Here is a 72,089-nt window from a genome sequence, read left to right on the forward strand (position 1 = left end):
CAAGATCTCCTTGATTGATTATGTCCAACGGGTAGATTGGAAAAACTCATTTAGAAAGTGCCAACGGTTATAAAGGCACGGAGGAGTACATAAGGAAGACACTCAAGTTATTCGAGTGTGTGCGTGAAAGAAAATTTTCAAAATCTGAAGCTCCTAGTTCTTTGCTATTTTAATCGCTAAGCTTAAGTTATACTCAAAAGAGGGATCAAACACTTGTGAGACCTTGAGGAAGAATAGTAGAGTTTCTACACTATGGAATCAAGGACGTGAGTGTGGCATCCTAAAAAAATTCAAGACAAGCTCTAAGGTGTATTAAAGCCCATAATTAGGTAATAAAATTACCTATGGTCTATGTTTTAGCCATTAGTTTTCTCTTAAGACTAAATGATATATGCTTGTGTTCATAGGATAAATTAACGAGAATAATTTATTCTTGGCTATGCGGCTAAATTCCTATAGATAAAATGTTACAAGATTTTGGCCATGTGAAATTAAAAAACTTGAAACCTACAAAAGAAAGAATTAAAAGTGTTTAAGGTAAAATTTAGGGTTTAATTAGGTTTGGGCCTTTGGCCCAATAGCTTGGACTCTTGATGGGCCAAATGGCCAGCCCATTGAAGCCCAAGGAGAGGTGGCCATCGACCAAGGAGGGGAGGAGTGGCGGGCCCACTTCTTCCAAGCCCAAGCCAATCTTGCATGAGTCTTGCCAAGTGGCAAAAATGAAGGCTCCATGCATTGGCTTGTGGGGAGGCACATCATCATTGCTAATTATGGGAATTAGGGGAAACAAAAAGGAGAGAGAGAGTGGCCGGTGGAGGGATTCGGCCAAGCCAAAGAGAGAGGGTCACCGAGAGGGAGAGGAACCGAGGAGGAGAAGGAGCCGTCTGTCCGTCACTGTACATTCGCCATCCGTGTGCTGTCTGTGTGCCGTCGTCCGCTTGATCTTAGAGGCAAGTTAGGATCAATTTCTACTCTTGCATGTGTGTCTTGCCTGTGTGGTTGAATCTTGGGTGTTTAGAGGTAAGGAACCGAAGCTAGTGTGGTTTGTTCTTGAAAAAACTTGCTGATTTCGTGTAAACAGCCTGACTCAGAAACTTGTGGAGGCTTGCATGCATGTTTCGAGTTGGATTTTGACTTCGACTCCTTCATGAAAGTTGTAGAAAATATCTCAAAGTATACATACTAAAATTTGACACAAAATGGCTGATATTTAAGGGGTGAAACTCTTCTTCTACGAAGACACTAGATCTGGAACTGCTTTGTCGACCTTTTGGTGGTTTTGTGGGTTGCATGTTGCTTTTTACTGAGAATCTCACTTCAACTTCTTCATCAAACTTGTAGAGAACATCCTAAAGACTAACATACTCAAATTTGAGGTAAAATGAGCAATTTTAGCCTAGTGAATCGACTTTCTCTTGAAGACGGTAAATCTGGAAACACGGTACTGGACACCCGAGACTTCCTAGACCTATATGGTGATTATTATTTGAGAATCTCACCTAGATCCCTTAATGAAAGTTGTAGGGACCTCTTGAAGTAAAACATATCAAAATTTCAGAGGAAACGAAGAAGTATAAGTAGGTAAAAACTCGATATTTCGGAGATAGGTATACTGGACGTTTCGGTGCTAGAATCAGGAGCTTCGAACGCCTATAGAAAATTATCTAGAACGAATATGGGCTAGATGTCCGCATGAAAAATCTACTTTAGGGTCTTGACTATAACCTGGTAAAATTTCATAATTTTCGGAGGTCATTTGGGTATTTTAATCGAAATATTTCAAGAACTGCGCAATCTGATCTTATCCGAAATTGCATGCTGTATTTGTGTGAATTATATCTTCTTGTGTGAAACTCTTTTGGGCATGTGTTCTTCATGAAATTGTTATCTTATTGTCTTGTCTATCACATGTCCTGATTTCATGATTTTTGAGAATCATATGTATTTTTAATTTAAATTTTTTCTAAAATGGTACAAGCTGGAATTTAATAAACTTCAAAAAGGCATGGTATATGGACTATCCTAAATTGTATGGACTCCATGAATTGTATTGTTATGAATGATTGTGTCTTGCTGCATGCATGATGATGATTGGAAATGCATATATGAATAAAAAGGATGAAAATGATATTGATTACCATTACATCACATGCCATGTTAACATTGAATTATAATTGAAGATGTGAATTAAGATAAGTGAGAAGGCCGTCGAAGGTGTGAGCCGACGATGCCACGGGAGTGTTGGGATGCCTGGCTAGAAGGGTACGGCCGGTTGCCTAGTGGCCTTGAATGGCTGGATGCCGAAGGGTCCTCAGGAGTTTCGAGATGCCCGGAGAGTGGGGGAGTCGGAAGCTCGGCGGGTATTGTGCCGAGGGATGCCTCGTGATGCCAGTTGGGGTACGAGATGCTTGGCAGGTATTGTGCCGGATGCCCGGCAGGTATTGTAACGGATGGTTCTCGCGATGCCAGGTGGGGTGCGAGTGATAAATGTGGGATGCAAACATTGGTCTCGAAAAAGAGAAATGTGGCGGCCCAAAATGAAAGAATGAAATTGGGAAATTGGAATTGCATTATGCATGATGGTATATGTATGGTATGATGATGATGAGTGCATGTGACATGATGATGATGAGTGCACGTGACATGATGATGATGAGTGCATGGATGCATGATGATGGTGAGTGCATGGATGTATGTGCACCTATGGCATGATGGTACATGTGATATGATGATGATGAGTGCATGGATGCATGATGATGGTGAGTGCATGGATGTATGTGCACCTATGACATGTGTTATGCTATGATTGTGATGAGTGTGGGGCATGATGTATTGAGTGGTTTATTGGTCATTTACTTGCTAAGTGGTTGTACTTATCCCTTCGAGGACCAACATTTCAAATTAGAAAGATGCCGCTCCATGTTGTCACGCGGGGCGTCTTTTACGGCCTTCATTCAGATGTGAAGGTCAAGTGCGTGGAGATCGACTGTCCCACCATCCCTGGTCTTACGTTTATTTGGGTTCGTGTGATAGTGATGTACGATGTAGGCCTGGCTGAGGGCCTTGTCATTCAGGAGTTCATATCGGTTCACGTTCGTCGAGATGGGGCAATGCGAGGGATGTTGCCGCCACCACTGCCTGATGCACCGGGATGGGTGTGATGGCACGTTCGTGAAGAGTAGGACCTGCAACTTTTTGGAAAATAGCCGACACTAGATGATGGGGGATCTTACACGATAGACATAGTGGGTCGAGTGTTTCTTTTTGGGGTTGTGGCCGAGTGTAGCTAAAGATCTTGGCCTTTCTTTTGATGTACCAACCCAAGAAAATCCATCATGAAAATATGTAAATAAAAGTGTCTGGGCTCTATCTTTTCTTATAATGTTTAGTGGTGTGCAATTGTATCATGGTTGTTGAAGGAGGAACTAGTAAGACTTGATTATGCTTCCGCAAATAAGATGCGCTGGGACCGTTTAAAAAAAATACCTAGGAACTAAGGTACTTCTTTGGTAAGATGTGGCAACCTTGGGCGCTTCGGGGTGTCACAGTGAGACTGTAAAATCTCTTTTGATTCTTAGTGAAATTCAGCCAATAGGCTGTTAGTGCGGGAGAGTGGACATAGGCTTGGTTTAAGCCGAACTACTATAAACCTTGTGTTTCAATTTTCTTTTCTTGAAGTTTTTACTTTAATTCGTAGCTTTATATAACTGTTTATAGTCTTTTACATTTTCAGTTTATTATCCTCAAAAGACAAGTTAATTTATTAAGTCTTGCAAAACTTCTTTTAACACATATTCACCCATGTAGGAAGTTCTTTTAACACATATTCACCCCTTGTAGGTGTCCTTACTAGCCCTATCAGATTTGTACTAGGATTTTGTGTTACTTATGAGATTTTATGGGATTACTACCAATTATTCTAAAAGTTTAAACTGTTAGATGAAGATGCAAATTATTATTTGAAATTTTAGTACTCTCCCTTATATTTAGTTTGGTCTTTTTGCCAAGTATTAAGCATGAAAATATTTAACTGGGAAGACAAATGAGGTTCGAAAAGATTTCCATTGAGGACATCCAGCTCTAATACTATGTAGGATTTTGAGGAACCACCGACAACGGTTCTAAAAGCTTAAGTCAATTTTTTTCTAAAAGTTTAAGTTGTTCGATGAAGGCATGGATTATTATTTAAATATTCTAATACTCTCCTTCACACTTAATTTGAACTTTTTGCCTAGTACTAGATGTGGAAATATTTAATTGGGGAGACAAATAGGGTCTAGAAAGATTCAAATTCAAGACCTTCAACTCTGACAGAATGTAAGATTTTGTAGAACCACTATCAACTATTCTAAAAATTTAAGTTGTTAGATAAATGCATGTATTATTATTTAAATATTCTAATATTGCTATCCCTGCGAAATAGATCACACCAATCTAATTATATATTTCATTGTCTGATTTATTTATTTGTTCTATTTATTATTGTATTTGATGCTTGTTTTCGCAACATTCTATAGATACGACAAATCATGAGCAACTAGTGAAAATAATATAACTTCAAACCCATATTTACTGAACTTACCATTGGAAACGAGGTAGCACAGACTGAGACGTCTCTTCTTTGACACTAATAATGATTAAGAGTAACCATAGTCATCTTCTAAACGTCCATCATCTTTTACAATTCAAATCAATGAAGACACCTGCAGAAAGTTACATGCGTGCATTAAACTATCCTAGACAATTTGTTGTTTTGCTTCTGTCCCAAATGGAAACGTATAAAGATAAGACGGACAGATTCAATGTCTTTTACTTCCTATTGTATATATAATAAGCGATTCATCTGCTTTCGTAAGCCATGATGTCATTTAAATTAGCATATGCTGTTGCCAGTCTCGAAATATTTATTGCCAATCGAATATCACTCTATAGCACTGGCAAAGTGTCCTTTCATTTGTCGTGTTTCATTTTAGCCATTTTCGTACGGCTATTAACATATGCTATTCTCAAGCCCACTAGAAATCACTTCTTACGACTTTAAGCAATGCGATCGGTTTGGAGGTTGACCGGCAGGTAATGCGCCTCCCTGCTAAACTGCAATAATAGCTTGCGGCAGTTTCATTCTTCTAGCGTATGAAACTGTTGTCAAAGACGTCGGAAGCATGTTGACATAAATGATTATTGTATCGGAGAATATGAGTGAAAAATGTAACGTAATGTTTCTATGGACACGGTGGCGAGCGAGATACTCTCTCAATGTTGGGAGAGGACTTGTATTTCTGCTTTATTTGTAGCATATGCTGAACGTTTAATTGGGAGTTTTAAATCCAGTACTGTTATTCATACACTTCTGGTGAAGATTAGGGTACAGGTCAAAATCCAACAAACAGTTTAAAGGGCATGTGTTAATGTGTACCCATCACCAATGCAAGCGAGTTTGACCAACTACCATTCAATGGATTATGGATATTTATAGGTGTCATTATCTGTTTTCATGTTGCTTGTTAATGTCTATAAATATGAGCTTTGTAGAGTGATCATAATCGCCTAAAGTGCATAGACAAAAGAGAGAAACGGTGGGAGACATACACAGAAAAACAAAATGTGCAGGCCACATGACATTCATGTTTTAGTCTTAACACATCCAGTACAAGGCCATATAAACCCGATGCTCCAATTTTCCAGACGCTTAGCTTCAAAGGGTCTCAAAGTCACATTCCTAATCCCCATCTCCACCAAGAAGTCCCCCAATTTGGTTAATTCAAGCTCCATCAATGTTGTGTACATTCCCGATGGATTTGAAGACGTTGACAGGGAGAAACTAAGCATGGGTGATGCTCTCAAACACTTTCAAGTCTCCGTCACGCACAGCTTAAATGATTTCATTGAGAAACATCAGGCTTGCGAAGAGAAGCCCGCCAAAGTACTTGTCTACGATTCCTTCATGTTTTGGGCTTTGGACATAGCAATACAACACGGCATGCATGGAGCTCCGTTCTTCACGCAGTCATGCGTCGTTTGTTGTACATATTACATGATTCACCAGGGAAGGGTCAAGCTCCCATTGGAAGCTGCACACGGACAAGGGCATGTTGTCTCTGATCCTCCAGTGATGTCTGTTTTAGGGCCGGATGATTTTCCTTCGTTTGTCGTTGATGTCAACTCATATCCTGGCGCGCTCCCGTTCGTTCTCGGCCAATTCTCCAATATTCAGAGAGCCAAGTGGCTCTTGTTCAATTCTTTTGCTGAGCTCGAGGAGGAGGTAAGTACTGCAGAATTGACAAATCATATATTGCGAAACTCATTTAAAGAATGGAGCAGCGCTTGGGTTAACTAGTCTGACTCATAAAGTGGGTTCACTAAATTAAATGTCGGATTATGAGTGATTAATTAAATTAGTGGATCAGATCAACACATGCGACAAGTATCATCGTATTACTTTGTAGAAAGATTTTAGTTTTTCAAGAATTACTTTTAAAAGAGGGGGAGAAGAGAAATCTAGTATACATGAGGTATATGTTGGATGAAAATGAAACAACTAACGTAAGAGCAATATCTCGAGTGATAAATTGCATATACCTTTATTTATTGAATGTAGATCGTGAAATGGATGGGGAATCAATGGTCGATCATGACCATAGGACCAACGATCCCGTCTGTTTACTTGGACAAGAGACTGGAAGATGACAAAGATTATGGACTCAGCCTCTTCAAGCCCGAAGCAGAAGCTTGCCTCAAATGGTTGGACTCGAAGCCACCCAAATCCGTTCTTTACGTATCATTCGGAAGCATGGCCTCTCTCGGAGAAGATCAAATGGAAGAATTAGCGAACGGGCTCAAGAGAATGAAGAGCAACTTTTTATGGGTGGTGAGACAATCGGAAGAGAAGAAGCTCCCCAGAAATTTCCTGCAGGATGTGGGGATCGCTGACCAGGGTTTGGTGGTGAAGTGGTGCAATCAACTCCAAGTGCTGAGCCACGGCTCCGTCGGTTGCTTCATGACCCACTGCGGTTGGAACTCAACCCTTGAAGCACTGAGCTTGGGCGTGCCCATGGTGGTGATGCCTCAGTGGACAGACCAGCCGACGAACGCCACGTTCATTGTTGAAGTGTGGAAGGTTGGCCTTAGGGTTCGGGCTAACGAGCGCAGGATCGTGACTGGAGAAGAAATCGAAAGTTGCGTGAACGATGTCATGGAAGGAGAGAGGGGAGAAGTGATCAGGAAAAACTCCTTGAGGTGGAAAAAGATGGCTAGAGAAGCGGTAGATGAAGGAGGGAGTTCTGATAAGAACATCCTAGAATTTGTGACGAACATGGTTAATTTGGAAACATGATGCAGATACCCTTAATTTTATGCAAATGCAATAATGTATGCATCAATCGTGGAGGCATGCTGCTAGTGAATAACAAATTCCTTAATCGATTTACATGGTCATATCCCATAGAAAAATTATTAGGTGAGCTGGAATTCTTGACTTGCGATTGACATGATCTACTTAGGGTATATCAATTCAATGGCTTCTCGTATCCCTCAATTGTTTTTGTCTATATTATAATTCATTGTCCAAAAAGTCTTAAACCTATATTCGGTCATAAACCTTTTAATTTTTACCAATTAAGTCATACACATTTACACATTTTACTATTTGAGTCCATTTTGCCAAAATTGATTGGGAATTGTTGATATGGATGACTAGTGTTGATGTAGACATTTTTTATAATATTTTAATAATTTTTGAAATTTTTATGGTTTTTTTTCCTTTTTTTTTTTTTTTTTTATTTATAAAATGGTTTTGGAGTTGGGACTAGCAATAAAGATGATCGGTTTCCAATTTGGTCTAGTTCTAAGGTAGAACTGGGACTAGGAACCGGTTACTAGTTTCTGAGATTGGGGATTGGATTGACCGGTCTTGGAACTAGGACCGAACTGACCAATAGGTTTGGTCAGTTCTGATCCGGTCCAATAGAATCGGTCTCTATTAGACTTTTGCAGTGAATCACAAATATTCAGGAAAAAAAATGCTTAATGAAACCCCTCCCCGCCCCTCTTTCGCTCCTCTGAAAACAAATTAAACCATCAAGCACCATGTAAAGCAACAAAAAAGAGTCGCCCACAAGAAACAAAGACAAATGAGCATGTCGAAACAAGAGGGGATGGGAAATTGGGAAAGTTAGGCTTTATTAAGAAATTAAGATGTATAGATATAGTTGATTTGGTTTGGTCGATCTGGTTCCAATCCCAAAACCAGGAACTAGACCAATTGGCCACCGGTCTAGGAACTGAACCATTTCCCATGGGGATTGCTTAGAATCGATCAATCCAATCTGGTTTGGGTGGTTCCTATTGCACACCCTTAGCTAGCAAGGGTTGCCTAGCTAACCCTTGTTGGCTTTGGGTGAGGGCGTCACCTCCCTCATTAGCTTTGGGTGAGGGCGGCATGGTACGCGAGCCTTCGCCTAAAAGAACTAATAGAGATCCCATAAAATTTTATATGAGGGTTGAATTTTTGTGTTCTCTATTTGGCTTCTCAATTATCAATGTCCAAGCTTCAACCGAGCAGTGTTAAGAGTCCTTGATATCCAATCACAACTCCATCTGATTGCTTAAACGAACGCGACGGAGAGCAGGTCCAGGAGCCAAGTGAGGCTTCGACCGGCGACCATCATAATAAAAAAAGAGGGATAGCAAAGAAAGAAAATAATAGATGAAGATGGAAAACAGAGACCTCAATCGCGACAGCGTCCTCTCCCCTTTTGACCTCCGCAAGGCCTTCGAGTCGATGCCCCTTCCTTATCGACCCACTTTGGTGTGGACGTCGCCACCACACCGCAGGAGCTAACCAGCCTTTATGACTCCGTCTTCGACCGCTTTGACTGCGATGGCAGCAGCATTATCGACCTCGAGGAGATTCGGTCGGAGATGAGGAAGATCATGCTCGCCCTCACTGACGGCCTCGGGTCGTGCTCGATCCAGATGGTCCTCGAGGACGACGACCCCAGCTTCCTCAAGGGCACCACCGACCTCGAGGCTATGTTTGGAAGTGTCAAAGCAAAGGCTAGGGCGGAAATAGTGCGCTCCTTTAAGAAGATATTACGCGATTCTCTAATATTTCTCTTGATTGATCTGATTGATTGTATTTAATATTTTCTTACTTTAAATAGTCGTCATGTAAAACTTATAAATAGACTTATGTATATTCACTTGATAATGAATAGAATATGACATTTATTTATCATCTCAATTCTCAACTTGATATGGGATGTAGTCTATCCTAAAGTGCACCGCTGCACTTGCACTGGGTGGTAGGTGCACAGCCAAATGTGCATCCAGACCTAATCTTGCTTCTTGTAATTATTTTTTTCTAGTGAGTCCAATAAGTCATGAAAGTTGGTAAGTTACTCTAATTTAGATCAGAATTTTTACTTAACAATTAGCAAATTTAATTGGTAAGTTAGTTGGTAACACATAATCAATTGTTAATCATTTCTAAAATGGTCATAACTTTCCCAACTTGCTATATAGTTGGAAACTTATCGGTAATTTTAACCCTTTTATCAAATTACCAATTTTTTTTTTTTTTTACACAATTTGCAAATTAGCAACTTATTACCAACTTACCAATTCTATGTGAGATATTTGAATTGCACAAATGATAGATCAAGCCACATCGCATATTGAAATATTTCTTTTTGGACTTTGCTAGCATAATTGTCTTTGAACTATTGTGAGAATAACAATTTGTTGTAAACTATAAATTCTTTAAAAATGGACTCTATAACAATTTATAATTATTTATTATTTAGCTTTTTGTAATCTAGAACAAAATATTGTTTTCAAAGTAAATAAAAAAAATGTCACCCAATTATCTCTCTCTTTTTCTCACCAACATTAAGAATAAATGAATTTTTTTCCCTGTTCTTGCCGTGTCCATGCTTAACCTGAGATGCGAAATCCAACTTGACAACTTCGAGAGTGACTTGTTTGTTTGTTTGTTTGTTTTTCTTAATTATCATTATCATTATTATAATTATCTTTAGTGTGTCTAAGATTGACAAAGAAAACATGGACAAGTTACGTAGTTATCGGTAATCACGATCCCTTTGGACCATCCTAGTCTGGCATGGCACTTTTGTTCCGTAGCGAACTAAAGTGTGACACTTGCCGACGAAAACAAAAGATCTAAATCGCGACAACAGTGCATCGTCATGTCAAAAATTTCGAGGCACGGTCTATTGATTTGCAGAAAACTTCTCCTTTTGCTTCGGAAAGCAGTGATGTCATTTTTTGTATACGTCGTTGTCAGCTCATGTTTTTGTTTGTGCCCTGCCTCCTAGAATTTATGGTCTCTTCTTCTTAGGTCCTAGCTGGAGGAACATCCTGCAAAGTTCAATAAACTCAGTTATATCTAAATCTTTTGCTTTGTCCAAATGACATTAATCCAGAACACTTTGTGCGCAGTTAACAAAATTTGGACGGAAAATCTCCAATTACCAAGCGAGAAACCCTCAATATAATTTTAATTGTTGTCTCACATATATGCTTCCGTCTTCATTGAAGTGATTAATGATGTAATTATTTAGTGACTACTAGAACTATACAAGGCGTGTAGCTTTTCTTTTTCTTTTCTTCTTAAGTTACAAGGAATGTATTTACAGATTTTAAGGAAGTAACAATTTAAAAATTGGCAAATGGCTCCGATGGTGCCTCTTTAGACAATATATACTCATGTTCCTTAGCCTAATTTATGGAAACCCTACCTGATAATGGACGAAAGAGCTATATGCCTAACTTATGTGATGGTGGGTAAGACCATTGAATTGCAAGAATGATTATGTTATTACGTTTCTTCGTCATTTAAAAAATGAAAATTATCCTTTTGCCATGTATCTCACTTGCTCTATGTGAATGACTCGTTCGACACTTAGCTTGTCTGGGGCATTTTGTCCCCACCGATGGCCTGACCAGATGTGCCAAGATTCACACGTGAGTTTGCATGAACGAATTGAGAACTCTATATCCGGATAATTACGTGGTTAGCTATAATACCAACTATACTTGATTGGCTCAAGATTAACTTGTCTTGTGCTTTTGTGCTTTTGAATGAAATTAGAGCTAAATAGACACACGTTGTAAGTGCTCGGAGAAGTTGGGCTCCTTCATGTTCTTTCCTAATTCCCATCATAAAGGTAACGAATTTCCGCAATGCTATCCATATATGATGCTTATACACCCAAATATGTATCTCAACAAATGATTTTCCTATATTAGATAAGTCTAATTAATGAACATGAATCAAGTTCTTTGTGACATACTTGCATAGATGTTTTATGATGATTTCAACCCGGGTTGGGGGGGGTTGGGTTTCACAAGATTGGTGACGAAGGAGGACTAGTTGGGTTATCATATAATTCCCTTTTAGGGTTTCGACATAAATATATTTTTGTTCTTGCAGCATTTTAAAGGGAGTGACATTTAATCGCGTATTCGAACACTATTAAATCTAGTCAAGTAAAATTTTGCGCCTCGTCATTCGCACTCAGGAAAGTAGGTAGGCCAGTGGCCAAACAATGTAAATCACCACAACCATTCAAATGACGAGTGTTTCATATAAATGAACGTGCGAGTTGGGTTTGAGTAACGAGTACACCTCTAATCCGTATAACTACCGTTCAAACGATTCAGCTGGTTCATATTTGTGCGCACCTTCTGGTTCTATATATTCAATGAAATGCTTCACGATATGAGCATCAACCTCTCTCACTCGCATTCCATCAGTTTCTGAAAGAGTTGAAGCCCCACGAGAAATGATGGACCAACAGAGAAGTGAGAGAACCATCAAACCAATTCATGTTCTTGTTCTTGCTTACCCCGCACAAGGTCACATGAACCCGGTGGTCGAGTTCTCGAAACGCTTAGCCTCAAAGGGTCTCAACGTTGCCCTCATTATCCCCATCTCCGAACCTTCCAAGTCCCTCCATTCGACAAACCACGCAATGAGTTCCATCAAGATCGAGCAAATATCTGATGGGTTCGAGGGCGTGGACACCAGAGAGCTGAACCGGGATGTCTACTTTGAACTTTTCACAGTTTCGGTCTCAAAGAGCCTGACCAATTTCATCGAGCAACATCAATCTTCTCAAGATAATCCAGCGAAAGTCCTCGTGTATGACTCGGTCATGACATGGGCTCTTGACATAGCGATACAGCACGGCATGCACGGAGCTTCGTTCTTCACTCAGTCTTGCGCGGTTAGTGCCATTTACCGCCACGTTCACAGAGGAACGCTAAAGTTCCCCTTAGAAGATTCAAGAGGACAGGGACATGTTTCTGTCCCTCCGGTCATCTCGAATTTGAAGTTGAACGATCTTCCTTCGTTCGTGGCCGATGCTGATGCATATCCTGCGCTTGCGAAACTCGTGCTGGACCAATTCTCCAACGTGATGAGAGCTAACTGGCGCTTGTTTAATACCTTCGCCGAGCTCGAGGTTGAGGTTAGTTGCACCCCCATTAAAATCCCCTCACGTTGGAGTGCAGTAGGCAGATGGTCATTCTATAAACGATTTGATGAAACAAGCCAATTTCAGTTTAAAACCTTTATGACAGCCGGATTCTGTGTAAATCCTGTTATTTTTTTTATATGTGATTAAGCTTTGGTTAAGCCTACAAAATAACCTCTGCAAGAGAAACAAAAATCGTTTTACAAAGTAGTGTGATAGACGCTTGTTATAGGGTTGAATTAGGATTGAGACAGGAGTGATGAATTTCTCTAAGAATGGTAGATAGAATGGTCGAAATTTAATTGATTCTACCACTTGCGCAATGGAATTTACTGCATCCTACTCATGTTCAATAAATGTGTAGGTGGTGCAGTGGTTGGACAAGAAAACGGAGACACGCAGATTTAACTAAAAGGAAAACACAAAATACAAAAGCTTAATAGTTTTATCTACATAAAAAATTGGGAACAACATTTAAATTTATATAGGTACAAATATCCATAGATAAATCACTATCGTTTTTAAATAATCTGATGAAGACATTTAAGACATCAACCTGATACAACTTTAGTGAGGTTGTACTTTTACTATTATAGAAATCATTAGTTGAAATATACCTAAATTTAACTGTTGCAGTATTCATAATGACCCAAAAGGTAAAAAAAGATAATAAAAATTTAGCAATTTTTATTTATTTATTTAGGAGATCAATGGAAATGAAAAGACATACTAAAATCTGGACAATAATGTACTTATAAAAAATTTATGGATACTAGACTTTGTTGTGGAAAGTTGAGAGACAAGATTGAACAAATTGAAATTTTAGGGATTAGATTGCACATTTGACAATAGTTTAAGGACTTATGGTGATTGTCTCCCATGTTGGGTCAAAGAAAAAGACAATATTGAACATAAGGCTAACTTTTAGGGATTATAAGTGTCATTTTTCCTTTGGTTGGTACTACGATTGTGACGAGAGGGATAAATTCTTCTAAGAAGGGCAGATAAAACGAAGGAAATTAAATTGATTCTTGCATGTGCAGGCGATAAATGTATTGCATTTACGTATGTGTTCCCTGAAATGTGCAGGTGGTAAAGTGGGTGGGGAGTCAATGCCCAGTGCTCACTGTAGGACCAACGATCCCATCTATGTACTTGGACAAGAGAATCCAACACGACAAAGATTACGGACTCAGCCTCTTCAAGCTTAACGATGCCGAGACAAGCATCGAGTGGCTTGACTCGAAGGATGCCGACTCGGTCGTTTACATATCATTCGGAAGTTTGGCTTCCCTTGGAGAAGAGCAAATGGAGGAAATAGCTATCGGACTCAAGAGAATGAAGAGCAACTTCCTGTGGGTGGTGAGAGCGTCTGAAGAGAAGAAGCTCCCATGCAATTTCATGCGAGATATGGAGTTACTAGATGGGAAGGGTTTGGTGGTGAAGTGGTGCGATCAACTCCAAGTGCTGAGCCATAGCTCGGTGGGTTGCTTCATGACTCATTGCGGGTGGAACTCGACTATGGAAGGAGTGAGCTTGGGTGTCCCGATGGTGGTGATGCCTCAGTGGACTGACCAGCCGACGAATGCGGCATTCATCACGGAGGTATGGAAAGTCGGTCTCAGGGTTAGGGTGAATGAGAAAGGGATTGTGACTGGCGAAGAAATCGAAAGTTGCGTGAACAAGATCATGGCAGGAGAGAGAGGGAAAGAGATCAAAGCAAATTCGTTGAAGTGGAGAAAGAGGGCGAGAATTGCTATGAAAGAAGGCGGGAGTTCTGATAACAACATCAGCGATTTCGTGAAGAACATAATTGAGATGTACAAGTGATATTGCTTCATTCATGATTAATAAGGAGTCATTTGCAAATGGAACTTCACTGCAGTTCATTTATGAGTAAAGATGATTACTTTAGCGATGATTTATATGATCAGGGAAATTATATAAACCGATCATAAAGATGTGCTTTGCTCAAATTGTAATAAGGTAATATTCACAAAGATGTGTTAAGCGCTATGAAAACGCCAATTAAGATGTCAATGAGATATGAAGATAGATTAAACTTTGAGAAAGATAGGTGGCTCATATAATATCAGGTGCGCAAACAAGAAGAGTTGCTCTTATAAACGTCACGTACTGCTCAGATACAGAAGCGTTGACCTAGTGGAAATGAACACTACAGAGTACGAAGTTTGAATGATCTGAAAGAACGAATATTGACCCAAACCAAATCGGACAAGTCCAGCTGAACTTTGGTTTTTGTTCTTCATCTTGAATGCATCCGGCTCATGTGTATCCAAGACGCACAAACTTCTGGGACGGACCGAATTGGACTTCATGTGAAATCCATTATCTCTAATGGTCGAGGTGCATATTGATAGGTCTTCTTTGGACCGAAAGACCACATGCGACTTTACATTACATGGAAACCGGTTTCACACCAATGAGACAATCCAGAAAAGTTCAGTTCTTGCATCTTCCGACCGACTTGCCTTTTCTTACAATGTCTTGCAGCAGAACTGTCCCATCTGCTCAAATTGGGTCCACGAAATTTTATCAATTTAAAGGATTTAGTGAACCTTGGACCATCCACAATAGACACAAACTAGAGAAAGCATATTATTCAAAGACAAAGCACCCCTTTTAGCAGAGACAACAAACGGCATTTTCATCAATAGAGTAACACACTTAAATTATTCCTCCCAATGTGGGACGTTCATAACTCCTTTAGTCACATGCCATGGTACATGCGCACACTATTTTCCACTTGTTCCTTCAGAAAGAAGCAGATTAGAAGTAGAGTAAATATCCTTTTTATCTTGTCTATAAGTGCTAATGAAACCACATCTTTTTCAGCTCCATCACTTGTGATATCTCAAAATATAACCCTTATTTCGAAATATATAAATTGGTTATTTCATCAATGCACTAACAGTTAATTTATATTGAACTAATCACTCGTGAGTTAATTAATCTATTGAATAAGACCGTAAAATGTTAAAACACAAAAGATTAGAGAATTCGATCAAAGATCGATCCCTCGACTATAAGAATCAATAAGGGTCAACACTACATTGTTATAAGTCAATTGATGAATGGATATAAATCGATTCGATAGAAGTACATAGTTGGTTCACAAGTGATTCCGTATGATTATGACAATAAGCCGATTTTCTATTGATCTTGTACTCATGGTACGTAGTTGAATTTTCGTGATTACTTGACAACCAAAGGTCGTCCATGATTCAAAGAGATACAAACGTGGATCGAAAATCATTGACTATGGGTCAATCGTGCAAAAACCCCTAGAAGTTGCTTGATAGTTTAGGTTGTACTAAAGTTGTATTTGATCAATTTTAATCATAAAATTTAATTCGATTTCGGGTATCGAACTTTCCAAATTTTCAAAATAATCATTTAGATGTCACATCATTCACCCGTTAATTTATCAGCAAGCTAAAAATTTGGAAAAAGGGTTAGTCGATTGAGAATTGGATGTTGGAAATAAAAGCCAGGTCAAGTGAGGGCCGATGGGCTTCATGCCCATGTGGATTGGCCAAGGAGGCCCAAGTGGGCCAAGCCAAACTCGCCAAGCCCAATTCAAACAAGTGGCCCAAGGGCAAATTTGGAAAGTTTGGACAATAAGTGTGTGAAATGTCCAAAATGCCCTTACATTTATGGACTAGAGTACAAATAAAATAAATGAAATGTTAGGCTCTGGCGGAGTTACTTGGTGACTTAAGTGTGCTGCCGGGGGTGATGGGTCCTCCCACTTACGTAGCACCTGGTAAGAGTGAGCGGTTCCAGGTTCCGGTTCGGTTCCGTCTGGAACCTGGAACCTACCCTCGGGTACGGGTTCCTCAAAATGAGGAACCCGGAACCTACTCGTCGAACCGGAACACCGAAACCTACCTCTGTCAGGTTCCAGGGTCGGTTCCAGGTTCCAACAGGTTCCGCGTTCCTTTTTTTGTTTTTATTTTTATTTATAGATTTGAACTATAACGTATGCGCACATTACCAAAAAAAAAAAATTATAACATACGCGCACGTTACCAAATATATATATATATATATATATATATATAACGTACACGCACATTATCAAAAAAAATTATAACGTACGCGCACGTTATAAAAAAAAAATATAACGTACGCGCACGTTATAAAAAAATATATATAACGTGCGCGCACGTTATCAAAAAAAACTATAACGTGCGCGCACGTTATCAAAAAAAACTATAACGTGCGTGCACGTTATAAAAAAAAAAAAAACTATAACGTAGGCACACGTTACCAAAAAAAAATATAACGTATGCGCGTGTTACCAAAAAAAAACTATAACGTACGCGTATACTATACGGTAACTTCTCACATCTTAGCAAACATACCAATGCCAACAGTTTTTTTTTCTATTATTCATTTTTAGAGTTGAATTATAACATACACACTCTAAAAATGAATAAAAAAAAAAAAAAAATTATAACATACGTGCATATTATCGGACTCTTCAGCACTGTCGCAATAATCCTCTAACATCAAAATCATGCCATAAATATACTTCCCGAGCTATGAAAACAATAAAACAAAACATAGACTCTTTGACAACAATGTTTTTCCATGCATTAAACTTATCAATGGTGAGATCACAACAACCATTTAAAGGCTCATAAACTCTTTGACAATATAGTTAAAGCAGCACAAAGTCAATAAAAAACCTTGCTTGAATTCTCTACCGCTAAATCCATTGCCGTTGCGACACCACCAACTCTATTTATCAACAATAATCTCCGCATTAAGGCCAACCATATCTGAAAAAAGAAAAAGAAGAGGTTAAATAAAATATTCACTTATCAAATATACAAAAAGAATTATAATATATAAAGATATAAACATTACTTACCTAATTCAAATTGTTCTGCGTTCTCGATACACTCTTCATCACCAAACGGTACACGAGCGGCCCTCAACCAATCTTGAGTGCAAATCAAAGCTTCCACTACTTTGGGAGTTAAAGAACTTCGAAAGCCATCAAGCACACGACCCGATGTACTAAAAGTTGACTCTGAAGCAACGGTTGTTACAGGAATGGACAAAATATCTCGAGCCATCAAAGAAAGGATATTATATTTTGAACCATTAGCCTTCCACCAAACCAAAATGTCAAGACCGAGATCCTTTTCATTTTTTTCTTGAAGATACTCATCAAGCTCGGACTTGTTATCATCGCGCCCTTGTTCATTCGAGTATAAAAACATTTTCTTCCAATCTTGGGCTTCATGCATCTTTAGTTCTTCACTACCACCCGTATCGGGTTGGGAAGTGGAACTACTACTACTTGCACCCAAATTATGGCCACCAAAATCTTGATCACTTGAAATAAGAGAAGATTGCTCATAAAATTCATACAAATGCTCTAATGTATTCTTCACCTTGCAATGCATCTCTTCAATCTTCAATTCATCGTCATAAATTTGTCCATACAAGAATCTCACATAATTTAACTTGGCTCTAGGATCTAACACAACCGCAATCAACACCATAATATTCACTTTATCCAAGCTTCCATAATATTTGTCAAATTTTTCTTTCATTTTCAAACCCATAGTTTGAAGCTTAGGATCCGAAGCATTGACCGCATCTTTCAAATATCTATACAAAATAGCCATCCCTTCAAAATAATCATTTGAAGTAACATATGAAGTCCCAGACATCTTCTTGGTGGCATCATAGAATGCTTTCAGAAAATTCGAAAGAATAATAGCATTTTCCCAATCATCATCCCTAGGAGTTTCATGATCTAGCTCACTTACAAAAGATGAATCGTGATCTTCCATCCTTTCGAAAGCTTTTCTGAACTTTATGGCGGTGTCCAACATGAGGTAAGTGGAGTTCCATCTAGTGGCAACGTCAAGAACTACCGAACTCTTATAAGTGATCTTTTCTCTCTCAATGCAAGATTTAAATCCTTAGGCTCTTGTGGGAGAACTCCTTACATACCTAACCACATTTCGGATACGTGCAATGGAGTCACGTACCGTAGTCAAGCCATCTCTCACAATCAAATTTAATATATGAGCTGTACATCTCATATGCAAAACACTACTATCTAATATCAACGACCTTTGTTTGGAAAGTTTATCCCTCAAATAGCCAATTACAACATCATTCGAGCTGGCATTATCCACGGTAATTGTGGACACCTTTTTTTTCTATTCCCCACTCCTCAATGCATGTCTCCACCATTTTCCCAATCTCCCTACCCCTGTGACTATGCATCACCACAAAATTGATGATTCTTTTATGCAACTTCCAATTTTCATCAATAAAATGTGCAGTGAGACACAAATAATTCAGATTTTGATTGGAACTCCATGTATCAGTCGTGAGTGCGATCCTAGAATTAATCTTTCCAAAATAATTCTTCAAAGAAGTTCTTTCACATAAAAACAACTTCATACAATCTTTTGCCACTGTGAAACGTGATATATGTTTGAAGAGAGGTTGTATCTCACTAACATATTCACGAAATCCAACACGCTCAACTAAGGAAAAAGGTTGCTCATCAATGATGATAAACCGAGCAAGCATGTGCCTAGCTCGTTCTTGATTAAATGACCATGTCAATAAGACGCTACCAGTACTAGAATCTCCTCCTGCCTTACCAGCCGTGTTGACATTACGTGGTACAAAGAATTTCTGCCTCTTATCTAGATTACGAGGAAACCTCTTACATGTGTTTAAGTGCTTCCTCATTGCAGAAGTACCATTAGTAACACGGTACTTAAGCATAGACCCACAATGAATGCATTTCACTTGATATATTTTTCCATCTTTATTACTGATTTTCGAATAATGATTCCAGCATTCAGATGTATATTTCTTATCATGAGAATCGGATACCTTATTTGTGGCACTCAAGGTAGGGGGTGCATCTTCTTCAATTTCATTGCCAGAAAACTCAAATTCCATACCCGGAGTCATCTCCTCACGTCCCTCCACCTCCATTGACGTGTTATCTTGATACATTAATTCCACACTACACAACAATAATATAATATAATTAGAAAATTCAAAACATAATGTGAATTGAGTTATAGAATATGCAAGCAATTGCTAAAAATCAAATCAATACACAACTTTAGGACTATATCATATTATCAATACAAATGCAAGATTTATTCAAATATGCCCTTATTTTATGATAAGGCACCAAACCAAGCAAAACTCTAAGTAATCATAAACATCTCTTTCCCATCTTTAGTATAAAAGGAACTCTTTAGTCTTTATCAACCATCTTAACTTAAAAGGAACTTTTTAACCCTTTGGGCATAGGACTATATCACAATGCTCTTTCAAAGCTTCTTTGAATATCACTGTCTATTTTCTCAAGGAATTGCTAATATCAAATAAGACTTGCCAAGCGTTCTTAAGGCACTAAGAAATCTAATGCTCGAGGCACTAAGCATCCAAGGCACTTGCCAGAGCAAGGAGAGGCTCTTAGTTAAAAGCCTTAGGATTCAAGTGTTAGCAAACTAGTTCATTTCATTTGTAAGAGAAATAGAATTCAATTGCATCCTAATTTGGGACTATGCTCTGGAATACCATTAGGGCTTTTAAGTCGAAAAGTTCCTCTACATATTGCAACCTTTTTGAGGCCTATAATCAAGAAAAAAACAGATCGTAGGCCACACTGCCAAGACAAGCCAACACTAAGATAGAACAAAGAAGCTGCATGGTCTTTTAATTCTACCCAATGACATCAACCTGCTCAGTTTGCCACCAGGGCATTTTTCCAGACAATTCTAATTGGCGGCATTCATCTCAGTCAATCGACTGGGCACTTTCCTATGGCCAACGCCAACGCTACATCTACAGTGTGCATCCTCAGCAATATTTACAGTCTCAACCGAGCGAAAGAGTCTTACAATGTGCACCCTTCGTTTGATCTTCGACACCAAATCTGTGAAGAACAACTTAACAACTTGCGAAATAGGCTTGACCGGAGCTCTGAAAATCCACGGCGAACTCTGGCGATGTGGTTTTCCGTTGCTTTGAAATGGGCGTCGCGACTGCAGCAGCAGGGGCGTCGGGTCAGAGGCGGAGACAGCAGCCAGCAACGGCGTCGTGGCCCGTGGGTCAAAATCGCAGCCGAAACAGTGGCTTACAGTTCGTTGCGGTAGCAAGGCGTCGGGGCTTACGCGCGAGCGCGTGGGTCACGGCGGGGACGTCGGTTAGGGTCTTCGGGGCAACGGCCGGTCACGGCGGGGCGTTGGTCAAGGTCGGTCGGCTTACGCGATTCGCGAATGCGGGCGTCGAGCGACGTCGGGAGGCCAGCGTCCAGCGGCGTTCGGCGACGGTGGCAGCGCGAGCGGTGGCCGAGGGCGTGGTCGGGGTCTTGAGGGCAACGACGACTCAGGTGTCGCGAATGCAGGCGTCGAGCGACGTTGGGGACTGGCGTCCACCCGGTGGCGTCCGACGGCGGTGGCCTTGAGGGCGAGTGGCGTCCAGCTGAAATCGGAGGGGCGAGGGAAGATACGAGGAGAGGACGGGGAGGCCGGAGGCTGGACTTGGAGGCTTGGAGCGCCGCGGGGCGAGGGGGGGTTCCTTTTGGAACCCTAACGGTTCCAAACCGGTTCCGCGGCGGTTCGGTTCGGTTGCGGTTCCGCGCCGGTTCGGTTCCCGGAAAAATGGAACAGGGAACCGGAACGGTCCTTTAAGAACCGGGAACCGGACCGAGGTTCGGTTCGGTTCTCCGGTTCGGTTCTACCCGCTACCCGTGCTCGCCCCTTCTTTTTGGGGTCTACGCTTCGGCTACCGGCTGAGGAGGTTCCTCCGAAGCACAAAAAAAAAAAAAAAAAAAAAAAAGAAAAAGAAATGTGTAGAGGATTTTAAGGGATTTTAAGTGTGCTGCCGGGGTGATGGGTCCTCCCACTTACGTAGCACCTAGGGTCTACGCTTCGGCTACCGGGGCCGAGGAGGTTCCCCCAGACACAAAAAAAAAAAAAAAAAAAAAAAGAAATGATGAGAGGATTTTAAGGGATTGTGTTGGATTGCAAATAATGAAAATCTTGGAAAAATCTCAAGATATCTCTCTCCTCCCCCCCCCCACCCTTCACGTTCTTCTCCCTCTCGCATTTCAGCCGAAGCATCCCCTTTCCTTTGGCAAAAGAACGCTTCAAGTGCCATAACTTTGCTCAAAGGACACTTAAGTGCTATAACTTACGAAATGTACACTTAAGTGCCACATTCGAAGAAAAACGGATCACTTGAGTACCACTCCGGCCAAAGTTCGGCCAAAATGCCGACGTGGTATTTTTCGGCAAAGCGCGCCCAAAACGACACCGTTTTGCACGCTAACGTGGCAAAATAATGCAAAAACGACATCATTTTTGCTAACGTGGTAAAAAATAATAATTAAAATACTAAAAAATTTTAAAAATTAAAATTAAAAAGGGAATCGGGAGGCGGTTGAGGGATCAGCCCTCGGCCGCCGCCGCCGCCGTCACCCGCCGTCGCCGGGGAGGGTCGGTCGGGGTCGCCGAGCCTTGGCCGGGGCCGCGGCCCCCGCCAACCAGCGGCGAGGGTCGCGACCCTCCCCGATCCGTGGCCAGCGGTGAGGGCTCGCGGCCCTCGCCCAAATCCAACGGGCGGTGGCCCTTGGCCCGGCCGGGCGAGGGCGCCAGCCCTCGCCAAATGCTGGGTGAGGGCTGCGACCCTCGCCCGATGCAGGGGCAAGGGCTCACGAGTCGCCGCCGGTTAGCTAGGGTCGCCGGCCTCGGTTAGGGCCCGGCGACCCCGATCGACCCTCTCCCCACCGTCGCCGGCCCTTCCCGGCGGCAACGACGGTTGAAGGCCGATCCCTCGGCCGCCTCCCCTCTTTCCCTTTTTTTTTTTTTTTATAATTTTGTTAATTTTGTTAAATTATTTTTTAAATATTTTAACTAATTTTAATTTTAATTTTAATTAGTTTTTTATTATTTTTTACCACATTAGTCCAAAATGGCCTAGTTTTTGCATTACTACCATTAGGGTGCAAAATGCATTTCAATGAATCTAAAGAAAAATGACGTCGGCATTTTGTGACATTTTTCATTAATAAATGCACTCAAGTTATCCCTACTCCGATTTTCTTAAGTGCCAAAGCATCCCCTTTCCTTTCGCTCCATTTTGCTTTCATTTTCTTCATCTTCATCATCTTCTTTTTCTTCTTCTTCCCTTGTTCACCATCACCACCATTGCGAACCACTGCTCACTGCTGAGTCCGTGCCGCTCATTCCTCGTGCTGCCATTCACCGACCTCACCGTTGCCACAAGCCACCACCAAACACCCCTCCCTCCTTAGCCAAGCCATGGGTGTCAAGTGTAGTATGAGTTAACTCCTAATTATTGATTAGGAAGTTAATTGAGTTTATAGGTAGGATTATATTATGGTTAATTGCGGTTAGTGTTAAAGTATGGATTAGATTAAGGCTAAGGGAGATTTGTCTTAATTAAGAACAATTAGTTTAAGTAACCATGGTAAGGTTAAGTAACCATAGTTAGTGTAAAATAATCGTGATTGGGTTAATTAACCATAGTTGGTTTAAGTAACTGTAATTAGTTTAAAGTAATCGTGGTTAATTTAATTAATCATGTTTAGTCTTAATTAATCGTGATTAGTGTAATTAACCATTATTAGCTTAATTAATCATTTTAATGCTAATTAATCATGATTAGTGAAAATTAATGATAGATTAGCTGTTAAGTATAATTTTATGCTTGATTTATTGGGTGAAATTATGCATAATTATGACGGTCTGAGTTTGTAATATCATGTTGTTGATTGCCTAAATTACAAGTTCAAATGTTATTTTGAAAGAAGGTTTATTTGAAAAGAAAATTACAAACTTTGAGTGTCATATTTGGACACCGTCTTTTATGTGCTAAATGGGGCAATGAGGTTTTAAAATGAAAGTGTGTAAAATTTGGAGGGTTGATTTTAAATACGTGACCACGTGCGATTACCTGAGACCAACGATCCTGTCTTTTACTTGGACAAGATACTGGAAGATGACAAAGATTACGGACTCAGGCTCTTCAAGCCCGAAGCAGAAGCTTGCCTCAAATTGTTGGACTCGAAGCCACCCAAATCCGTTCTTTACGTATCATTTGGAAGCTTGGCCTCTCTCGGAGAAGATCAAATGGAAGAATTAGCGAACGGGCTCAAGAGAATGAAGAGCAACTTTTTATGGGTGGTGAGAGAATCGGAAGAGAAGAAGCTCCCCAGAAATTTCCTGCAGGATGTGGGGATCGATGACAAGGGTTCGGTGGTGAAGTGGTGCAATCAACTCCAAGTGCTAAGCCACGGCTCCGTCGCTTGCTTCATGACCCACAGCGGTTGGAACTCAATCCTTGGAGCTCTGAGCTTGGGCGTGCCCATGGTAATGATGCCTCAGTGGACAGACTAGCCGACGAACGCCACGTTCATTGTTGAGGTGTGGAAGGTCGGCCTTAGGGTTCAGGCTAACGAGCGCAGGATCGTGACTGGAGAAGAAATCGAAAGTTGCGTGAACGATATCATGAAAGGAGAGAGGGGGGAAGAGATCAGGAAAAATTCCTCGAGATGGAAAGAGATGGCTAGAGAAGCAGTAGATGAAGAAGGTAGTTCCGATAAGAACATCCTAGAATTTGTGACAAACATGATTAATTTGGAGACATGATGCAGATACGCTTAATTATATGCAAATGCAATAATGTATGCGTCAATCTTGGAGACATCCTACTAGTGAAAAACAAATTCCTTAATCGATGTGCATGGTCATGTCCCCTAGACAAATTATTAGGTGAGCTGGAATTCTCTTGACTTGTGATTGACATGATCTATTAGGGTATATCAATTCGATTGCTTCTCACATTCCTCAATTGCAATTGTTATACCATTATTCATAATTTGGAATGGGAAAATTGTCCAAAATTAATTAAACTTATTGCACTTTTGTTAATTCAATCTTAAACATTTGATTTTGTCAATTGAGTCATAAACCTTTTTACATTTTACCATTTGAGTCCATTCAACCAAAATTTGTTGAAAATTGCTAGTGTAGACTTTTTTAATAATATTTTGAAATTTTGATGGTTTTTTTTCCTTTTTTAAAAATTTTTGGAGTTAGGGCTGATGAGGATGGCTGGCCGACCCTCGCCGACCAACCCTCACCGGCACTAGGTGAGGGCTTTGATGCCCTCGTCAGCCAAAGCAAGGTTGCATGAGCCCTCACATAAAATAATTTATAAAGATCCCATAAAATTTTGTATGAGGGTCAAACCTATGCGATCTTCATTTGCTTTCTCAATTATCAATGTCCAAGCTTCAACCGAGCAGTGTTAGAATACTTGAATATCGAATCACAATGCCATCTGATAGCTTAAATATCACAATGCTCATGAAGGGTGATCGTCGATCTATTTTTGCCCCGATGGTGATAGCTAGATCGAAATTTCGTGTTCTTATCCACGAGAAAGCTGAATCCTAGTCGGCAAGGTTGCCTCTCTTTTTTTTTATTTTTTGTGTTTTTGGTATATATATATATATATATTATTGATTTGTTCTTCTTTCTTTCTTCCTCTCTTTGTTCTCTAACCTTTCAGCTCATGGTAATGTTAATCTGAAGGAACCAGTGCCCGATGGAAGCTGCATTTGCCAGCTTCACAAACATTATATTCTTTCTTCCAAGAAGAACCAATGTTCTGTACTTGATCTCCTGTTAAGCTCGCCAGCAAGATTCCGGAGATTCTCGTGCTGATGATCCAGGACCAGCGGTCGTTCAGCGGGAACCGAGATCCTGACAGGGAACTGGTACTCGCTGCCTTCTTTCCCATCGTTTCTCACGGCCGAACATGTTGGCTCTGACGACGCCTCTGGTGCCCTCGGCTTTCCTAACGGCGGAGAGAGTGTAGAGAAATAGGAGATTACACAAGAGACGAGTATTTTGCGGAATAGACGACCTCTCAGAATGCTCCAGCATCATTTCCCAAAGGAGATCTTCTTGACCCCGAGACAACGAACGCAATGGAGAGCAAGTCCAAGAGCCAAGTGAGGCTTCGACGAGTGACCATAATAATGAAAAGAGGGATAGCGAAGAAAGTAAAGGATAGATGAAGATGGAAAACAGAGTACGGAGGCGGAACGTGATCAAATGGCTTTAGCTTTTTGTAAGACGAAGAGGGATGATATGGTTGCTTATGAGAGAGCTCCTACCATGAAGCTTTTTGAAAAGTTATCACAAAGAGATGAGCAATGATAGAGGAGGTGGAATCGTTACAAAGAGAGAGAGAGAGAGACAGAGAGAGAGAGAGAGAGAGAGAGAGAGAGATGGGGCGGTGATAATCATGGGTGCGTGCCTTCGTTGAGCGACGAGGAGCAGTTGAAGAGGAGCGTGAACGAGCGGTTTGTCTCATGAGGAGTGTGGGCCTCAATCGCGACAGCGTCCTTCCCGGTTTGACGAGATAGACTCCGCAAGGCCTTCGAGTCGATGCCCCTCCTCCTCATCGAGTGCTTTGGTGTGGACGTCGCCACCTGGAAACACCGCAGGGAAGGAGCTGACCCAAATGAAGGCCCTTATGGCTCCATCTTCGACGACTTTGACTGCGAAGGAGGGATGGCAGCAGTATAATCGACTCGAGGAGTTCCATTTGCTTATATTGTCTTCAATTCCACAAATTCAATTGGGAAATCTAGGAAGGCTTGAAGATTTTGAACTATTTGTTTCCTAATATATTTCCTAGATTTGGGTTTTAAATTTGATAGTATTTTTATGGTGGAATTCTTTTCCTACTAGATTTAGGAAAGTGGGGATCTAAAGATTTATTTATTTCAGCATTGTACCTTGTACTCTTGATATACACTCAAATAAGAAATCGTCTCTCTCTTTCCCGTGGATGTAGGTGGATCTTTCGCCGAACCACGTAAATCTGCGTGTTCTTGATTATTCTTGTTTTTCTTTCTCATCTAGTTAGGGTGTTCTACCGCACAACACGTGCCTTCGTTGAGCGACGAGGAGCAGTTGAAGAGGAGCGTGAACGAGCGGTTTGTCTCTGGGCCTCAATCGCGACAGCGTCCTCTCCCGGTTTGACCTCCGCAAGGCCTTCGAGTCGATGCCCCCTCCTCCTCATCGAGTCCCGCTTTGGTGTGGACGTCGCCACCACACCGCAGGAGCTGACCCGCCCTTATGGCTCCATCTTCGACGACTTTGACTGCGATGGCAGCAGTATAATCGACTCGAGGAGTTCCGGTTGGAGACGAGGAAGATCACGCTTGCCATCATTGACGGCCTTGGGTCGTGCCCGATCTAGATGGTCCTCGAGGACGATGACCCCAGCTTCCTCAAGCGCACCGCCGATCTCGAGGCTTCGAAGTTCAGTGAGGCTGCATTGTGAGGCTTCGCTCCGTCGGTGATCGATGAGTGATGAATAACATTCCGTCAGTTCACCACGAGCTGATAGGAGAGAGAGAGCAAAGCGGGGAAGAAGGAAGAATGTAGGACCCGCAAGGAAAGAAAATGAATCAATCCAACAAAAAGAGGTATAGCAAGGGTAATACGGTAAAGACGCTATATTTGGAAGTGTCAAAGCAAAGACTAGGGTGGATATATAGTGTACTCCTTTAACATACTCTGTAATTCTATATATTTCTCTTGATTGGTCTTGATCAATTATATTTAATATTTTGTTACTGTCATGTAAAATCTATAAATAGGCTTATGTACTCTTCACTTGGTAATGAACAAAAATTATATTTATCTACCATCTCAATTTTCAACTTGGTATGAAATGTAGTCAATTTTGAAGTGCACAGGTACACTCGCACCAAGTGCACATCAAAATGTACATCTAGAGCTTCTCTTGTAATTATTATTATTTTTCAATAAGTCCAATACCTGACAATAATTGGTAAGTTACTCTAATTCATATTAGAATATTTACTTAACAATCACCTAATTTAATTGGTAGGTTAGTTGGTAACACATAATCATTTGTCAATCATTTTTAAAAGTGCCGTAACTTTTCCAACTTGCTACATAGTTGGTAACTCATTGGTAATTTTAACCCTTTTATCAAATAACCAATTCTTTTTGTATACACAATTTGCAAATTAGCAACTTATTACCAACTTACCAATTCTTTTGAGTCAGATAATTAAATTGCATATATGATAGATCAAGCCACATCACAGATTGGATTATTTCCTTTCTCGCTGGCATTAAGAACAATTTTTGCCCCTGTTCTTGTCGTCTCCATGCTCAACCTTAGACAATCGAGTTAGATGCGAAATCGAACTTGACAACTTCGAGACTGACTTGTTTGTTTGTTTGTTCTTCTTAATTATTATTATTATTATTATTATTATTATTATTATTATTATTATTATTATTATTATTATTATTATCTCTTGTGTTCCTAAGATTGACAAAGAAAACTTGGACAAGGTACGTAGTTATCAGTAATTACGACACGTTTCGACCATCTTAGTCAATTATGGCAGGGCACTTTTGTTCCGTAGTGAAATGAAGTGTGACACTAAGCGACGAAAACAAAAGATCTAAATCGTGACAACAGTGTATCGTCATGAGGCAAATTCGAAGCACTGTCTATTAATTGGCAGAAAACTTCCCCTTTTGCTTCGATAAGCAGTGATGTCGATTTTTGCATATGTCGTTGCCAGCTCATGTTTTTGGTCGTGCCCTGCCTCCTCCTAGAATTTATGGTCTCTCATTGTTAGGTCCTAGCTGGAGGAACATCCTGCAAAGTTAAATGAACTCAGTTATATCCAAATCTTGTGCTTTGTCCAAGTGACATTAATCCAGAACACTTTGTGCGCAGCTAACGAAATTTGAACAGGTAACCTCTAATTACTGAACTAGAAATCCTTGATATGATTTTAGTTATTGTTTCACATATACACTTCCGTTTTCATTAGAAAGAATAATGTAATTATTTGGCGACGACTAAAACTATACAAGGCTGTGTAGTTTGTCTTTTTTTTTTTTCTTTTCTTTTCTTTTCCTAAGTTACAGGGAATGTAGTTTACATCTTAAGGAACAGACAATTTGTAAATTGGCAAGTAGCTCGGATGGTGCATCTTTAGACGACACATACTAATGTTCCATAGCCTAACTTATGGAAAACCTACCTGATATTGGATGAAAGAGCCATATGCCCAACTTACGAGATGGTTGATAAGACAAGTGAATTGCAAGAATGATTACGTTTTAGATTTCTTCGTCATTGAAAAAATGAAATATTATCCTTTTGCCATATATCTCACTTGCTTTATCTGAATGACTTGTAGAGTAAGCATAGTTTCAAGGTAGAATCGGAAATCTAAAAAACATATCAGTGAGACCCAATCCAATTCGAGGTTTCGGGGTATGCAAGGTAAATTTCAAGTTCCAGAAATTTAAAAACCTGTTCTAACGGGTAAGTTCCAAATTCTAGGCATCCAGACCAAGTCTTTGTGTTTTACTTATTCTATGTTTTTGCACGATCCTACGACATTTCATGGCATGCAATGATGAGCATAAAATTTAAAACTATTAGTATGAACTTCCATTCCCAGTTATATCCATGACTGGGATGTTTACTTTGTTAATGTTTCATTTTTTTGTATATCTAAATATAAGTTATGATTAATGGATTACAGTAAATGCTGGTTAATTGAAGTGATGATTTACTGCAATCATTCAATTAAAAGTATACGTGGAACATGAGTAGACTTTAGAACCAATCCTAGAATAATAGGATAGATTTTAGGTTCTCGAGTTTGCGGGGTAAGTTATAAGTTCCTAAAATTAGAGAACCTATTTTGATAGGTAGGTTTCGGGATTTTAAGTGGAACCTGGGCAGAATCTAAAACTGCTCATCCGTATTCAACACTACCTTGTCTAGGGCATTTTGTCCCCATTGATAGCCTGACCAGATATGGCAAGAGTGGCACTTGAGGTAGCATGAACGAATTGAGAACCCCATATTTGAATAATTGCGTGGTTAACTAGAATATTAACTATACCTAATTGGCTCAAAAAGAACTTGTCTTTTGCTCTTCAATGAGATTAGGTCTAAATAGGTACACGTTGAAAGTCCTCTGAGAAGTTGGGCTCCTGCACGTGCTTCCCTAGTTCTTGTTATGAAGGTAATGAATTTTCGCGATAGTATCCATATGTAATGTTTGTAGACACAGACATATAAGCACGGGATTTTTCACAAGATTTGTGACGAAAGAGGAGGACTTGACGGGTTATGATATATTTCCCTTTTAGGTTTTTGACATAAATATATTTTTATTCTTGCAGCATTTCAGAGTGAGAGTGAGATTTCATCGCGCATTTGAATGCTTTCAAATCTAGTCTAGTAAATTTCTGCGGCTCATCATTCGCGCTCGTGGAAGTACGTAGGGCAGTGGCCAAACATTGTAAATCATCACACCCGTTTTCTTGCTTTCTCAATTTTGCGTCTTGCATTTTGCGGCTTTTGCTTGGCCATTAGACGAGTGATTCATATTAAATGAAAGTGCAAGTTGGGTTTGAGTAACGAGTACTCATCTAATCCGTATAACTACCGTTCAAACGATTCAGCTGGTTCATGCTTGTGCGCAACTTCTGGTTCTATATATTTAATGAAATGCTTCGCGATATGAGCATCAACCTCTCTCACTCGCATTCCATCAGTTTCTGAAAGAGTTGAAGCCCGACAAGAAATGATGGACCAACAGAAAAGTGAGAGATCCATCAAACCAATTCATGTTCTTGTTCTCGCTTACCCCTCACAAGGTCACATAAATCCAGTGGTCGAGTTCTCGAAACGCTTAGCCTCAAAGGGTCTCAACGTTGCCCTCATTATTCCCATCTCCGAACCTTCCAAGTCCCTCCATTCGACAAACCATGCAACGAGTTCCATCAAGATCGAGCAAATATCTGACGGGTTCGAGGGCGTGGACACCAACGAGCTGAGCCGGGATGTCTACTTTGAACTTTTCACAGTTTCGGTCTCAAAGAGCCTGACCAATTTCATAGAGCAACATCAATCTTCTCAAGATGATCCAGCGAAAGTCCTCGTGTATGACTCGGTCATGCCTTGGGCTCTTGACATAGCGATACAACATGGCATGCACGGAGCTTCATTCTTCACTCAGTCTTGCGCGGTTAGCGCCATTTATCACCATGTTCACCGAGGAACACTAAAGTTTCCCTTAGAAGACTCACGAGGACAGGAACATGTTTCTGTCCCTCCGGTCATGTTGAATTTGAAGTTGAACGATCTTCCTTCGTTCGTGGCCGATGTTGATGCATATCCTGCGTTTGTGAAACTCGTGCTGGACCAGTTCTCCAACGTGATGAGAGCTAACTGGCGCTTGTTTAATACCTTCGCTGAGCTCGAGGATGAGGTTAGTTGCACCCCCATTATTATCCCCTCATGTGAAAATAGAGTAGGCAGACGGTCATTCTATAAACGATGTGATAAAACAAGCCAATTTCAGCTTAAAACCTTTCTGAGGGCTGGATTCTGCGTAAATCCTGTTATTTTCTTATATGGGGCTGCATGGTAATGTTTCTACTCTTTTTTTGTTCCAGGAAACATAAATAAAAAAAAGTGTTTCTATTCCGGGGAACAATTTTTTACCAGAAAAATGCATTTGGTAAATTTGTTCCGGGAATAAAAAATGAATAGAAACACGTTTAGTAAATTTTATTCTTTTTTTGTTTCTTTTAATTTTTTTTTAATATTTTTATTTTATTTTTCATTTTTTCCTTTCTTTTTATTTTTCTTCTTTTGGCCGGTCCCCGGCCTCGGCGACCGGCCAATGGGGCCGGCAGCCTCGCCCAACCACGGTGACGGCGAGGTCGCCAACCCTCGATGGCCGTCGCCGACCCCATGGCCGGAGGCCATGGCGACCGGCCGTGACCGGCCAAAAAAAAAAAAAAAAAGAAGAAGAAAAGAGAAGAGAGAGAAGAAGAAGTGTTTCTTCAAAATTGTTTTGGAACAAGAAGTAAGTTTTTTTTGTTTCTTTTTTTGTTTTTTTGTTCTAGAACAAAAAAAAAAAAAGAACAGCAAAACGCAACCAAACGCGTTTCTGTTCTTTTTTGTTCCAGGAACAAAAAAAAAAAAAAATTGTTCAGAAACGGAAACAAGGAATGTTTCCATGCAAGCCCTATGTGATTAAGCTTTGGCCAAGCCTGCAAAATAACTTCTACAGGAGAAACAAAAGTCGTTTTACAAAGTAGTGTGATAGACGCTTGTCATAGGGTTAAATTAGGATTGAGATAGGAGTGATGGATTCCTATAAGAATGGTAGATAGAATGTTGGAAATTCAATTGATTCTTCCGCTAGCGCAATGGGTTTACTGCGTCGCACACATGTTCAATAAATGTGTAGGTGGTGCAATGGTTGGACAAGAAAACGGAGACACGCAGATTTAACTAAAAAGAAAACACAAAATACAAAAGCTTGATGATTGTATCTATATAAAAAATTAGGAACAACATTTAAATTAATATAGGTATAAATACCCATAGATAAATCAATATCGTTTTTAAATAATCTTATGAAAACATTTAAGACATCAACCTGATACAACTCTAGTTAGGCTATTCTTTTACTATTGCAGAAATCATTAGTTAAAATATGCCCGAAATAACTATTGCAGTATTTACAATGACCCGAAAGGTTAAAAAAAGATATTAAAAAGTTAGCATTTAAAAAAAAAAAAAAAAGGAGATCAATGGAAATGAAAAGCCGTTCTAAAATTTGCACAATAATGTAATTATAAAAAGTTTATGGATACTAGACTTTGTTCTGGAAAGTTGAGAGACTGGATTGAACAAATTGAAATTTTAGAGATTAGATTGCACATTTGACAATAGTCTAAAGATTCTCTCCCATGTTGGGTCAAAAAAAGAAAAGAAAAAAAAAGGACAATATTGAACATAAGGTTAATTTGTAGGGATTATAAGTGCCATTTTCCCTTGGTTGGTAGTATGATTGTGACAGGAGTGATAAATTCTTCTAAGAAGGGCAGATAGAACGAAGGAAATTAAATTGATTCTCGTATGTGCAAACGATAAATTTATTGCATTTGCATATATGTTTCCTGAAATGTGTAGGTGGTAAAGTGGATGGGGAGTCAATGCCCGGTGCTCACTGTAGGACCAACGATCCCATCTATGTACTTGGACAAGAGAATCCAACACGACAAAGATTACGGACTCAGCCTCTTCAAGCCTAACGATGCTGAGACATGCATCGGGTGGCTCGATTCGAAGGATGCCGACTCGGTCGTTTACGCATCATTCGGAAGCTTGGCTTCCCTTGGAGAAGAGCAAATGGAGGAAATAGCGATCGGACTCAAGAGGATGAAGGGCAACTTCCTGTGGGTGGTGAGAGCGTCTGAAGAGAAGAAGCTCCCATGCAATTTCTTGCAAGATATGGAGTTACTAGATGGTAAGGGTTTGGTGGTGAAGTGGTGTGATCAACTCCAAGTGCTGAGCCACGGCTCAGTGGGTTGCTTCATGACTCACTGCGGATGGAACTCGACTATGGAAGGGGTGAGCTTGGGCGTCCCCATGGTGGTGATGCCTCAGTGGACTGACCAGCCGACAAATGCCGCATTCATCACGGAGGTGTGGAAGGTCGGTCTCAGGGTTAGGGTGAACGAGAAAGGGATTGTGACCAGCGAAGAAATCGAAAGTTGCATAAACGAGGTCATGGGAGGAGAGAGAGGGAAAGAGATCAAAGCAAATTCGTTGAAGTGGAGAGAGAGGGCGAGAATTTCTATGGAAGAAGGCGGGAGTTCTGATAACAACATCAGCGATTTCGCGAAGAACATTATTGAGATGTACAAGCAATAGTGCTTCGTTCATGATTAATAAGGAGTCATTTGCAAATGAAACTTCACTGCAGTTCATTTATGAATAAAAATGATTACTTTAGCAATGACAATTATATGATCAGGCAAATTATATACAGCGAATCATAAAGATGTGCTTTGCTCAATTTGTAATAAGGTAATATTCACAAAGATGTGTTAGCATTATAAAAACGCCAATTAAGATGACAATGAAATATGAAATAGATTAGCCTTTGAGATAGATAGGTCGATCATATAATATCAGGTGCGCAAACAAGAAGAGTTGCTCTTATAAACGTCACGAACTGCTCAGATACAGAAGCTGTTGCCCAAGTGGAAATGAACACTACAGAGCACGAAGTTTGAATGATCTGAAAGAACGAATATTGACCCAAATCAAGTCGGACAAGTCCAGCTGAACTTTGGTTTTTGTTCTTCATCTTGAATGCACATGTGTGTCCAAGACGCACAAACTTCTGGGAAAGACCGTATTGGGCTCCATGTGAAATCCATCGTCTCTAACGGTTGAGATGCATATTGGTAAGTCCTCTTTGTACTGAAAGACCACATTCGACTTCACATTACATGGAAACTGGATTCACACCAGTGAGACAATCCAGAAAAGTTCAGTGTCTTGCATCTTCCGACCGACTTCCCTTTCTTACAACCTCTTGCAGCAGAATTGTCCCATCTGCTCAAATTGGGTCCACGAAATTTTATCAATTTAAAGGATTTAGAGACCCTTGGACCATCCACAATAGACAGAAACCAGAGAGATCACATCATTCAAAGGCAAAGCACCCACTTTAGCAGAAACAACAGTAAGGCATTTTCATCAATACAGTTGCACACTTAAAATATTCCTCCCAATATGGGACCTTCTTCACTCCTTTAGTTACATGCCATGGTACATACGCACACTATTGTCCACTTGTTCCTTCAGAAAGAAGCAGATTAGAAGTAGAGTAATATCTCTTTTAACTTGTCTATAAGTACTGATAAAACCACATCTTTTTCAGCTCCATCACCGGTGCGGTCACATTCCTCTTTTGCATCATTCTTTGCCTTCATGACCTCTTTATCACTATCTGCTCCCTCTTTCTCTATTTTGCTTAATCTCGAAGCATCCAAAGTCCAAGCAATACAAACTAAGAATGGAGGCATTTACCACAAGACATGATATTGGTTCGGCTATTGAAAGTACGCTAATGTCTGTGGAAATGCTATTCAAGATATATGCAGTGCAAGATACAAGCATTCAGTGTGCTATAAGTATAATCAACTTCTAAATATCAATCGGTGAAATCCACTACCTATGTTGATGCAGGACAAGACCCTATTTCCTTATCTGCATGCTGCAAAAACTCCACTCTCCTGACACTGACTGCAGGGATCAGAAATATAAAAATGAAGCTTAAAAGCTTAAAATGATCAAGTAGAAACTCTGCTTCATTAATTGCTGTACCTTTTGAAAGAAACCAGAGTTAGGTATTCATTTGTTATGTTTCAACTATGAGTAGAGTGACAGCAGCCCCAACCTAACTTTTCATCAAACCAATATTACCAAAATGGTTTCTTGTTACGTGTTCTTCCTCCTCCTCCTCTTGCTTTTCCTCGTCCTGCAATTGATTTTTTTTTTTTTTTGGAGAGACCGACTCCCAAATTAACAAGAGACAAGACGCATATCCAAGCAGCTCAAATTGACATTGCGAAAGCCAAAAACTAAATTAGGAAAACAAAATAGAAGAGAAACCTTGATCAGTGCTTCCTGCACCTGAAGGGACTCTAATTTCCTCCTCCTTTCTGACGCAGGATCTTCAGCTGACAAAGCTGTGGCGTCAACGTTTCTGGTCACCTCATCTCGAAGCGGTGATAAGGTAGCTCTAACAGCTTCTTCAGGAGTTAATTTTCTGGAAAAGCTGAAGGCTCTGCGTCCGGAAAAAGAGAAAATGAACTTTTTTATAGTGCACGTCAGACCATAAGCCTCTCATATTTTCAATATCTAGAGAAAGTCATGAAACATACACAGTGTTAGCACCGCAAGGGGGGCTTCCATATTCTCAGATAGGCAAGGGGCGATGGTTTGGATAAAGACGCTACTCCAGCAGAAGGACAACAAACAGAGACGCAAACTGATTAGACATAGCTCACCTGGAAAAGATCAAAAGAGAAGATGACAATCGTTAAGCATCCCCGTGCCAAATTTTAGCACTCCAAATATTTGGGTGTCATAAAATTGGTGTTTGATTTATTTACTTATTTTATTTATTATTGTATTTGGTCTTACAAGCTTTGCGTCCATATATGGCATGTCACAGTCAAATTCGTTTGGCATATAAACATCATGCATTAATTAGGCTAATGGCAATTGAAATCCATTTAACATGTCATTCCTAATTCTAAGTCATTTTGCAATATTGATGAATCGTGTGATTTCTTTGCATTCTGAACTAGAGTTAAGTGTTTTACCCAAATTATTGTCACATTCAATCCTTCATAGTAAGTTTGTTTGATACTATTCATGCAGTTTAAATGGTCTTTGAACTATTAAACATATACCTTGTTCTGTTTTGTAAATGGTTGATTCGCATGCTTTCACAAAAATCAATTTCGACCATCAATTTGACTTGGATTGAATTTGGACCCTCTTAGGAAGTTATAGGACTCATCTAGGTCTCCCAATGCTGCTGATTTTGTGCAATTTGCTTATCATTTGGCCCCTTTTTCCATTTTTTCCAAGTTAGGTTAGAAATTTGACTTAGGTTAAATTCGAAACCCCTATTTTACCCTGCTTTGGTCAGACTTTTGTTAATTTCATGTGATTTTTTAGGTATAAATTCTTGAGTCGGACCCTTAACGAACTTTGTTCGTCACTCTTTTATCTTTATTTTGGTGAAATTTTTCATTTTTACAACTTGTTTGCTAGGCAAAATCTCAGTTGCAATAGCATGTTACCCTGCTGTTTTGATGATTTTCTGATGCAGTGTCGCATGTTGCAGGGTTTTTGTAAATTCTTAGATTGCTCTTCTTAAGAAACCTTTTTCACGAAAGTTTTTCCTTATGATGTTCTCTATGCTACGTAATTTTTTGGGGACAATTTGTGCACGGGTTCCTTTCCAATTTCGCCGATTTCTTTTACCCTGTTCTGTGTAGTTGAGTTACAACTTCCTACTGTGTTTGTCTTCTATAATTTTTTAGCTCAATTTGCATGTGGAATTTCTTTGCATGTCTTCATGGACTTTGTTCCTCGCTTTTCGAATTCTTAGTGCAAAAATCTTAAGAAAATAAAAAGCACTTTTGCATGCTTTTGTAGACCTCTCAAATGACATAAACTTGTCTGAATTTTCCCGCTTTTGTTGATTTGAACGTGATTTTAGTTCAATTGATGCTCATGCACACACTCTTGATATCGTCTTTGAATTCCAAACTTTCAAATCATTGCTTTTAGTTTAGCATTGATGTCGTCTAAAGTTTGGACCATATTTAAGTCGTCTACAAAGCTCGATCAAAGTGCCCATTGTTGCACCCAAATTAGGCTTGGTGGCTATATGTCTTCCATAGCTATGACACATCTTTGCTATACCATTAGCATGTTGTCTCACAATTCATTATTAAATGCCTTTCAAATGATTTCTTAGCTCTTAAAACTATCATAACTATTGGTTTGTTTACTTCTTTAACTGCTTGGGGTTGTAATTGGAGCCTATTGAATGAATAAGTGATCCGTTGTCAGCTCACTCAAATTTTTTGATTGTTTGGGAAATAAGATTCGAGGGCCTGCTTGCATGTTTATTTCTCATTGATGTATGTGGATTTCAGATGTATGTTTAGGTATGATGTTTGTTTTGGTGGGACAATTGTGGGATTCACTCAAAACATGTCCTAGGGACTTATAAGCATTAATAGTCATGCAGGAATACAAATGATCACTAATGGCTATAAATCATGAAAATGAATTGGGGCAGGTGTCTAGAGGGACTAACGCATGAATTGCAATGGCCAACCTCGGGGCCTTATTTCACTTGTGCATATGATATCATTTGTTTGATTGTTCTTGATTGTTTCTTGTGTTTTGTACTATTTTTTCATGAATGATTGTTTCTTTCCCATTATATGTACCTAGTTCAAGTTCTTAGGTTAGAATTAGATTAGTCCTTCAAAGGTGATGACTCATCAAGACATGAAGACAATGGAAGGTCGATGTCCAATCTGACCAAATTTTCATATTCATTTGTCCTCGATATATGTTTTGCATTGTCTTGTGTTGTATAAACACCCGACGAGACGTAGGTTTTATTTATTTCCCTTTATTTTTGTTTAACTTTTAGGATTGCATGTTAGATTTATCGCTTTCTTTAAACTGCTTACTTAGTTGTTTACCTTTAAATTTCAATTGTATGCTCTATTTTCTTCTTTTAGAAATAGAATTGTATGGAACCAACTATCCACGCATGATCACTTACTTAGTATGATCAACCCTAAAAAAGTATAAAGAAATGCATAGACACCTTAGAAAACACAACATAGTGTCAGGTACCGAAAAAGCGCTAATAAAAATATTAGCATGACCCAAGTCCCTGAACTTAGAATCTCTAGTTGCATAGAAATTGAGGGACTACTTCCAACCCTCGATTTGGTTTTCTAGCCGACCCCCAAGAACAAGGCTAATGGCAACTCCCATATTTATTAGGTTATTCTAAACAACTAGATAAAATAATAAACCCGTTATGAGGGGTATGGGCCTCAACAAAGTTCACTATAGTCTAGCATACCCGCTATGGAAAGTTTCTAATGAGTGAAGTGATGCCATCCATAGGGAACTAATACTATTGGGAGGGCTATTACAATAAAGGTATCCCGAAATTCATTATCCACAATCCTCCTCTTTCGAGGTGTGTCACCCATGTAGGTATTAATCACAAGACCTTCTGCTGTCACACAAGGTATAAGCTAGGGAGAACTTGCAACCATGAACGATGGAATTCACAAGGGTTCATCCCAAAAGGCGAGGTGATAATGTCTTTTGGAACTTGGATCATGATGAAATTCTTATGGTCAAGTACTCCTAAGCTCGACCTTTCCCCCCTTCATTGACTTCAAGAGGTCAGGTCGCAATAGTCATCATATAAAAATTATCAATAGATTTATGTACTCTTCACTTAATAATGAACATAATATTACATTTATCGGTCATCTCAATTCTCAACTTAAGTGCACTGGTGCACTCGCACTAGGTGGGAGGTGCATCCAATCCAAATGTGCATCCAGAGCTAACCTTGCTTCTTATAATTTTTTTTTTCAAGTAAATCCAATAAGTCACAAAATTTGGCAATTCACTCTAATTTAGTGAGAATTTTTACATAACAATTAGCAAGTTTAATTGGCAAGTTAGTTGGTAAAACATAATCATTTGTTAATTATTTCTAAAAGTGTTGTAACTTTTCCAACTTGCCATTCAGTTGGTAACTTATTGGTAATTTCAACCCTTTTATCAAATTACCAATTCTTTTTATATACACAATTTGCAAATTAGCAACTTATTACCAACTTACCAATTCTCTTAGTCGATTCAAGCCACATCACAAATTGGAATTTTTCATTTTGGGCTTTGCTAACATAATTGTCTTTGGGCTACAATAAGAATAACAGTTTGTTGTAAGTTACAAATTTTTAAAAAGTGAATTCCATAACAATTTATAACTATTTGTTATTTAGTTTGTTATACTCTAAAACAACTTTTGTTTTCTAAGTAAAAAACTGTCACCCAATCATCTTTTTTTTTTCCCTCACCGGCATTAAAAATAAATTAATCTTTTTCCCTATTTTTGCTCCCATCACCCAATCGTCTCTAAAACAGACATTTGTTCTCGAAGTAAATAAAAGGCGTTCACCCAATCATCTCTCTTTCTTTTTTTAACCGGCAAAGAATAAATTAAATTTTTTTCCCTGTTCTTGCCGTGTCCATGCTTAACCTGAGACCGCCTGGTTTGATGCGAAATTCAACTTGACAACTTCGAGAATGATTTCTGTGTTTGTTTATTTTTCTTAATTATCATTATTATTACAATTATATTTTTGTGTTTCTAAGATTGACAAAGAAAACATGGACAAGGTACGTAGTCATCGGTAATCACGACACGTTTGGACCATCCTAGTCAATCATGGCATGGCACTTTTGTTCCGTAGTGAAATGAAGTGTGACACTTACCGACGAAAACAAAAGATCTAAATCGTGACAACAGTGCATCGACACGTGGAAAATTCGAAGCACGGTCTATTGATTTGCAGAAAACTTCTCCTTTTCCTTCGATAAGCAGTGATGTCAATTTTTGCATACGTCGTTGCCAGCTCATGTTTTTGGTTGTGCCCTGCCTCCTTGTAGAATTTGTGGTCTCTTCTTGTTAGGTCCTAATGACATTAATCCAGAACACTTGGTGTGCATTTAACAAAATCTGGACAGGTAACCTCCAATTACTAAGCGAGAAACCCTTGATATGATGTTAATTGTCGTCTCACATGTATCCTTCCATCTTCATTGGAGTGATTAACGATGTGATTATTTGGCGACAACTACAACTATACAAGGCGTGTAGTTTTTCTCTTTTCCCTAAGTTGCAAAGAATGTAGTTTAAAGATTTATGGAACAGAAAATTAGTAAATTGGCAAGTAGCTCGGATGGTGCATCTTTACACGACACATACTAATGTTCCATAGCCTAACTTATGGAAAACCTACCTGATATTGGATGAAAGAGCTATATGCCCAACTTTTGTGATGGTTGATAAGACAAGTGAATTGCAAGATTACGTTTTAGATTTCTTCATCATTGAAAATACGAAATATTATCCTTTCGCCATATATCTCACTTCTTTATCCAAATGACTTGTTCGACATTAAGAGTGAGCATGATTTTAGGGTAGAGTCGGAAATCTGAAAAACATATCAATGAGACCCAATCCAATTCAAGGTTTCGGGGTATGCACGGTAAATTTCAAGTTTCAAAAATTTAGAAACCTATTTTAACAGGTAAGTTCCAGATTCCGGGTATCCAAACCAAATCTTTGTGTTTACTTATTTTATGTTTTTGCACGATCCTACGACATTTCATGGCATCCAATGATAAGCATATAATCTAAAACCATTAGTATGAACTTCCATTTCCAATTATATCCATGACTAGGATGTTTACTTTGTTAATGCTTCATTTTTTTTGTTTATCTAAATATAAGTTATGATTAATGAATTACACTAAATGGTGGTCATTAGAGGTGATGATTTATAGTCATTATTCAATCAAGAGTATATGTGGAACTTGAGTAGACCTTAGAACCAACCATAGAATAACAGGATAGGTTTTAGGTTCTTGGGTTTGCAGGGTAGGTTATAAGTTCCTAAAATTAGAGAACCTATTTTGATAGGTAGGTTTCGGGTTTTAAATGAAACCTGGGTAGAATCTAAAACTGTTCACCCTCATTAAACACTACCTTGTCTAGGGCATTTTGTCCCCATTGATAGCCTGACCAGATATGGCAAGAGTGGCACTTGAGGTAGCATGAACGAATTGAGAACCCCATATTTGAATAATTCCATGGTTAACTAGAATATTTTCTATACTTAATTGGCTCAAAATGAACTTGTCTTGTGGTTTTCAACGAAATTAGGTCTAAATAGGTACACGTTGAAAGTCCTCCGAGAAGTTGGGCTCCTACATGTGCTTTCCTAGTTCTTGTGTGACATCCTGATTTTCCAATTCTATTTTCAATAAATTGAGACGAGCATTTCGTTGGCATGCATATAGTTCTTTTCCTTAAGTCGGCCACTCATGTGAAAAATAGTCTATCAGTTGAAGCCGTTAAGAGATTCTAATGCATCAGACTCGAGAATTTGACCAGGAATCGACCTTTTGATCGAGCTAATTTGCAAGGGTCATTACGGCACAATTAAAAATCGATTGGAGAACGGAGATAGGTCGACTCAATGGAGGCATGCGATCAAGTGTTGGTGATTCCACCAGATCGCACAATTCTGGTTGATCGGCACTGGACTGACGTTTCTGTCGATTGGGTACCCTGTGTCCATATTTGAAACCTTGAGAGTACCCCGACAACCGAGAGTCGCCAATGTGTCAAAGATGTACATTGTGGTTTGATCAACCACATGTCAAATGCATGAAAATTTCTAAAAAGCTACCCGGTAGATTAGGACGCGCTAATATCATGCCAGAGTGAAATCAACCGTGAAATTGAGATCGAATTCAGAAATTGGAAGTCATGGTATGTCACAAATCATTTTAGGATCATTAACTCATCTTCAGAAGATTTTTCATGCAAGCCGAGTTTTTCAGCAAAATAATCAGAGAATGGCTAATTTGGCTTGAGAAATTAGTAGGCCCGCTTTTGGTCGTACTTTTGGGACTTAAGTTGATTCTATAGACAAGTGAAGATGTGAATTGAAGTGTGGTGACATTGGATTAATTTTATAGACTTCAATTGGACTCAATTGGAAGAGAATTGAATGGAATTAAAGAAATTAATGTACAAAGTTTCATGCCTCGGCGGAAAAATAAAATACACCCATTGGAAGAGGTTGTGGAGAATTGAGTTAGTAGAGTATGACATCACTTGGTGATGTCATGGTGTGGGGGCAAGAGTGCATAAAATCATGACAAGTGGAGGGTAGGAATTTGTTCTTCAAAAGGTGGGATGTCACCTCCAACCCATCTCCATCATCTTCAACCTTGAGTTTGTTTCTTGAATGGAGAGGAGGGAGAGACCAACGGAAACCAGCAGCTCGCCAACCTGTTCGCACGCCCAACCGGCCACCTGCTCACACGCCGTCGTCGCCGTGCAACTCGCCGCCTATTCGTGCGAGTCGCCCCTTGCATGCCAGCTCGCCGCTTCGCCGCTGCCCGTGCAACCCCAAGCCTCCAACCCTCCGTCCAGCTGCTGTTCGGAGCCGTCACACATCACCGGAAGCCCCTCCTAGCTGCCGTGAGTCACCGCCCAAGTTGCCACCGCCTATCTCCGTCGGTTTCATGCTCGAACCTCCGCCGTGCAGCCCTCCGTTAGCCTCAACCAGCAGCCAAGAAAATGGGTATGGCAGCACGGTCTTGGCCCGTTTTGGCCACCTTCCCAAGCCCGGATGCTCGGCCAGCCTTGAGGAAAGTTGATCCTCACGTTGTCCTCGTCGTTTTGGTCTGCTCGGCTCTCTAATCCGGTGAGTTTAGCTCACTAAACCTCCCTTAGAGGGTTAATTATGCTTAGGGAAGTTTAGTTTATGTTAAGTATTATTAGGTTGTTAGTTTAGGTTATTTAAGAGTAGATTAGATTAAGGTGGTGTTTTAATTTAAAGTGTGCTTAATTAAGGGTAAGTAGGTTTATTTAGAATAAGCCTTGATTTAACATAAATGAATTTACTTTTGATTTATTTAAATTTCTTGAAATTATTAAATAATTTAATAATATATTATTATTCGAAATTATTAAAATATTATTATTTAATTATTTTCAAAATAAATTTAATTATTTATTAAATTCGAAAATGTTGTTAGGACCCTAAATTCTCATAATTTTGTGCGGGTTGCTCTTTGTGTAGTTAGATTTTGAAATTGATGATTGGATATTATAAATTGAGTGTGGATCGTGAAAAATATGAATATTATTATTTAATTAATTTTCGGAATAAATTTAATTATTAAATAAAATTTGAAAATTATTTTGGGACCTTATTTTCTTAGAATTTTGTGCTGATCGCTATTATTCATTTAGAATTTGAATTTGATGAATGGATGTGGCAAATGGAGTGTGATTGTGATAAATAGGGATTATTTTTATAAATTCCAAAGTGTCAAAATTGGATGAAAGAACGACCGTATTTGACCACCTATTAGAGGTCGTGCCCAATAGGGCCGTGATTGACCACTTATTAAAGGTTGTGCCCAGTGGGGCCGTGATTGATCACCTATTAAAGGTTGTGCCAAGTGGGGCCGTGATTGACCACCTATTAAAAGTTGTGCCTAGTGGAGCCGTGATCGACCACCTATTAAAGGTTGTGTCCAGTGGGGTCGCGATTGACCACCTATTAGAGGTCGTACCCATCGGGCCAAGATCTATCACCTAATTAAAGGTCGTGCCGAGTGGGGTCGTGATTGTCACTGGTTGTTAAACCTTCCTATAGGGTTGTGATTGGAAGCAGTGATTGATTTGCTAGAATAGAATGACATGTAGTCGGCCGAGTCGATTGATCGCTGAGACGATTCAAGTGGTTGAATTGTTCTGATAATGTGATTGTGCCATAGTTATTTGGTTATCATAATTGCACATGGTTGGATTATATAAACTGTGTTAACCTACAAATGAAGACTAATGTGAGGTAAGTCTTCTGTGTGATGTGGCTAGGCCATCCGGGGCGTATTTTCTTTCTAATAGGGGTTTAGGGGGGTTGAACTTGCTGAGACATTATCTTATCCTGGTTGTGGGATTAAAATTTCAAGTCCCTAGTGGACGGAGCGGGCATATAACTTTGGTTGGCCTTGAGGAGTTGCAGAGGTGAAGTCATAAGGATTGGAGAACGTGTCCTGCTAGTTGGTTTTAGGATAATTCCCCTTTTGTTGAACTGGTCTATTTTGTAGACAGTCCAGTGTTGTATTTAAACCTATGTGTTTGTGAATGAGTGTGTGGTATTGTGATTGATTGCCTGCTTTTCTATCCCAAGTTAAATGTTGTCAGGGGATTTGTTTCGCTTCTGCATGCGCAATGAAATGAATGGGTCGGCCACGTATCCTAGGATGTCACATATTTGATCGACCGCAGTGGGATGTGCGCGCGCTCGGGGTTCGAGGCGTGACATCTTGTTACAAAGGTTGTTGTACTTGATTAGTACGTCTATGATGGGGTGCGATTAGAATGCACCGTTTTGTCTTGATATGCTATGATGGAAAGACACCCTTTGAAAGGTTATGAAGAGAGTTGTATAAAAATATTTTGAAAATAACTGTTGGCACGGTTGGCAAAACATACGCTCAGAAAAAAAGTTCTCCCTTTCTTGTCCCATTTCCATCAAAAGAAAAAGAAGGCGTTCCATTTCTTCTTTAAGAGAACAATTGGCATTTACGCTGTGAAAATCGAATATTTTCCTCGTGATTGCATTCAAACTAACATGAAGTATTTTTGTTCGTGATTCATACACAATTCAATTTTATTCTGGGGTAAATTGTTGACTACGCATTAGATAGAGGTAAGTCGTCTTCCACCGACTTTTCATTTAACATTGGTATTAGAGCTCAGTTGTGATTTCAGCCTTATTTTTATCGAATTTTCTTGTTTACCACTTGATATCAAGTTCAAGAGATTGAATTCTACATTATTTGGATGTTTATTGCTTGGAAATAGACTCTGAATCGTCGAAAATGAACCACGGGTTCAGGGCCACGCACCCCGTACAGTTTTGGCCATTTTTCAGAATATTTTTTTTCGGCCAAAATAAATTTCTAAATGTAGAGGGTGAAAGAACTCGTCAAGACAAGTTTGATGATGGGTTGAGCACCATCGAAGGACGCTGGACACGCCCACACGCACGGCCAGAAACCGTTGCGTGTGGGCGACACACGCCTAACGCGCTGGGCACGCCAGCACATGAGCGTCACGCACGCGTCAATGAATTGACAAGTGCTGATGTCACAGATGACGTCATCTAACTGTTGGTAACCGTCGGATGAAGTCATCGATGACATCACCGGCGGCGGCAGTTGGCCGACCGATCGCCGGCTGGCGACTTGACCTAGATCCGACCCGGAAATCGACCCGACCCATTGACCGGTCAACCAATCATTCAGTCCCGTGGTTAAATCAACCAGACTGGTCATCGATTGGACCGATTGAACCAGTCGGACTGGCCAGGAGCTTTTTTAGGCTCATTGGCGCGTGCGCCACACGTGCCGCACACTCAAGCGGCGTGTGTGGGCACATGGGACGTCAGATTAGAGCGTGGTCAGCGACGTTTGGTTCATATGGATGTGCTCTACACTGTGGTATAATTATTTTATACTTTTGAGTTTTATAAATGTATAAAATTGTATACATAACCCTAAGTACGCATAAAAAAATGCATAGTTTATTTATTTATAGCTTGTATTTTCTTATGCTTTTAGAAATACAGTAACTAGCTTATAGGAAAATGGTATCATATATGCTATGTAAAGCTTGGTTCAATGATAGCATGTATATAGTTTAATATATTTGCAATTTTCTAGTTCCAAGAAAATTCGAACAATGGTAGGAAGTCTTTATTTTTCCGTTACATGTTGAATTGCGGTTTAATTGTAGTTGCAACATGATTATTTTTTGTACGCTGGTTCACATCATGCTATACCTTTTGTGTTAATGGAAAAATGTAGAAATTACATGAGATCATGTAATTATTTTTTTTAGTAGGAGTTCATAGGTTGGTAGAATTCGAAGGAGTTCTAACCTAGAATTAAAATTTGCACAAATTAAATTAATTAATGATAATAGAACAATTGTACATAGGAGCTGATTGGGAATAAAGTGAACATTTGTTTCTATGTCTTTTATTAAATTATCATTAATTTAGTTTGTTTTTACTGCAAATAAATATGTGTGTTCTTTTGAAAAATGTGCTAGTATTGATTCTGCGTCTATTATGTCAATGTGCTATAGCAAATTGATTATGGTTTCGGCATCCAAGACCATTGTGAATAATCTCAATAAGGGTGAAAAGCTTAACGGTGACAATTATAATATTTGCACTGAAAGGTTCAGTATATCCTTGAGGAGCAAAATGTTTTAGAAACCCTTAACCACATCATGGATGAACTTGACCATGGAACTTCAGCTCAACACAAGAGAGATCTAAAAGCTTATTAAGCTTGGAAAAAAAAAATAGCATTGCTCGCATCACATTGCTGAGCTGTATGTAAAATGATTTCATGTGTGAGTTTTGAAAGTTATGAAAAAGCTCAAGTAGTGCGGGTTGTCTTGAAAGATAAGTTTGGGGATACATCCGCCACTAAGTTGAAGAGACTCACCATCAAGTTTGACACATACCAAAAGCGCCTAAATGTAATGATGAGGCAACATCTTCGAGAGATGTCAAACATGATTCGTAAGCTGAAGTTGGTAGATCACTCCCTTACTGATAAATAGCAAGTTTAGGCTGTTATAAGGTCTCTTCACGACAATTTAGAGCATATGAAGATTAATATGACGCATAATAAGAATATTGTCACTTTTGATGATATAACACTTCATTTGGAATTAGAGGATGAGTGCTTAGAGGCTGCGAGATCTTCTACCCATGCTTATGTTGCTAAATTGAGTTCGCGCAAAGCTTTGAGCTTCAAGCGTAAAAGGAATCATCAATTAAACAATAAAGGGAAAAAGACTGATTAGGTACCTAAAAGGGCTAAGACCTTCCGACGCAAGAAGTGTGGTGGGAAGAATGACAATGCCAAAATGAAGTGCTACAATTGTGGCAAAATGTGTGACTTTGCTCATGAATGCATTGAAGCTAAAAGAGGTACCCTATTACTCCATTACTTTATGTAATACTTTTGTTTCTAGCACTGTGATGCTTACTGAATCTCATCCAATGTGGACTATAGACTTAAGAGTAACAAATCACGTAGCTAGAGACCGAGAAGCATTTGTGGAGTATCATCGGATACAATCTAGAAGAAAATGGATATTTGTTAGGAATAATTTAATAATTAAAGTAAAGGGTATTGGCATATGTAAATTAATTCTACATGGTGGTCGAAGCCTTTTCCTACATGATGTCCTCTATGCTCTAAATATTTACGAAACTTGGTCTCTGTAGTTGCTCTTTTTAGCATAGGTTATGTATTGAATTTCCATGGTGATTGTGTTGACATTTTATTTGAAACAATTATTATGGTTCAGGTCATGTATTAAATGGTTTTATGGTGTCAGACATTAACTATGATTAGTACAATATTAATGTCGATGGTTGTTTTTCTTTAATTGCATCTTCTAGTAATGTTGAAATTGATGCAAGTATTTAGCATGCTAGATTAGGTAACATTAGGTTATGGTTTGGACTGTTTGATTTGATTTTTTGATGCTTGCAGTAACTTAAGCTATGGTTATGATTATGGAGAGGATAGTTGGTTTGTAGGACTGACATGTTTTCTGTGGTTGCAGAATCATTGCTATCTATATCCTAATCTACCTATCTTTTATAAGATATCTTGTTTTGCTTAAGTATTGTTTTGAAGGATAAAAGTGTTCACATCTCCAGGAAAGTTTTGTCACCATCAAAAAGGGGGAGATTGTTGGAGAAAACTTCCTTATTTGTTTTGAAGTTGACAAAACGTCTCAACATTTATCCAATGAAAACTTCTTATCGTCAAAATCTGAAGACCTCCAGACTCAACATTTAAAATCTACCCTCACTAATAACCTCCAGACCGATGAAGAAAATATTTATCCAATGAAAAAGACTTATCCAAATGCGAGTATATTTTTAAGGATTTAGTTCGTACGGTTGAAGAAGATCTCATGGCTGGAGATAACATCTCATAATCAATTATTCCTATTGAAATGAATTCAGATAATTAGACCTGTTAATTGGCAAAGTATACTTGGAAAGTTCTACTTATGGAAACCTAAATCCCGATTGTATGGATGAGCAGGATTGGTAGGCTATCATCACATTCCTTAAATAACTCAAGATCTCCCTAATTGATTCTGTCCAACGGGTAGATTGGAAGAACTCATTTGAAAGGTACCAACAGTTATAATGGCATAGAGGAGTATATAAGGAAGACGCTCAAGTTATTCGAGTGCATGCGTGAAAGAAAAATTCCAAAGTCTGAAGCTCCTAGTTTTTTGCTGTTTCAATTGTTGAGCTTAAGTTATACTCAAAAGAGAGATCAAATACTTGTGAGACCTTGAGGAAGTATAGTAGAGTTTCTGGAATCATTATAGAATCAGTTCTTAGTGAAATCTAGTCAGTGGATATGAGACTGTAAAATCTCTTTTAGTTCTTAGTGAAATCTAGCCAGTGGGCTGTCAGTGCATAAGAGTGGATGTAGGCTTGGTCTAAGTTGAACAACTATAAACCTTGTGTTTCAATTCTCTTTTCCTAATCTCTTTACTTTAATTCGTAGCTTCATATAACTGGTTATAGTCTTTTACATCTTCAATCTATTATTCTCAAAAGGTGAATTAAGTTGTTAAGTCTTGAAAAAACTTCTTTAACACCTATTCCCCCCTCTAGGTGTTTTTACTAGCCATTTCAATTGGTGTCAAAGCCTATATACTCTTTTAATTGAAGTGTTTTTACTTCTGAGTTAAAGATCTATAGCTAGTATGTTGGCTCTAGGTTTGGTTGAAGGCCAAAGCAACACCAGACCACCTTACTTCGATGGAAAGGAATACAGCATATGGAAAAACAAGATAAAGGCATTCATAAGATCGAAAGATCCTCTAGAATGGGATATGGTAGAAAAAGGAATCATTCCTAAAGCTACATCAGTTTCAGAAAGAGGAAAAGAAGTTGCAAATGCTAACGAGATGACTCAAGAAGAAATAACCAAGAGATAAGCTCTTGATGCTAAAGCAATTTACTCTTTATATTGTGCATTATCTCCTACTGAGTATAACAAAATATCTTCTTGTAAAACAACCAAAAAAGTCTGGGATAGGTTGCACATTGCCTATGAAGGAACTGACCGAGTGAAAGAAACAATGATTAATATTCAGCTCAAATAGTATGAAGCCTTCAAGATGAAGCTAGGAGAATCTATCACTGATATGTTTAGTCGATTTACTGAAATTGTAAATGGTCTAGAGTATCAGGGACAACCAATCTCAGGACTAATGAAGGTCAATAAATTGCTGCGTGGACTCTCCAAAAACTGGAATCACGTAAAGACTTCAATAAGAGAAACACAAATGATCATGCCGCTTTTTATAAACGAACTGGTTAGCACACTTCAATCTTATGAAGTGGAGCAAATCAACGAGGAAGAAGATCTCAAAGGTAAGAAGTTAATTGCTTTAAAATTTAACGATGATTCTGATGTTACAAACTCCGAAAAGGATATGGACGAAGAAGAGCTAGCACTTATGATAAAGAGGTTCAGGAAACTAAACAAAAAGGGAAGAATGTTCAATTGGAAGAAACAAAACACTTAAAAATTTCAAAACAAATCAACTGAGGATGATGAAGCCAATAAAAATGTGATCTATTTTGAATGCAAGAAAAATGGACACATCAGACCCAACTGTCCTCTGTTGAAGAAAAGAAGGGAAAAGCTGAGAAATACAGAAAAGCTCTCAAAGAAGAAATATGGAGAGATATTAAATGTGAAAAAAGTGATGAAAATTATGCCAATATTTGTTTAATGGCAACACCAGACTCAGACTCTGAGACAGATGCAGACTCAGACTCAAATAGCGCAATTGAGGTAAATAATCTAAAAATTCATACTAAAGTCTTGAAATACATTGATGAGCTTTGTCTTAATCTCAAAACCTCTCTTAATAGGATTTCCGAGCTGAAAATGGATAATTATACACTAAAGCAACAGGAAAATTCTTGGAAAGAAAAGTTTTAAAATTTAGACAAAATTTTGTTGTTTTAAAAGAAAAAACAGACTCTCTTTCAAAAGAAAATACATTTTTGAAAAATGACATTTCAAATATTTCAAAAAGATTTTCAATAGGATTTGAAAAGCTGAAAAAGATTCTTTCAGTACAAAGATCTTTTTTGAACAAATCAGGCTTGGAATGACTTTAGAAACTATTCATTTAATTATTTTCCAAAAGTGAAGGAAATAATCAAACAAAGACCTACAAAAACTATTTATAGAAATCATTTTCAAAAAGTCTTTGTAAAACTTGTTGGCTGAAGTGCTCTCAAATGTTGTAAGTGCAATAGCTCAAAACATTTTGAGAAAGGATGTCATATGGTTTGGAGACCTATTAAGAAGGAATGGGCAAAGACTGTATATCGCACTAACTCCACTGGATCCAAGAAAATGTGGGTATCAAATAAAGCTTGAGTTTCTTTTTTAATTACAGGTCACTATCAACAAAAATGTTAAATGATATTTGGATAGTTGTTGTTCGAGACACATGACTATAGATTCAAGTTGTTTTACAAAATTTGTTCAAATAAATGGTGGAAAAGTCTCTTTTGGTGGAAATAGCAAATGAAGAATTGTTGGGTGTGGAACTATAAAGATTGGAAGTCTCACAATCAACAATGTCTCCTTGGTGGAATGACTAAATTACAATCTACTCAGCATTAGCCAACTGTGCGACACTGAATTCAAAATCAATTTCCAAGAATGAGTATGTTCAGGAACTAGTAAAGATCTTTCTCAATCTTTTATTGGACGAAGACATTGGAACATTTATCTTCAGGATATAAAACTAGAAATATCTCAATGTCTAATTTCAATTCAAGATGAAGCAAATCTTTGGCATCGAAAGCTTAGCCATGTCAACAAGAAGCAAATTGCCAAGATCTCTTCCATGAAACTTGTTCGTGGACTGCCCAACCTGAAGTTTAAAAAATCCGACTTATGCACACCATGTGTGTTGGGAAAACAGGTAAGAAGTTCTTTTAAACCAATAAATCAAGTTTTTACTAATCGTGTTTTGCAGCTTCTGCATATGGATCTTTTTGAACCAACCAAAACTCAAAGCATTGGTGGAAAAAGATATTGCCTAGTAATTGTGGATGATTATTCACGATTTACTTGGGTGTATTTTCTAGCAAATAAATTTGAAACCTTCTCTCACTTTTCAAAGTTTGCCAAGAAAGTTCAGAATGATAAATGATATGATATTTTAAGCATACGAACAGACCATGGATGTGAGTTTGAAAATTAAGACTTTGCAAAATTATGTGATGAATCATGTTTTCAGCATGTTTTCTCCTCTCCATACACTACAGAACATAATGGAGTTGTGGAAAGAAAGAATAGATCTCTGCAAGAAATGGCAAGAACTATTTTAATAGAGAGTAATATTTCTTATTGTTTTTGGATTAAAATAGTTTCTACAGTTTGCTATATTATTAATAGAGTATTTTTAAGGCATGTTCTGGAGAAAACTCCCTATGAGTTATTCAAAAGAAAGAAGCCAATTGTTTCTTACTTTCATGTGTTTTGATGCAAATGTTTTATTTTGAAAAATGCAAATGATAGAACTAGTAAGTTTGAAGAAAATTTAGAAGAATGAATTTTCATTGGATATTCAACTTCAAGCAAAGCCTACAGAGTATTAAACAAAAAGACTCAGTCTGTGGAAGAATCTATGAACGTCAAATTCCAAGACTCTTTGCAGAATCAACTGATTCAGACTCAACTTGAAGAATCTAAACTTGCTCCGGACTTTATAAAGTCTACCTCCCTAAAGTAGCTCAGACTTTTGAAAATTAACAACGAACGGAAGATCCAACTGAATTGGAAGATTAACAAACTATCAGACCATCCAATAAATGGAAGCACAAGTCTAGCCATCCCAAAGAACTTAATCATTGGTGATATTGATGAAAGGATTCGCACAAGATCCAAAAAGCAAGAAGAGTCAAGTGCCGTGACACTTATTTCTAAAATAGAACCCAAAAGTATAGAAGAAGCTTTGACTAACGAAAGCTGGATTGAAGCTATGCAAGAAGAGCTCAGATAGTTCAGCATTAACAATGTTTGGAAATTAACTCTTAAACCAAAAGGTAAATCTATTATTTGAGCTAAATGGGTTTTCAAAAACAAGATGGACGAAAAAAGAAAAGTGTTAGGAACAAGGCAAGACTCGTGGCCAAAGGATATACGCAAGATTGGGATGCTAAAGGCAAGATTTCCTACTCTAGGATGAATGCCTCCAACATTTTGCTACACAAGATCGTAATCAATTACACCTGTCCAAAGTCAACATCCAAGACCGATGTCTCTCGATCTGAAGCAAAATTGATGTATGCCATCAATATTGGCTACAAATTCTCTCTGCCCCACACTATCATGTTTCACATGTACAAGATAGTTGTGAAGGAGAAGGGACAATTCCCTTATTCTTCTCTTATCACGCACCTTTTTAGGCATTTTAAAATTCACATTCCTGCACATTTATGTTTTACAAACATCTTTGCTATGGTGATTGGTTTTAAAATGGTCACAAAGATGCGTTTGAAAGAGCTAAACAAGGTGTTAAAGCGCATGAAAGAAAAGTCTTCCGTCAAAGCAAAACAAGACTCTGTCGCAGCCAAAAGGAAAGGCAAGGAGCTCATGGCTGCTCCAGTAAAAAGGAAGAGAATTCTCATCTTGTAGGATGAAGAGGATGAGGATGCGATGACTCTTTCAGCCTAAAGAAACTTGAAGAGTTTTCTCAGCTTTCAAGAGACAAGAGAAGAGCTAGAAGAAGGAGAAAAATATAGAGAAATAGAGAAGGAAGATGAAGAACAGAGGAGGAGGAGAGGAAGAAAGAAGAGAAGCAAGAGAGAAAGAAAGAGATTATGAGATAGACCATGGTCAAGAAGACTTTTTTGAGCCAACTTTGGCTGTCTCCTTGTTCAGTGATTCTGAGATGGCAGGAACTGGAACTACTGATGTGCATCACTCTGAAGCTGAAGTTGATCAAAAAGAAATCTTACCAACTCCACTTGAAGGCAACCAAACAGGGGGAGCTGTTGGACAAAAAATGTATTTCTTCACCTATCTTTACTAGTGATGTGAGTCGCTCCACTGCAGATCTAGAGGATGTATATGCCTCTCATTATTTAGAAGCATCCACTCATAGTCATGGTGGACAATCTGTTGAAGATCCATCCATTCTCAAAGCCCCCATAATAGAATCGGCTGAACCCAGTGCTGCAACAGAACAAACAATAGACTTTTCGAGACTGCTAGAGATTCTATTGGATGTAAGCAAACAGCAATATGCTATGGGATATGACATGCAGGATCTCAAGAACGCTTTCATGGCCACTTCGGTGTCTTTGCACGATCAGTTAAACGCCCTGAAGAATCAAGTGCAAGATCATGTGAAGGGTGTAGATTTCCAGTCACTGGAGTAAAGTTTTTCAAGGCTTGAGAACACAATCAATTATATGGGAGAGTTCAAGCTTGTTTGCCTTCCAAAATAGCCATGATCTTTACTCTACTTTCAAACAAACTCTTTTTATTTGTTCTCCACTTTTTGCTGTTGACAAAAATGGGGAGAAGTTTGATGCAAATTTGATTTGACTTTGGTTGGACTTATCTTTTGTTTGGTTATGGTTTGGACTATTTGATTTGATTTTTTTATGCTTGCAGTAACTTAAGCTATGGTTATGATTATGGAGAGGATAGTTGGTTTGCAAGACTAACATATTTTCTGTGGTTGCAGAATCGTTGCTATCTATATCCTAATCTACCTATCTTTTATAAGATATCTTGTTTTGCTTAAGTATTGTTTTGCAGGATAAAAGTGTTCAAATCTCCAAGAAAGTTTTGTCACCATCAAAAAGGGGAGATTGTTGGAGAAAACTTCCTTATTTGTTTTGAAGTTGACAAAACATTTCCATCAGTTTAGTCTGAAGACTTGCAGACTTTATCGTCAAAGTCTGAAGACCTCCAAACTCAACATTTAAAGTCTACCATCACTAATAGACTCCAGACCGACGAAGAAAAGATTTATCCGATGAAGAAAACTTGTCTAGATGCGAGTATATTTTTAAGGATTTGGTTCGTATGGTTGAATAAGATCTCACGGCTGGAGATAGTATCTCGTGATCAATTATTCCTATTGAAATCAATTTGGATAATTAGACCTATTGATTGGCGAAGTATACTTGGAAGGTTCTACTTATGGAAACCTAGATTCAATTGTATGGATGAGCAGGATTGGTGGGCTATCATCACATTCCTTAAATAACTCGATATCTCCCTAATTGATTCTGTCCAACGGGTAGATTGGAAGAACTCATTTGAAATGTGCCAACGGTTATAATGGCATGGAGGAGTATATAAGGAAGACGCTCAAGTTATTTGAGTGCATGCATGAAAGAAAAATTCCAAAGTTCGAAACTCCTAATTTTTTGTTGTTTCAATTGTTGAGCTTAAGTTGTACTCAAAAGAGAGATCAAATACTTGTGAGACCTTGAGGAAGTGTAGCAGAGTTTCTACACTATGGAATCAAGGACATGAGACTGTAAAATCTCTTTTAGTTCTTAGTGAAATCCAGCCAGTGGGCTATTAGTGCAGGAGAGTGGACGTAGGCTTGGTCTAAGCCAAACCACTATAAACCTTATGTTTCAATTCTCTTTCCATAATCTCTTTACTTTAATTCGTAGATTCATATAACTGGTTATAGTCTTTTACATTTTTAGTCTATTATCCTCAAAAGAAGAATTAAGTTGTTAAGTCTTGAAAAAACTTCTTTAACACCTATTCACCCCCTATAGATGTTCTTACTAGCCCTTTCAATGTGGATGATATTCTATTGGCTGGTAATGACAAGATTTTGGTTATCCCCATAAAAGAATGGTCGTTCTCCAATTTTGAAATGAAGGACATGGGAGAAACTGTTTATATATTAGGAGTTAAGATTGAAAGAAATCGATCAAGGAAACTCATTACTTTATCACAAGAATCTTATATAATGAAGACTTTTAAATGTTTCAATATGTAGCATTGTAATCCTATTGATACCCCTATCATATAAATTGAAGGCCTAAGTACTAAGATGTGTCCTAAGACTCCAGAAGAAATTAAAGTAATGGAAACTAGTTCTTACACTAGTGTGGTTGGAAGTTTGATGTATACTATGATATGTACTCCACTCGACATATGTTATGCCATGGGATTGGTGAGTTAATATCAATCAAATCTCGATCAAGCACACTGGAGAGCAGTGAAGAGGATCCTGAGATACTTGAAAGGAACTATGGACTATCGACTTTGTTACCAAGGGAGTGATTTACGCCTATTAGGCTATTTAGATGCTGATTGGGGTGGAGACCGAGATGAGCGTAAATCGACTACTGGATATGCATTCTTGCTCAATGGAGGTGTGATTTATTGGAATAGCAAGAAACAAATATACACGCCCTTATCTACAATGGAGGCAGAAGTTATTGCATGTTTTGCCGCAGTGCAAGAAGCAGTATGGCTAAAATGTTTCTTGGAAAATTTAGCCACTGTCATTGAGGTTTCAAGACTGGTGATAGTTTATTGCGATAGTTATGTAGCCATTGCCTATATGAAAGATCCCAAGTATCATGGAAGGACGAAGCACATTGATATTAAGAACAATTTCATAAGAGATATAATAGTGCCGAAAGAAGTAATTCTACAATACATTTCAACCAATAGAATGGTTGTTGATCCATTTACGAAGGCTATTCCTAGAGACATATTCTTGACCCACAGGATGTCACTAGGATTACATAGAATGTGATATATGTTATTATAGAGGATCATTGGTTTATGTATGTGTGGACATATGTATTGTACTTGTTTATTTATAAGTGACTTGATGTTTTATCAATAAGTACAAATCTATTATGAGACTAGCACAAACACACATATATTATTGGAAAGTATGTCAGCAAGCAATGATCGGCTCACTCACATTAGCAATCACCTCATATTGAGATGAGACGTTATGTACAAATAAATATTATAGAGCAAGTTTAGTACATAAAATAATAAGTCGCATTGATTGGAGTCAAGATGATGTCTATAATTTGTTTATATTAAGACTGAACATGATAGTCCCACAATCATGTATGCTTGAAAGATGCCGGATGCGAATACTTAATTGGGCGTTATAAAAAATGAGCTGATGTAGCACTCGAGCTAAATATGAGTACGTGAGAAGCACATGACTATGTTTAGGCTAAGATCTGTATAGTAGATATATTTAATAAATGACATACGCTCTTATAGAAAGAGAAATCCACTATAGCATGTAATTCATATTGCATGTGCATTGTATGACCGATAAAGGAATGTGAGTGAAATTATCCCTATTTACTCATCGTATGGGCCCTTGAAGTAATTTATAATTTATCTCATTTTGTGCACTATGTTACTTATGACTATGTTCTTAAAGTAAAAGATCAATGTTGCTACTTTAACATATTACCAGCAGTCATGAATAGATATGACTTTATGGCATGTGTCTAGGAAAGCAGTTATTCTGAAATGGAGAGAGACATGAGTGCGAAGGAAGACTATTGTTGCTTTACATCTATCACATGTATTTACTGGTCGACCAATTATATCGCCTTATGTGGTTGTGGATATAATTGTAAATACATTGTGTTTTTTAGAATAGTCAAGTATAGCCTATAAGGGATAGGTATACTTGGATTGATGTAACAATATATGCTTGGGGCACTGGAGACATCGATTGTTTATTTTTTTCAGGGTTGTAGCCATTATGTCATCCATAATAGGTGCATAATTTGAGCTCCCAAGCGCAACTGTACTCACTGGTTGCACGACTTACTTGCCAATATGAATTGTTTTGTAAAGTTGATTAATGTTGAATTATTTATATTCTTGATAGAGCACTATTAAGCCCATCATGTCCGAGTGTAAGATGTTGTACTTAATTAGTACGTCCATGATAGGGTGCGATTGGAATGTATTGTTTCATCTTGATATGCTATGATGGAAAGACACCATTTGAAAGGGTATAGAGGGAGTTGTATAAAGGTCTTTTGAAGATAACCGTTAGCACGCTTGGCAGAACATACGCTCAAAAAGAAAATTCTCATTTTCTTGTCCCCTTTCCATCAAAAGAAAAGGAAGGCATTCAATTTCTTCTTTACAAGAACAATTGACATTTACACTGTGGAAATCGGATGTTTCCCTTGTGATTGCATTTAGACCAACGTGAAGTATTTTTGTTCGTGATTCATCTGCAATTCAACGTTCGTTCCGGGACAAATTGTTGATTGCACATCGGATAGAGGTAAGTCGTCTTCCGCCAACTTTTCATTCAACAAAAGGTAATGAATTTTCGTGATAGTATCTATATGTAATGTTTATAGACACATATACATAAGCACGGGATTTTTCACAAGATTTGTGATGAAAGAGGACTTGACGGGTTATGATATATTTCCCCTTTAGGGTTTTGACATAAATATATTTTTGTTCTTGCAGCATTTCAAAGTGAGTGAGATTTCATCGCGCAATTGAATGCTTTCAAATCTAGTCTAGTAAATTTCTGCGGCTCATCATTCGCGCTCGTGGAAGTAGGTAGGGCAGTGGCCAAACATTGAAAATCATCACACCCGTTTTCTTGCTTTCTCAATTTTGCGTCTTGCATTTTTCGGCTTTTGCTTAGCTATTAGACGAGTGATTCATATTAAATGAAAGTGCAAGTTAGGTTTGAGTAACGAGTACTCATCTAATCCGTATAACTACCGTTCAAACGATTCAGCTGGTTCATGTTTGTGCGCACCTTCTGGTTCAATATATTCAACGAAATGCTTCGCGATATGAGCATCAACCTCTCTTACTCGCATTCCATCAGTCACTGAAAGAGTTGAATCCCAACAAGATATGATGGACCAACAGAAAAGTGAGAGATCCATCAAACCAATTCATGTTATTGTCCTCGCTTACCCCGCACAAGGTCACATAAACCCAGTGGTCGAGTTCTCGAAACGCTTAGCCTCAAAGGGTCTCAACGTTGCCCTCATTATTCCCGTCTCCGAACCTTCCAAGTCCCTCCATTCGACAAACCACGGAACGAGTTCAATCAAGATCGAGCAAATATCTGACGGGTTCGAGGGCGTGGACACCAACGAGCTGAGCCTGGATGTCTACTTTGAACTTTTAACAGTTTCGGTCTCAAAGAGTCTGACCAATTTCATCAAGCGACATCAATCTTCTCAAGATAATCCAGCGAAAGTTCTGGTGTATGACTCGGTCATGCCTTGGGCTCTTGACATAGCGATACAACACGGCATGCACGGAGCTTCGTTCTTCACTCAGTCTTGCGCGGTTGGGGCCATTTATCACCATGTTCACCGAGGAACGCTAAAGTTCCCCTTAGAAGATTCACGAGGACAAGGACAAGATTCTGTCCCACCGGTCATCTCGAATTTGAGTTTGAACGATCTTCCTTCGTTCTTGGTCGATGTTGATGCATATCCTGCGCTTGTGAAACTCGTGCTGGGCCAGTTCTCCAACGTGATGAGAGCTAACTGGCGCTTGTTTAGTACCTTCGCTGAGCTCGAGGTTGAGGTTAGTAGCACCTCCATTAATATGCCCTCATGTGAAAATACAGTAGGCAGACGGTCATTCTATAAACGATGTGATGAAACAAGTCAATTTCAGTTCAAAGCCTTTATGACGGCGTAAATCCATTTTTTTGTTTTTTATATGTGATTAAACTTTGGCTAAGCCCACAAAATAACAGAAAAAAAAAATTTGTTTTACAAAGTAGTGTGATAGACGCTTGTTATATGGTTGAATTAGGATTGAGACGGGAGTGATGAATTCCTCTAAGAAAGGTAGATAGAATGTTGGAAATTAAATTGATTCCTCCACTTGCGCAATGGATGTACTGCATCATACACATGTTGAATAAATGTTTTGATGGTGAAGTGGTTAGACAAAAAAACGGAGACACAGAATTTACTAAAAAGAAAACACAAAATACAAAAGCTTGATTATTTTATCTATGTAAAAAATTAGGAACAACATATAAATTGATATAGGTACAAATATCTATAGAAAAATCACTATCGTTTTTAAATAATCTTATGAAAACATTTAAGACATCAACCTGATACAAACTCTAGTGAGGTTATACTTTTACAATATTAGAAATTATAAGTTGAAATATACCTAAATTTAACTATTTTAGTATTCATAATGTCCAAAAAGGTTAAAACAACGATAACAAGTAAGTTAGCAATTTTTATTTTTATTTTATTTACGAGATCACTGGAAATGAAATGACATTCTAAAATCTGGACAATAAAGTAATTATAAAAATTTATCGATACTAAACTTTGTTGTGGAAATTTGAGAGATTAAATTGAACAAATTGAAATTTTAGGAAATACATTGCACATTTGACAATAGTTTAAGGACTTGTGGTGATTGTCTCCCGTGTTTGGTGTAAGAAAAGGACAATATTGAACATAAGGCCAACTTATAGGGATTATAAGTGTCATTTTCCCTTTTATAAAGTAGAGTTATAGACACTTGTTAGAGGGTTGGTACTATAATTGTGACAGGAGTGATAAATTCTTCTAAGAATGGCAGATAGAACGATAGAAATTTGATTCTCGCTTGTGCAGGCGATGGATTTATTGCATTTGCATTTATATTTCCTGAAATGCGTAGGTGGTAAAGTGGATGGGGAGTCAATGCCCACTTCTCACTGTAGGACCAACGGTCCCATCTATGTACCTGGACAAGAGAATCCAACACGACAAAGATTACGGACTCAGCCTCTTCAAGCCTAACGATGCTGAGACATGCATCGAGTGGCTTGACTCGAAGGATGCCGACTCGGTCGTTTACGTATCATTCGGAAGCTTGGCTTCCCTTGGAGAAGAGCAAATGGAGGAAATAGCGATCGGACTCAAGAGGATGAAGGGCAACTTCCTGTGGGTGGTGAGAGCGTCTGAAGAGAAGAAACTCCCATGCAATTTCTTGCAAGATATGGAGTTACTAGATGGTAAGGGTTTGGTGGTGAAGTGGTGTGATCAACTCCAAGTGCTGAGCCACGGCTCAGTGGGTTGCTTCATGACTCACTGCGGATGGAACTCGACTATGGAAGGGGTGAGTTGGGGCGTCCCCATGGTGGTGATGCCTCAGCGGACTGACCAGCCGACAAATGCGGCATTCATCACGGAGGTGTGGAAGGTCGGTCTCAGGGTTAGGGTGAACGAGAAAGGGATTGTGACCAGCGAAGAAATCGAAAGTTGCATAAACGAGGTCATGGGAGGAGAGAGAGGGAAAGAGATCAAAGCAAATTCGTTGAAGTGGAAAGAGAGGGCGAGAATTGCTATGGAAGAAGGCGGGAGTTCTGATAACAACATCAACAATTTCGCAAAGAACATTATTGAGATGTACAAGCAATGGTGCTTCGTTCATGATTAATAAGGAGTCATTTGCATGTAAAACTTCACTGCAGTTCATTTATGAATAAAAATGATTACTTTAGCAATGACAATTATATGATCAGGCAAATTATATACAGCGAATCATAAAGATGTGCTTTGCTCAATTTGTAATAAGGTAATATTCAAAAAGATGTGTTAGCACCATAAAAATGCCAATTAAGATGTCAATGAAATATGAAATAGATTAGCCTTTGAGATAGATAGGTGGCTCATATAATATCAGGGACGCAAACAAGAAGAGTTGCTCTTATAATCGTCACGAACTGCTAATATACAGAAGCTGTTGACCTAGTGGAAATGAACACTACAAAGTACGAAGTTTGAATGACATGAAAGAACGAATATTGACCCAAATCAAGTCGAACAAGTCCAGCTGAACTTTTGTTTTTGTTCTTCATCTTGAATGCATCTGGCTCATGCGTGTCCAAGACGCACAAACTGTTGGATCTATGCCCTAAAGCTACTATGTAATGGTTACATATTAGGGATTTCGGTTGTACTTTCATTATTATTATTTATTTAATGGCAATGACGTATTCATTCATTTGTCCAATTATTTTATATTGATGAATGATTCCATAAGATCAATTGCAACTAGACCTATTCTTGGGACGTCATAAATATATGTGACGGGTTCATAGTTAGACTGAATCTTTAAATCGTTCCCGGTTGATGGATTATTGAGTGGATATTAATAATCCTGTTGAGACCGGTGTGTTATTAACTTCGCCATTAAGTATTTGATACTTAAGGGAATGATGAGTCACATGGCCTTGGGTATTATGATACCTGAGTTAGAACTCAGGTGTTTGTATTAGACAAATTCACTGAACGTGACGCATATGAAACGATTAGCGACATGAAAGCTTTTAGTGTGGTCAATGTATAATTGCTCATGCTTTGGTTTTGTGTAAATAATCCTTAGACTTGAGGCACAGTGTTAACTTGTGTATTGAACAACTATGCTTCACCGGTGCACATAATGCCGGGTCGTTGATCCGTCTTATACCTGATGGTCATAGTTTGTTCATATATGAAGTTACACATGTGCGCAATATGGAATCTGTCTCCTTGTTATATGCAAGGTATAATAATGATGGTCCATGCAATCTAATTGTGATAATGCATTGAAATCCTCGGCCAGGGTTGTAACCGAGAATAAATTGTTTATGTCTCGAATAAAATGCATGTCAATTAGATTTGTGCATATGATCGAATTAATGACTTGACTAATATTCCATGGTCTTTGTTTGATCGGGACATAGTAAGATAGACTGATTGAATTACACTGTAGCCAAAGCTGATAGGTTCATTATGTTCTTAAAATATTCACACTATCTGGGTAGCCATGACATATTGCTAGATGTCAATCATGGCTTATAAGACCCAAAGATTAATCGGGACAATTACTTCTTGTGGGAATACTAATGTGTTAGTACAAGTTTTACTACCAGCTTAGTGATGAACTTAGGGATGTCACACACCATAAACAATTAGGATAACGTGGAACAAGAGAGAGATATAATTGCAAATGTGTTTGCAATTATTGCAATCGAATTGTGTCGATTTGAAATTAAATTAAATGAGATTTAATTTAATTTCAAAGTGGAACACGAGCCTATTTGCATATGATGCACACGCATTCTCAAAGTGGATACATGTTAATATATTCCAATTGTACATATAAAATTATGTTCCTTTTATTTATTTTTTAAAAAAAATTGATTAATTGATTAATTAATTAATTATTAATTTACTTACTTAATTAATTAATTAACTAATTAAAAATAATAATTAAAGCTTCATGCATGTGCACAAATTCGTACACATGCATGAAGCGTAATGGTCAGCGGTTGCTGACCATTATGCACGAAGCATGGATGGTCAGCAACCGCTGACCATCATGCCAAGATCGTGCATGAGCGGTTGCTCATGCACACCGCTCATGCACGATTGTCTGCTATGGACGATCAATCGATTAGCAACCGTTGCTGGTCGGTTTTATTATAAAAACAATTGAGGGACGGGAGTTAAAGTGCTGCTGGAAAAATAAAAAGGAGACTTCAAGTGTTTTGTCTTCTTGTTCCGGATCGGCTCTTCACCATGAACAAAAATTTGAAGTTCTGCTAGTTGCTGAATATTGAGTAAAAGTGTGTGCGTGTTCTTATGTCTTTGAGACGCAAGAAAGAAGAGCATTATCTAGTTTGGGCCGTGACTATTATACATCAAGAATACAACGGATTGTTTCCATGTGATTGCTAGCACGATCGAAGTGGTGAAAATCCAAAAGTTCTCTCTTTCGTTCGACGTTCGTTGTTGGTGTTTCTGAACTAGAGGTCCGACGCTTGTGGGACTCGAACTGTAGAACATCCAAACCGACTTGTTTCAAGCGTTCTTCAAGAGGTAATTTGTTTAACTCCCTATAATATTCAAATTTTTTATTAAAACGCACGAACAACGCCTTAGGAGAATCGTGTATAAAATATATCTTTGTTTCCGCTGCGTACTTTATGTTAATTTTTCTTATACATGATTCATGAAACCCCAACACAAACTTTTGGGACAGACCGTATTGGGCTCCATGTGAAATCCATCGTCTCTAACGGTTGAGGTGCATATTGGGAAGTCTTCTTTGTACTGAAAGACCACATTCGACTTCACATTACATGGAAACTGGATTCACACCAATGAGACAATCCAGAAAAGTTCAGTGTCTTGCATCTTCCGACCGACTTCCCTTTCTTACAAAGTCTTGCAGCATAATTGTTCCATCTACTCAAATTGGGTCCACAAAATTTTATCAATTTAAAGGATTTAGAGACCCTTGGACCATCCACAATAGAGAGAAACCAGAGAGATCACATCATTCAAAGGCAAAGCACCCACTTTAGCAGAAACAACAGGAAGGCATTTTCATCAAGACAGTTGCACACTTAAAATATTCCTCCCAATATGGGACGTTCTTAACTCCTTTAGTTACATGCCATGGTACATGCGCACACTATTGTCCACTTGTTCCTTCAGAAAGAAGCAGATTAGAAGTAGAGTAATATCTCTTTTAACTTGTCTATAAGTGCTGATGAAACCACATCTTTTTCAGCTCCATCACTGGTGCAGTCACATTCCTCTTTTGCATCATTCTTTGCCTTCATGGCCTCTTTATCACTATCTGCTCCCTCTTTCTCTACCTTGCTTAATCTGGAAGCATCCAAAGTCCAAACTAAGAATGGAGGCATTTACCATAAGACATGATATTTGTTCGGCTTGAAAGTACGCTAATCTCTATGGAAATGCTACTCAAGATATATGCAGTGCAAGATACAAGCATTCAGTGTTCTATAAGTATAACCAACTTCTAAATATCAATCGGTGAAATCTACTACCTATATATATATATATATATATATATATATATATATATATATATATATATTTGGTAAAAGGTAAGTATTATAGATAGACTTGTGAACCAGGAAGCTATACATAGTATAACAGAGAAGAGCCGGCACCAAAAAACTTGCACTCAAAGGGTCAGAGAAATACCAATGGAGTATAAGGGTGCCAACCCAAGCTGCAAAGAAAGATACAAGAAATGGGAAAACAAGCAGCTAGAAGAAGGCTAACGAACAGCATAGCCAGGGCAGAAAGCAAGACAAGAACAAACGAAAAGGGAGGGCAGAAATACAACCCAACAAAACCAGGTTACAACCAAACCGAAGCAGCAGTCGAGTGAACTGGAACCAGCAACATTAGCGACTAAAAGACCCAGGGAAAAATGAGGTAGAGAACCTCCCAAGCAAGGGGGAAGAGGGGGCGACCCACGAGCATCTTCAATGCAAGGAAAAAACACAAACGGGGCACAAAAACAAATGGCCATATGATCACTTAAGTAGTAGGCCAAAACACTTACTCAAAGATAGAAGGGTGGATACCCCAGATAAGTTGAAGATGTTTGTTACAGGGGTTATTCGAGACCTTTGAGAATGTAAGGGCCTTGTCTTTAACAGCTTTGATTGGATGGGCTTTCAAAGCTAAGAGGAAAAGTTGTTGGTTGCGGAAGATGATATTGTTTCTCTCCTTCCAGACAAGATAACATAAGGCACCAAAGGCAAACCAAGCCATCAATTGGTGGAACCCTGGATCAGATAAGTGCTTAATAGCCCATAAAAGGTTCTCTTTCCAAGCCTAGTTTCTCCAAGGAAGATTAAACTTCGCCGCCCAAAAGGCCGCAAGGCCATGAGTAATGGAGCAGCCAAAAAAAAGGTGATTGATTGAATCCGATCTAATCGAACAAAATGCACAAGACACATCTGGGATTCTTCCATGGGAGAGTAGCCTCATCTGAGTTGGTAGACGATTGCGAGTAATCAGCCATAGGTGAGTTTGATATTGAGGAGGGAGAGAGGGGCTCCAAATAAACCTGAACTAGTGACTCAAGGGCTTCCTCGACCTCAAGAGATTCCAAGCAGAAGCTGAAGGGTAGATACCAGAAGGGTGGCCCAGCCAAACCAGTCGATCATTTTCCCCATTAAGGTTCGGGAGGGGCTCCTCCCAAGTCACAATAACATTCGCAAACGTGGATGGGGTGGTCAGGGCTGCCAAACCAATTATGATTAATGCAAGTTGTGGAATACCGGAGCAATAGATATCACAATTAGAGAAGATCTTATAGAGAGCGCCACGAGGATGCCAATATTCAAACCAAAAGGAGGCTGAAGAGCCATCGCCAATATTCCACCTAAACTGAAGCCGGATCAAGTCACGGAGACCAAGTAATTTCTTCCAAGCCCACGAACAAAACGTTGGCTTAGGCACAATCCAAAAATTCTTATGCTTTAAGAAGTTTGAATGGATCCATTTACACCATAGGGACTCTTTATCAGTAAAGAGAATCCATAAGTGCTTGATCATGACTACCAAGTTACTAACTCAAATGGATTAAATCCCCAACCCACCTTCCTCCTTAGGTAGGCAAGCATCATCCCAAGCCACCTTAGCCCCACCCGAACCCAGGGTAGGTCCTTTCCAAAGGAATTGTCGAAAGATTTGTTCAATTCGCTTAATAATCGAAGAAGGCAATATAAAGGCACTTGGCTAATACACCTGGATAGAGTGGAGGACCGATTTTATCAATTGCAACCTGCCTGCCATGGACAAGAATCGGTTGGTCCAAGATTGGACTCTCGAGGTGATAGCGTTACCAACGCAACACAATCTACTTTCCCAAGTCTAATAGATATAATAGGCACGCCAAGGTACTTAAAAGGAAGAAATCCTAACTGGAAGTCTAAGGCATTTACCAGGGCATCGGTTTAAGAAGCAGGTCCTCCTGAGATAAATATATCACTCTTGCAAAGATTGGGTAAAAGGCCTGACCGGTCGGCAAAGAGATGGATCCCATCCATTAAGAGTCACATAGAGGACAAGCTAGCCTTCAAGAATAATAGGACATCATCCGCAAAGAAGAGATGAGAGAGCTTAGTAGCTTTGCATCTCCAAAAGTAATCAAAGCTTGGCTTACTGGATTGGCGATTAAGGATACTAGTGAATACTTCCATAACCAAAGTGAAGATGTAAGGAGACATCGGGTCACCCTAACGAATTCCCCTTCCACTCGAGAAAAAACCATGAAGCTCGCCATTTAGGGAGATGGAGAACATGGGCGACCGAATACAAGCCATGATACGGTCAATAAGCACACTAGGGAAGCCGAAAGCTTTAAGGGTTAGTTCAATGAAATTCCAATCCACTAAGTCATAGGCTTTACAAAAATCAACCTTAACGATGCATTTAAGCCAGTACGGTTTATGATGGAAATCATAGAATAATTCCTAAGCTAGCAAGATATTATCGCTAATCCTTCTACCTTTAACAAAAGCGTTTTGAGGAGGGTTGATGATGGAAGGAAGAACCGAAGCTAACCTATTAGCAAGAATCTTGGTGAGCAAGATTGATGGGCTAACCTATTAGTGTAATAGGCTATGGGGCGAAAGTCATTGACTACCGAAGCATTCGGGATCTTAGGAACCAAGGTGATGATAGTGGCATTAATCTCTCAAAGGAGGTGGCCCAAATTGAAGAAATCCCGAACTGCCAAAATCACCAAAGGATCAACTATGTCCCACGACTGCTTAAAGAAATCTGCATTGAATCCATCCGGCCCGGGGCTTTATCATTTGCAAGGGAGAACATGGTTTCTCGAATCTCCTCATCTGTAATAGGCCGAGAGAGGCTAAGAAATTGAACATCATTGATAGTATGATTCAAATGAGCACGAATGTCCTCAGTCAAAGGCTTCACAGTAGGGGAGAAGCCACCAAAAGGTTACAAAAATGGGAGATAAAGAGCTGCTGAACTTCGGAAGGGTCGGTAATTTGGAGATCTCCATCAACAGTTGATAATATTCTATTCCGGAGGTGGCTCCGCTTAATCGAGTGATGGAAATACTTCGTGTTTCGGTTGCCTTCTTTAAGCCAGCGCACTCTAGACTTTTGTCTAAAGAATGACTCTTCTTGGATGCGAAGATCCGAGAAAGCCTGCAGGCGTTCCTTCTCTGTATCAGCTAAAGGCTAGTTGAGTGGGTCTAGTTGAATTGCATTTTGGGCAATCAACAACAAACTTCTAGCTTCCTTTGTACGAGTGAGATATCCGAGTAGGCTATCCTGTTTAGGACTTTAAGTCTGTACTTAAGAGCATGCAATTTGCAGCAGAGCATATACATGGGCAAGCCAACGAAGGAAGAATCTCATACCTGTGTTACCAGCTCAAAGAAGGTCGGATGGGCCATCCAAAAGTTGGAAAACTTAAAAGGCTTACGATTGTTTGGAGTAGGAAGGATCCTAACAACCATCGGGGAATGGTCCGACACACCCGGCGCCAAGAAGGAGGCCTCAGAATAAGAGAATGTGGAATTCCAAGCCAAATTAACAACAACCCTGTCGATCTTCCTTTGTTTACGATTAGGACTAAAGGAGGCTGCCCAAGTAAAGTGATTACCAACATCCAAGCCAGCTTGAATGAGACAATTGCCAAAATCTTCAAAGGCTGGAATCCAGTAGTTTGATCTATCCGCCCTATCAGAGGCATACCGAATAGCATTGAAGTCTCCCGCAACAATCCAAGGCTCATTCGAGTACATAAGGCTGTAGTGATTCAACTCAGCCTACAACGATCTTCTCAAAACAAAGGAGTGTTCCGCATAAACTACCGATAAATAGAAGGAAGTGCCATTAGTAATATAACTCAAGCGGCCATGAATGGCCTGAGAGGAGCAGTCGAACATAACAAAAAGGGCATAGGCAAGGTTCCAACCCACCCAAACTCTACCTCTAACCGAATGCACATAATTGGAGCACCAATTCCAACCAAGAAGCAAGGCAGTGGAGACAGCATGAAAAACACTAGGCAAGATCTTTGTCTCCAAGATACCAATACAACAAATGTTATTGGTTCTCACAAAATTCTTAATTTTGGCTTGTTTAAGGGGGGTGTCGAGACCTCTAATATTCTAAACACCAAAAAACACGGGACCCAAAAAGGTGAGGAAGTTACTTTTTCTTGCCACCTCGCTTTTTCGCTGAGGGTGGCACCGATTTAGGACTCAAAATGAAACTCGCTTCAGCTGACGCAGATCGAAGATTTCCTTTCTGCCTCACAAAGGCTGTAAGGGTTGGTTCAAGGGAAGTCGGGGAGGGTCAAGCTCCGCAGGGATGGACGAAGCAACCACATTGGGAGAATCCGATTCACTTCCACTAGAACTGATCTCATCTGGGACTTCATCATCCGAGGAGGAGGCAGGATCCACCACAGCATCGCTTAGTGCTCCAATAATACCGGCTTGGGATGGCTCAAGGGAAGAACCAAGGATGATTTCAAATGAGGGGTGTATCATCATTCCTTATCTTTAGAGAAGTAATTACCTTAGGAACAGGCTCAACCAGAACCGCATCTTGAGGTTTCTTGCCACAAGAGGGAGGGACAATATTACGAATCAGCGGGTCCTCACGAATGGCAAGATTTTAAAGCTTCTTTTACCCTGGACTTCACGCCATTCATTAGTAGGCCGTGGAACAGGATTTCTAGCAGCTGTATTGCCAGCTTTAGGAGAGACCGGGACAGCAGGATCAGCACATCAATGGCCAAAACAAACACAAGATGGGCAAAGGGAAGGAACCCATTTATAATAAACAGTCCCAGAGCGGGGCTCATCGTTTAAAGTGAATTCCATCACTTCAGGGAAAGTGCTCGAAGCATCAATCTCCACACATATACGGGCAAAAGCCACAACAGTCATTTCTTCAGTTTGACTATCCACATAAATAGGCTTACCTAGAGCACTAGCAAGAGTATTAATACATGAGGCTGACCTAAGAGAGACCGGAACATTCTTGAGTCAGATCCAAATAGGGACTGAACTGTGGCTGGCCTTCTTGAGTTCAATCGTTGAATACCATTGCTGGAAGACCAAGGGAATCTTGGAAACCATAATCGGTCCTCCTTCATGAACCTTCCGCCTATAAGCACAATCTGGTATATGGAAGAAGTAATAACCAAGATCAGCAGGTATTACTTCAACTAGATGGTGACCCCAAGCAAAGCTGAGAGCATCCTTTGTCATATCAAGGGGGAGTCTCTTCCCAATATAATGGCCAACAAGGCATTCCTCCCATTTTGGGTGAGCAGCTTGCATAATCTCCTCAGAGATTTGCACAACAATTTTATTATCAATAATAGCCGATGGAATATAGGATAAGCTATATCCTCTAGTAGTCGACCGAGTAACCCCGTTGAGTGACAAAAGCCTTATCAAGAAGTCGATCCTTGGGGGTTAAGGAGCTTCTGAGGATAGAAGGACCACGGGAGTTGAGTGACAAAAGCTTTATTCTTCCATTCGGAGCCATGGAGGTGGAGGTCGATCCTTGCTCAAGCTGAAATCGAGCTTTCCTTGACTTCGATCTTCGCGATCAACCTCTCGGCCACGAGCATCCCTTAATGTAGAAGATTGACAGCCAGGAAGGATGCAAGAAGAAGGGGGAGGAGCGAAGGCTTCCTTCGTAGCCTCAGGAAGAGGCTTACCCAGGATTCCATCCGAGATCGAGGAGGACGACGCCATTACAGCAAGCGCAAACCAGAACCCGAAAACCTAATCACATACCTCAGAAATCCAAAAGAGGAGGCCATACCAGGCGAAATCCTTTAGTGGAGATGTAGATCGGGTCTAGGCAGGGTTCATCTCCAAAAACGAGCACCAACGGTTGGCTGAGTTGACCAAAGCCAACAACAGCCACTTTCGGTGTACTGTAGCACGCAAAACTAGCTAGAGAGCAAAGGGATGAACAGTACCCGAGAAAGGAGATTCTAGTTTGATTTTTTATCTACTACCTATGTTGATGCAGGACAAGACCCAATTTCCTTTTCTGCAATCTGCAAGAACTCCTCTCTCCTAACACTGACTGCAGGGATTAGAAATATAAAAATGAAGCTTAAAAACTTAAAATGATCAAGTAGAAACTCTGCTTCATTAATTGCTGTACCTTTTGAAAGAAACCAAAGTTAGGTATTCATTTGTTATGATTCAGCAATGAGTAGAGTGGCAGCAACCCCAAACCAACTTTTCATCAAGCCAATATTACCAAAATGGTTTCTTGTTACGTGTTTTTCTTCCTCCTCTTGCTTTTCCTCGTCCTGCAACTGATTTTTTTTATTTTTATTTTTGAAGAGACCGACTCCCAAATTAACAAGAGACAAGATGCATATCCAAGCAGCTCAAATTGATATTGCAAAAGTCAAAAACTAAATTAGGAAAACAAAATAGAAGAAAAACCTTGATCAGTGCTTCCTACACTTGAAGGTACTCTAATTTCTTCCCCTTTCTAACGTTGGATCTTCAGCTGACAAAGCTATGGCGTCAATGTTTCTGGTTACCTCATCTCGAAGCAGTGATAAGGTAGCTCTAACAGCTTCTTCAGGAGCTAACTTTCTTGAAAAGCATGAAGGCTTTGCGTCCGAAAAAAGAGAAAATGAACTTTTTTATACTGCACGTTAGACCATAAGACGTCAGACCATAAGCCTCTCATATTTCAATATCTAGAGAAAGTCATGAAACATACATAGTGTTAGCACCGCAAGGGGGGCCTCCATATTCTCATACAGTAGAAAGGCGGTGGTTTGGATTAAGATGCTACTCCAGCAGAAGAACAACAAACAGAGACGCAAACTGATTAGACATAGCTCACCTAGAAAAGATCAAAAGAGATGATGACAATGATTAAGCATCCTCGTGCCAAATTTTGGCGAGGCCGAGCTCGCCCAACCGCCAGTGGAGCTCAACCTCACCAGGCCACCGCAAGGTTGGCCTTGCTTGGGGTGGTGGGTTTCACGGTGCTAAGATGGGTTCCGGAAGGCGATGGCGAGGAAGCTGACGCCCATTAGGGTTTCGAGGGTGGTGCTCTTATTGCGACCTACCCTCGGGGGGAGGAAATAGGTTTAGAGGTATTGCCTAAATGATTGACCTAAGGCCCATGACTAGGCGTGGGCTCTCCCATGCCCATACCTCGCGTGACATGGGGGCATTCTTAAGAATTTCACAAAAAGGAGTCGCCACTAGCCTATTGAGGTCAACTAGAAATCAAGTCGAGGCACGGGAGTATGCCACGCTTCCTATGCAACTAGAGAATCTAGGGTCGGGGACTTGATTACGCTAATTGACCAATTAGTGCAATTTCAGTACCTAATCTTGTTCATTTTAGAAAAAAAGATTTTTGTCAGGCCGTTTGGATTGATTTTATACTTATCCACTAACATGTGAGGTGAACATACGGGTGCACAATCATTAAAGTAACCGTTAGCAACCAAGGAAAGCGTTTAAATAAATTGCATGGGAGAACAAATATTTAACATTAATGAAAAGATAAATGCTAATATTAACTAGACTAAAGGGATTAAAATTGCAAAAGCATGCAAACATGAGTAATTGACTTTGAAGACAATTGAAACCCTAAGGTAGAGCCCTAATGGCTTACTCAATTTTTTAGCACACTTTAGAGTTAAGAAACTCCTATTTATTTTAGAAAATAGCTCAAAAGTTTGTTTTTAAAATTTTTCAAATGAAATTCTGAATTTTCTGATTTTTTTTTTTTTTTTTTATTTTTTAATTATTATCTTTAAAAAACTTGAAATTTCAATATTTTTGAAATTTTTTTATTTTTTAATTAATTTTAATTTTAAGAAGGTCGAATTTTTTAATGTTTTCTGAGTTTTTCGAATTTACGAAAAAATATGAATTTTTATTAAATTTTCAAAATTCTCAATTTTCTTTTGAAAATTTTTAATTTTTATAATATTTTAATATTTAATATTATTATATTTAGGAGAAATGGGTTCAGACCGGGTAGGACCGATGACCTGCTAATCCGATCTAAGCCAGGTTCGACCCACGTCGAATAATTTTTTTTTAAATATATATTTATATTTTTTCTTTTTCTCTTTTTGTCTTTTTCTCATTTTGTCTTTTTTTTTGCTGTAGAATATCCCTTCAACGTCTTTCCCTCTTGTTTTGTCCATTCTTATTTCTTTTTCTTTTCTTTTT

The 72,089-nt window shown here is 39.1% G+C and overlaps 4 protein-coding genes, 1 long non-coding RNA gene and 2 pseudogenes across 5 annotated transcripts; 6 read left to right on the forward strand and 1 right to left on the reverse strand.

The window, feature by feature from the left end:
• Nucleotides 1–5,536: 5,536 nt before the first annotated feature.
• On the forward strand, nucleotides 5,537–7,428 carry LOC104456177 (mogroside IE synthase). The gene is made up of 2 exons (XM_010070919.3): nucleotides 5,537–6,262; nucleotides 6,599–7,428. Exons 1-2 carry the CDS (start codon nucleotides 5,603–5,605, stop codon nucleotides 7,331–7,333), a joined length of 1,395 nt encoding a protein of 464 aa, XP_010069221.2. The 5' UTR covers nucleotides 5,537–5,602; the 3' UTR covers nucleotides 7,334–7,428.
• A 4,232-nt stretch (nucleotides 7,429–11,660) lies between these two features.
• LOC104456178 (UDP-glycosyltransferase 74E2) lies at nucleotides 11,661–14,419 on the forward strand. Its single transcript, XM_010070920.3, has 2 exons — nucleotides 11,661–12,491; nucleotides 13,587–14,419. Exons 1-2 carry the CDS (start codon nucleotides 11,805–11,807, stop codon nucleotides 14,325–14,327), a joined length of 1,428 nt encoding a protein of 475 aa, XP_010069222.2. The 5' UTR covers nucleotides 11,661–11,804; the 3' UTR covers nucleotides 14,328–14,419.
• A 9,190-nt stretch (nucleotides 14,420–23,609) lies between these two features.
• Nucleotides 23,610–24,196, forward strand: LOC104416138 (annotated as a pseudogene).
• Nucleotides 24,197–26,005: 1,809 nt separating this feature from the next.
• On the forward strand, nucleotides 26,006–27,237 carry LOC120294284 (annotated as a pseudogene).
• Nucleotides 27,238–30,152: 2,915 nt separating this feature from the next.
• LOC104456179 (mogroside IE synthase) lies at nucleotides 30,153–33,465 on the forward strand. Its single transcript, XM_010070921.3, has 2 exons — nucleotides 30,153–30,912; nucleotides 32,631–33,465. Exons 1-2 carry the CDS (start codon nucleotides 30,226–30,228, stop codon nucleotides 33,372–33,374), a joined length of 1,431 nt encoding a protein of 476 aa, XP_010069223.2. The 5' UTR covers nucleotides 30,153–30,225; the 3' UTR covers nucleotides 33,375–33,465.
• A 112-nt stretch (nucleotides 33,466–33,577) lies between these two features.
• Nucleotides 33,578–35,563, reverse strand: LOC104456176. Its single transcript, XR_727300.3, has 5 exons — nucleotides 35,399–35,563; nucleotides 35,127–35,301; nucleotides 34,839–34,992; nucleotides 34,687–34,757; nucleotides 33,578–34,064 (listed from the first exon to the last, which is right to left on the reverse strand). It is a non-coding gene; the product is annotated as an uncharacterized LOC104456176 (long non-coding RNA).
• Nucleotides 35,564–57,913: 22,350 nt separating this feature from the next.
• On the forward strand, nucleotides 57,914–60,479 carry LOC104416137 (UDP-glycosyltransferase 74E2). Its single transcript, XM_010027572.3, has 2 exons — nucleotides 57,914–58,607; nucleotides 59,718–60,479. The coding sequence occupies exons 1-2, from the start codon at nucleotides 57,921–57,923 to the stop codon at nucleotides 60,477–60,479; spliced, it is 1,449 nt and encodes a 482-aa protein (XP_010025874.3). The 5' UTR covers nucleotides 57,914–57,920.
• Nucleotides 60,480–72,089: the final 11,610 nt, after the last annotated feature.

Source organism: Eucalyptus grandis, chromosome 6 (genome assembly GCF_016545825.1).
Source record: "Eucalyptus grandis isolate ANBG69807.140 chromosome 6, ASM1654582v1, whole genome shotgun sequence".
Lineage (NCBI taxonomy): Eukaryota > Viridiplantae > Streptophyta > Magnoliopsida > Myrtales > Myrtaceae > Eucalyptus > Eucalyptus grandis.

Excerpts from the sequence above, each read along its gene's own strand:
- LOC104456179 (XM_010070921.3), top strand. The coding sequence starts at position 30,226 with ATGATGGACCAACAGAAAAGTGAGAGATCCATCAAACCAATTCATGTT. Across the intron at positions 30,913-32,630 it reads TCGCTGAGCTCGAGGATGAG|GTGGTAAAGTGGATGGGGAG; the intron begins GTTAGTTGCACC and ends TGAAATGTGTAG.
- LOC104416137 (XM_010027572.3), top strand. The coding sequence starts at position 57,921 with ATGATGGACCAACAGAAAAGTGAGAGATCCATCAAACCAATTCATGTT. Across the intron at positions 58,608-59,717 it reads TCGCTGAGCTCGAGGTTGAG|GTGGTAAAGTGGATGGGGAG; the intron begins GTTAGTAGCACC and ends TGAAATGCGTAG.
- LOC104456178 (XM_010070920.3), top strand. The coding sequence starts at position 11,805 with ATGATGGACCAACAGAGAAGTGAGAGAACCATCAAACCAATTCATGTT. Across the intron at positions 12,492-13,586 it reads TCGCCGAGCTCGAGGTTGAG|GTGGTAAAGTGGGTGGGGAG; the intron begins GTTAGTTGCACC and ends TGAAATGTGCAG.
- LOC104456177 (XM_010070919.3), top strand. The coding sequence starts at position 5,603 with ATGTGCAGGCCACATGACATTCATGTTTTAGTCTTAACACATCCAGTA. Across the intron at positions 6,263-6,598 it reads TTGCTGAGCTCGAGGAGGAG|ATCGTGAAATGGATGGGGAA; the intron begins GTAAGTACTGCA and ends TATTGAATGTAG.